General features: G+C 42.5%; 2 protein-coding genes across 5 annotated transcripts; one reads left to right on the forward strand and one right to left on the reverse strand.

Moving 5' to 3' along the window:
- Positions 1–4,198: 4,198 nt before the first annotated feature.
- sp4 (sp4 transcription factor) lies at positions 4,199–13,138 on the forward strand. 4 transcript variants are annotated; one of them, XM_053861605.1, is made up of 8 exons: positions 4,199–4,783; positions 4,988–5,058; positions 5,861–6,214; positions 6,296–6,364; positions 6,425–7,496; positions 7,956–8,145; positions 9,252–9,451; positions 10,584–13,137. In XM_053861605.1, exons 1-8 carry the CDS (start codon positions 4,777–4,779, stop codon positions 10,850–10,852), a joined length of 2,232 nt encoding a protein of 743 aa, XP_053717580.1. In that variant the 5' UTR covers positions 4,199–4,776; the 3' UTR covers positions 10,853–13,137. The 4 variants fall into 4 exon arrangements, with proteins under 4 accessions (XP_053717580.1, XP_053717578.1, XP_053717579.1 ...); XM_053861603.1 differs by having other exon boundaries at positions 6,296–7,496; positions 9,258–9,451; positions 10,584–13,138; XM_053861604.1 differs by having other exon boundaries at positions 5,861–6,205; positions 6,296–7,496.
- On the reverse strand, positions 7,975–60,328 carry rapgef5a (Rap guanine nucleotide exchange factor (GEF) 5a). Its single transcript, XM_053861601.1, has 27 exons — positions 59,929–60,328; positions 51,973–52,023; positions 51,245–51,351; positions 49,260–49,381; positions 47,738–47,915; positions 39,507–39,588; positions 39,023–39,071; positions 38,558–38,631; positions 34,339–34,515; positions 26,803–26,948; positions 26,010–26,110; positions 22,960–23,038; positions 22,596–22,740; positions 21,159–21,250; positions 21,053–21,083; positions 20,619–20,697; positions 19,713–19,862; positions 19,533–19,630; positions 18,690–18,812; positions 18,289–18,467; positions 18,115–18,205; positions 17,997–18,047; positions 17,850–17,937; positions 17,400–17,464; positions 17,248–17,302; positions 14,096–16,004; positions 7,975–8,124 (listed from the first exon to the last, which is right to left on the reverse strand). The coding sequence occupies exons 1-26, from the start codon at positions 60,070–60,072 to the stop codon at positions 15,886–15,888; spliced, it is 2,676 nt and encodes an 891-aa protein (XP_053717576.1). The 5' UTR covers positions 60,073–60,328; the 3' UTR covers positions 7,975–8,124; positions 14,096–15,885.
- Positions 60,329–64,898: the final 4,570 nt, after the last annotated feature.

Below are 64,898 nucleotides of genomic sequence, written 5' to 3' on the forward strand. Positions count from 1 at the left end.
TACAGCCAGATAGTTGTTCGTAGACAGGGTGTATGAGGTGTGCCAGGCCCTAACACTAGCCCCACTTCAGTTATAATGGCATCTTAGTGGGAGAATTACTTTTAAAAATTGCTTTTCTCATATCAAATCTGACTAAAATGATATATATATAAACAATTTAATTGTAGCAGGTTCAACCCACAACATCAAGGAAAGGACTACAGTGGGGTGGGTGGGTCATTTTCACTGTTCATTTTGTGGGTGTTTCTCCAGCCTGCCTTCTGACATCATCGACGCTAGTTTCCCTGTGCATGTTATATTAGTGATTTTTTTTTCTTACTTGAGTCTCACAGTCTTCAATATCAATTTTTTATAAGCACCATTCAGGCCAAGTTATGGCAGCACAGTCTGAGGCTTGTTGATTCTTGGAAACAAGTGAGTCTGAAATAGCAGGTTTGTTGACTTTGGCCGTCGTTATGATGAGGCGTCACAGAAAACATCTGATATTGCGCAACGTTGTCGTGGCGCTAGGATTTCAGCTGAGGACAGCAGGACAATAAAACCTAACACACGTTGAATTTCCAGCTTCTCTTCCTTATATCTATTATTTCCGGGTCTATCTACTATACTTTTAAAATGTTATAGTCCCATGTTCATCTAGTTTTATTTGCAGCAGCTTCTTGTCTCAGACATGAGTTAATTTTTAAGTATATCACACTTCTTTTGATGTCCTTTTTTCGTTACATTATTTGATTTTATCATGTGCATCTCCTCAAATCCATAACTCAACAGGACCACTAACTGATCTGAATGACACAAACGTTGCAGTTTCAGAGCGCGATTGTTGGTTCAGTGCGTGAATGAATGAAGGTCATAAACTCTCCACTAGCTGATAAATAGCTACATCTAGTGGCTGATTTGCAAAACTACATAGGTACCTTTAATAATATCGCGACCAATATACGCGTCTTTAATGTCTGCGACATTGAAAAATTGAACTGTACATAACTAAATGAATTATTTAACAGCAGGATAAATGAAATGACTCCTAAATTAATAAATAACAGGCGGCAGTTGATCCTGAACCGCGTCGCAAGTCACCGCACTGGACCCTGTGCGGCCCTCAAACACTTCCTAAAACATATAAATGAACCGTTCTGTCGCGTCACACACGCTCACATCCTCATCGCAAGTGCACGCAGACACTCCTTTTGCAGCGCAGACCTCGTTGCCTAGCAACGCCCTGCCGAGCAGCTCAGGAGGCGGGAACAGTGCAGTTGGTTTCCACAGTAATTACAGTGTGTGTGTATATGGGCCAACCCAGGTGCGCGTGTTTGTGTGTGCACTCTTGTTTGTCTATCAGTGCGAGCAGCAGCCATTTATTAGATAGTTCATATCCGAATAGCGATGTAAATCCATGTAGATGTTGCCAAAGACTTTGGGTTCTCTCTGTTCGCGCTGTTATAAATGATGCCATGCGAACTCCATACACTCTACCAATAACACAAACACAACATGCAAATGTGTCATGACCATTATATCTCTTTGACTTGTTCACTAAAAGTTATGCCTTCACTAATTCTGTTGTGGTTTACTTTGTATATGAGTGGCACTTTGAAGAGCTGAACATTTAAATAACATAGTTTGCTCGCTTTGAATAAGAATTAAATCAATTTAAATCCACTGAAAGCCCATCAATACCATCATAAAAATTCTACAAATGTGTATCAAGATATAATTTCCTGAATATTTTCATAAAATACTAGGCCAAAAAATGAACAAAATAATTCTGAAATTAATAAAAAATAATAAAAAATGTATAGTTATCGGTCAAATGTCAGGAGATGATATTTTTAATAAGTGGGTTGGTGTACACTGGATATTCATCTACAGTATAATAAAGTAGACACAGAACGCACCCCAACAATAAGTGATTTGAAGTGAAACACTACACGTACACGAGTGGCGGGATGCGTTTTGTCCGGCGCTGAGAAATATCCACGGACACCTCATCAGCTGTGTGAGCAGTGCAGATCCTGCCAGCCACACATCACGAAGTGCAACCCGTACAACCACGAGAGATCAAGACAGATCTGACTCACTCATGTTGGCACATAAAATTCACATCATAATTTGCTCAAATACGGCAGTTGAGTTCTTCTACAGATTAAATATGGATTTACAGATTAACAAATAGAATTAGTTTAAGCAAATGTTTATTTTGCATTTGAAAAAAAAAACAAAACTCAGGACCAAAGTGTGCCAAGCGCATGTGGCAGATCCAGGAGTGTTCAAGTGAAATAATTGAGGACATAGACAGACATTAAGCAGGCTGTTATCAGTCACAAATGCTATTTAACTTTTGCTTTCATTGTCAAATCTGGAGCACTGCAGCCTCAGATGACAGCTGTTGTGAAGTTCCCACCGATCAAACAGACTCACCTTCCAGCTGTTGCTGATGTAGTTTCTGTCTACGGTGTTTCGACACATGCCATTAAATGTACAAGCAAACGTTCATTGTGTATGTACAATATAATTATGTTGTTTAAATTGAATGGCACACGTATAGAGAACATGAAATTATACTGCACGAACAAGGCATATTTGACCAGCATGATATTATATTGTGCTCTAATTGCATGGAACAAAGGAGATAATGGGATCGCACAAGCCTGATATTATTCTTTAGAAACTGTGTTTCAGTGTCATTACGGTCAGAGCAGCAGCATCATCGAAATAATAAGGTCAAATAAGTCTGGAGGGAAAAAATGACAGGCAATGAGAGAAAATGAAGATCTTTGTTTGTGAGGCGTGAGTCTTTGGTTTGGGCAGGAATGTAGTGAGTCCTGACCTTTGTTCCAGCCCTTTTCACAGATAAGACATGATTGCTGCAACTGCTGAACGAAATACGCCACTGTGGTGCTCAATGATGACTTTTCCACTTTGGATTCAAACTAAATAGAGAACTGAAGGTTGTGTGAACAAACTTCAGTTCATGAGATTTGGATGCCTGTCTCTTCAGATATGCTTTGTAAAAAAAAAAAAAAACATATACAGCAAAAATATCGATATGGGTAAATAATGAACAACAAACTGAAAAAAGGCAAATGGTGTTGGACCTGAAATGTCTCCTGTGTTCCTGTAATGCAAACTCATGATGGTTTATTGACCTCAGGGGTTAAAGATTAAGGGACAGATTCAGCCCTCGGTATCATAGTTTATGCCAATCTAAAATCTGAAAATATGTGCATGAATGTATGTATTAATCCTCACAATCACATATGACACTTACTTAAAAAGTATAAGAACTTATAAGAGGGTTATCAAGTATTGTAAGATGCACAACCTGAGGAAATAGTGTTAATAAGTGGTTGGGCTCAGGGTAGGGGACAGGGTTATGGTTATGGCACAACTTATAATACATTACGAAACTTTTCATACATTACCATAAATGATTATGAAATGTCAAAAAAATGTTATATAACGCATTACAGCTGTATTGTGATATCTTATGAAGATCCCATTTAGTTTAATGCCAGACTAATATGAGGACTTCCTATGAAACATTGTTATTTGACTAAATCAATTACGATTTGTCATGCAATTTACATTACTCTACATTAATAATGAATGCATTGATAACCACTGTTTTTGAGGTGATTCGTAAAGTAAATCTCTCTATCTATTAAAATAGTCTATAGTTTCTAGATTGTTTCCTCAGATAAAAAAAAAAAAAAACAGGTGGCGGTTTGGAGACATGTAAACATCTACCTGAACTCCCATGAGTAACAGATGAATTGGCCCATATTGTTGAGATGTTGTGAGCAATAAACAAACAGAAGCTCTAGCAGTATTCAGGCAGTCGCTCCTATGATTGACATGAAGTGACAGTGCAAGCACCATCGTTTTTACTGGATGAAAACATGTGTAACTGCTCATGGTGATGTGTGCTGTTTGACTAAACTTGCTCTAAACATGAATATTTATTGAGGCTCAACTGAACGACGCATGTACCTCTCAGCAGCCTGCTGTCATGTGACTACACGCACACTGTACAGAGAACACATTTTCGCCCAACCCCCTCCCTCGGCGGCCCGCCCCCCTCCTGTGGCATCATGGGAATTGTAGTGCCCACCGTCCAATCCCGTTCCAGAAGGCGAGGCCTCGTCAAAATACAACTCCCATCTCGACCCTCGCACGCCAAACCCCGTCGTCCAATCTGAATAAGTAGGAGGAGCACGCCCGCCCACAAAAGCCACAGCTATTCTCCGTATCTCGCATTAAAATAACCATATTCCGCACCGAAAAACCGGGGACTTGGCGTCCGAGACAAGCGGCGGCGGCGGTGTGTTGTCGGCGCGCAGCGGACAGCGACGAGGATTCCGCGAGGCTTTTCGGCGGGAGAAACGGCGGCGACAGGCAGCGCTGAGAAGAGGGTGTTGTCCTGATGCTTAAATGGAAGTGGGTGGGCCTTCACGGTCGCACACTGCCAACTCCTCCGTGGATGCCTCTCTGACAAGCGCTCGCTTCCTCGTTTATGGACGGTGTGTCCGGTGAATCGCGGAGCGGTCGGGGCTGCCAGCGGCGCGGTGAACACCCACGAGCCCTCCGCTTTCAGCTGCTCGGGGCGCTTGATTGTGCCTCCGCTTGGCACCGCCCTTCCTGGCCGGTGGGTGGTTTCGTGAACGGGCAGATCCGCCACGGCCCATCGCCAAACGTATAGGCCGTCCTCCGCCAGTGTACCCGGCCGGCCTTCCACCGTGAACTAACACCCTCTTCTTGGTATATTAATGCGGTATGAGTGGTAGGTACCCTCCCCCTCTGCGTCTCCACCCCTCTCTGTGTGCCCTGTCTGACAGATAGGAGGCTCCCTGTCTCTGTGGTAGCCAACATAAGCTTCTAGTGAGTGTTGTGCGTCTGCTCCTTTTTCCCCCCCCACGTGCAATTAAATTGCAAACATTTCATCCAAGAATATTAATCTGTTTTATTTTTTATCCCCTGCCTGCAGACTCGAAGAAGGAATCATCTGCTACTGAAGGAGGGAAAGCGTCTAAAAAAGGAAAAAGTTCTGGATTGCAGGTATTTGGACAACTTGAAAGCGCACTCTCTGTACTTCATGCGCGGGGCCCAAAACTCTTCCAAGGCTTCCTCCCCGCTGACAGACCCTTGAGGGGGCGTTTCTCTGGTGAATTCCACTTCCTGCTTCTGTGCAGCCCTGCTGCTGAGAGCCAGCCCTGAGCCTCATGAATAGGTTTACACGCTTGTCAAACTTCAGCTACTGTACCTCTCGCCCGCCTGATCAAACACCTCTTATGTCATTCCGTTTTGTGCCTTGATTCATCTTCAAGACTTTGGTATGTGAGTTTTATTCACGCTTATTCAGTCCTTCTGACATGCGTTTTGGTGGCAGTATTTGTAGGGTGTTGCAAGAGCGGTGTGGAGCGGAGCGATATATGGCGCTGAATACTGCCCTAGTTCTTCTGACAGGGAGGAGAAGCAGAGAAGGCGGCATTTTCTGTTCTGAGAAACGAGAAATGTGGTTCTCACACGCCCACCCACTCGCTTCCTCTAATACCGCCTACTTCCACTGACAGCTCTCTTGCTTTGTGTCTCAGCTTTGTATTTTTTTTTTGTTTCCCCACCCATTACTCTGCTCATCGTCCTCCTCGTACATCCTGCATGTGTGAATGTGTCCGTGTGTGGCTCACCCATCCCTCCCTGTCGGCGTTCTTACTTTACTCTTGTACTTTTTTGTTTGCGTATGCATATGAGTATTGCCTGCCTCTTACTCTGACTCGCCCACTCTTCCTCCTCCAGCCCTCACTCCTGTTTAACTATTCCTCTCTCTGTCCATCTCTTTCCTCTCTCTTCCGCTCCACAGGATTCTTCCCAGCCTTCTCCGTTGGCTCTGCTTGCAGCCACGTGCAGTAAAATCGGTGGGCAGGGAGTAGTAGAAGGGGCCCAGGCCGGAGCGCAGCAGATCCAGCTCCAGGCTGGCCAGATCCAGCTGCAGGCTGGTCAGCTACAGGGCCAGATAGTGGTGGACGCAGCTGGGGCCCAGACTCTTGTGCCTCAGCAGCTGGAGCTGGTCCCAGCCCAGCTCACCGGGAACGGTTGGCAGATTATCACAGCGGCTCCAGCCATGGCCAAGGAGAACGCCGCCCAGCCTGTTGCTGTGACCGTGGCAACCACAATGGCGAATGACAGCTCCTCAGCTGGACGCAAGGTGATGGAGGTGCGGGAACCTTTGACCCTCATTTCAACTTTCTCCCCTTTTTTTTCAGCTCACATGACATAGGTTGATATCTCTGTGCAGGTAAAGGCTGTTGGTGGGGGCAACAGTGTAGCCGCCAGTCAGCAGCAGCAGCAGTTCCAGATCATTCAGGTGCAGAACCTGCCGAACGCTGGCGCCGGTGTCCAGTACCAACTCATCCCTCACCTGCAGACTGCTGACGGACAGCAGATCCACATCAGCCCAGCTCAGACCACCTCCCTCGGAGCACTTCCTGAGCAGGTTCAGCTGATCCAGAGCTCCAGCCAAGGACAAACACAGGCCATTCTCCAGCCTGCCAACCAGCAGGCCATCTTGACCTCCACAGCCAATCAGACGGTGCCGCTGCAAATCCGCCCGGCGCAGTCTTTCCCGCTCCAGCTCCAGACTTTGCAAGGCTCCCAGGCGCCGGTGATGACAACAGTGCCAATAAACCTGGGCGGGATGACCCTCGCTGTACCTGTGATCAATAACGTGGGAGGAAGCGGCGCCGTTCAGCTCATCCAATCGGCTGACGGAACATTTTCGGTCGCCAACGGCAACCAGTTGATGACGACGGCTATATCGGGAGCCGTTCCTCCTCCAGCATCAAACTCATCCACGACTTCCGCCGGAGAAGGGGACGGCGTGTCGGACGGGACTCAAGTGGTTTCGGCAGGATCCGAAGGAGGAGTGAGCGACGGTCCGGCGCAGAGTAGCGAGGCCGACTCCCAGAGCCAGAACCAGGCCAACGGAGTCCAGACCCAAACGGAAGCAACCATTCAACAGGTGATTGTGGGACAAGTAGGGCATCAACTGGTACAACAGATCCAGGTTCAACCGCAGACCCCGAATCAAAACCAAACCCAGACACAGCAGCAACCCCAGCACATCCAGACCCTCCAGCTGGCCTCAGGACAAACGCTGCAGCCCATTCAGGCGTTCCAGAACCCAGCGCAGGTCCTCATCCGCACGCCCACCTTGTCTCCAAATGGGCAGATCACTTGGCAGACCCTGCAGCTGCCTGGCGGGGTCTCGCTGCAGGGCGGATTGGGGGCCACAGTACCACAGCAGCTCACTCTGGCCCCCGTGGCCGGTGGGGCCACAGTTGGGAGCGGGGGCCTTGTTTCTTTAAGCGGCGCTCCTTTGACCTTGAGCGCAGCTCAGCTCAACCCTGGATCCGGGGTTCAGACCGTCAGCATCGCAGGGCTGGGCAGCGCTGGGGTCCAGGTCCAGGGGGTGCCTCTCACCATCACAGGTCTCCAAGGTAGGAAGACTTTTTTTTTTTTTTAATCTGGGCTATAACTTGACCTTTAACCTGGACTGATTTGAAGTAAAATATTGGCACATTCTATTGTGTTTAAAATGTATTTTGGATGAAAGAGAGAGATCAGGCTTTTAGCTAGGACGTCCCTAGTTAGTAGTTCGCCAGTAATTTTATTTTTATTTAAAACGTAAACTTCCCGACTTGTCACAGCAACCATTATCAACACATTATTGAGGGAAAAACGCAACAATCACTCTCAGGCTTTTAGCTAGGAGGGCGTCTGGGCGAAAAAATGGACACCCGATTCTTGACCGCAGCTTGGCCACCAGATGCTGGTTGCTGAGACAAGTCGGGAAGTTTACATTTTAAATAAAAATAAAATTACTGGCGCACTACTAATAACTAACATATAACTAATATTGAAAGTCAGGTCATGAATCTATGTTCCCTCACCTTCAGGTCAAACGACGGCTCAGGAAGGGATCAAAGTTCAGTCGTCTCCAGTGGCTGTCACCGTGGCACCGGGCTCATCGATGAGTCCGGACCAGCTGGGTTCTGTTCAGAGCTCTTCTGACCAGGAGGGTCCACCCAGCAAGAGGCTACGCCGGGTCGCCTGCTCCTGTCCGAACTGCAGGGACGGAGAGGGCAGGTATGAGCACGCAGCACACGGATCTTTAGAGGGTGATGAATCGTGAAGAAGACATCAGACTTGGTTTTTATGTACGTCTTGGAGTGCCGGGTGGACAGGCTGGAGGGCCAGCGGATGCTTGTGATTTAGTTAGAAGCATAAATCTGAAACCTAAATGTAAAATGGTCGTGAATAATAAACCCACTAGCCTCAAATTGTTAAAGATTCGATGAGACAAGTGGTTCGACAGATGGGACAATCACTGTGCAGCTTGTATAAGCGGTGCGACCCGTCACCAGCCAGCACTTCAGCATGGAGAGGAGGAGAGGGAAAAGGATGAGGAAAGAGGTCTGAATATTAACTTTGGATTTAAAATGCTAAAGAAAGGAAAGCATTTCCACACTAATATCAAAGATCTAGTTTCAAGTATATTATTTGATAAATTCCTTTAGGGAAGTGTTTGGCATTGACTTTGTGTTGGAAAAACCAGAGCGAAAGAGACGGAGAGAAGTGAAGGAACTGTGTATTCACAGTGTTTAAAGTTGTGGTTTTCAAAGTCAAAAGTGAAATGAGTCTGTTTAAGTTCAGAAAAATAATCCAGTTACTGGTTGACAAAGGTACTTTCTGACACAGACCTTGAGAAATAGAATTTTCTGCTCTGCATTTATTTCACCAGATATAAGGGATTTTTTTATTGTCTGTACTATGCTTAACATCCCTCCATTTCACAGCATCAAAATGAGTATCTTCTCATTGCTGATGTGAATATGAAAATGTTTATTCATTTTGACAAAGATCAGTTAAATATTCACATTAGTTTAATATATTTTAATGAAGACTGACTTCAAAGGACTTTCAAACAGGGATAACAGTTCTTGTGTTAGTAGTGCATGGAGAGATACGCTACAATAAATGTCTCTAAAGCCGAGAAAACAAATACTGGTGCAATATAATGAAAATGTAATGTGTATTTCTTGGCGTCCTGGCGTTTAGAGCGGACCACATGTCCTGTCTTTGTAATACACAGGCATAGCTGGTCGACTAAAAACATGTTCATATCTTGGGTGGGAGTTCACAAGGTAAAACTCAATGCTGTTGAAGTGGCCTGACCAGAGCATGTGTCGCAGGAACAGTGGAGATCCCACTAAGAAGAAGCAGCACATTTGTCACATGGAGGGCTGCGGGAAGGTGTACGGCAAGACCTCCCACCTCAGAGCCCACCTGCGCTGGCACACCGGAGAGAGGCCGTTTGTCTGTAACTGGATCTTCTGTGGGAAAAGGTTCACCAGGAGCGACGAGCTGCAGCGGCACCGGCGAACGCACACAGGTGAGAGGAGCAACAGAGAAAAGGCTTGAGTCGACAGCAGGATCGCGAACGGGTTCCAAAACATTTGATATCGAGCTACATCCTGCACTTATGTTAAGAATAGGAAAGGTTTGTGTGGCTAGGGAGCACCCCCCGTAGGGTGGGGGTGTGAATGAATGTATCTTTTCAAACCCATGAATCTGGTGTTTTAATTAAAAACATTCAATCATATATATATATATATATATATATATATATATATATATATATATATATATATACAGTGGTACCTTGGTCTTCGAACGTCAAAATCGGAGTTCGAACAAAAATTCAGAGATTTTTTTGCTTCGGATTTTGAAAATCCAGAACTCGAACGCCCCCGAAAAAAGACGGAGAAAACATAACGTGCACAGACCGATCAGCTGACCCACGACGCGCTCCGTTATTGTGTACGCAGACGTGTCACGTTAGCTACATTTACTGACGCTCTCTACACCTCCGAGGCTGGAGCGCGCACTCCAGGGTTTGATGTCCTGTTATTGGCTGGAGCTGGGACAGGGATGAGGCGAGTCTGGGACAGAGCGTGACTTGGTTTATGACTTTGTCACAGCCAAACTGCACAGAAGCGCACATTCAGAGCTGGACACGCACCGGGCACCTCTTCACTTCTGGAGAGACCTCACTCACTCGGCAACCCCTCCCACATGCAGCGGCCACACACATAGAGGAACAGCCACCTGCAGCAGACACTCTACATTCACTCCTACAAAAGACTATTTAAGGTTCGGAACGCGTTATTTCTTTTCCCATTCATTGTAATGGGAAAAATCGATTCAGATTTCAAACAAATCGCTTCTTGAACGGCCGTCTGGAACGGACTGTGGTCTAGAACCGAGGTACCACTATAGTCTTCTATTGCAGTTGCATTGATGTCTAAGCGCATGTTTGTGTTCGTGTATTTAGTGCAATGTCATGTATTAACACTAGGGGGCGTATGCTGATGATGCCAATCCTCCAAAAGTAATTCGTTTTGTCGTCATATTATGACACTTTTTTCCATGGCGTGAAAAATATTTCTGACAGATGTGCTCAGTCTGAGTCATGACTGAGGCCCGTGCTGATTCTCTCCCCCCTCCCTCCCCTCTTCCTCCAGGAGAGAAGCGCTTCGAGTGCCCCGAATGCTCCAAACGCTTCATGCGCAGCGACCACCTCTCCAAGCACATCAAAACCCATCAGAACAAGAAGAGCGGCGCCGCCGTGGCGATCATCACCACGGAGGACATGGAGGAAGAGGTCCCGGAGAGCCTGGGCGCCATCCCTCAGATCGTGGCCGTGTCCACGCTCTCTCGTGACTCTGACCCCGCCACCCCCACCACGTCCAATCACCTGGAGGAGGAAGAGGATGACGAAGAGTTTGAGTAGAAACCGTTTTTTTTTCCAGCGTGTCCTGTGATTTCAACTATCTGGACTGAAGAGTCTTTATGTTTCTAAATCAGTCGGTCAGAAATGTATTTTTAGTTCGGCATTTAAAAGGTTCCTGCTGGGGAACGAAATATCGATGAAGATATGTGAGAGTGGTTTGACATGGAGAGTTTTCCTAAGCTCAACAATCTCTATGCACAAAGTTGTGTCCATGTTTCACGCCTGTCAGACAGGACCCAGGGTCAATCGAGGTACAGGGCTGTTGCAGAGCTGCTACATCCACACTACTGCTGTTCACTTGTCACTTCCTGGGAAGTTCAGTTCAAATCTGGATCTAGTTGAGTTTGCCCTGATTTAAAAACGATGAGTTTTTTATTGGTTCAGAGAGCTTGACATTAGCATCTGTGATAAACTTTCTTTCACTCAAAATTAGCCTCAGATTTTAAAGTTTGCACTTCTAAATGTGCTTTTTGATCATAAAATGACCCGACTTGGGCTGGAAAATGCTTTCAGTTCTTGAAACTATGGCTTATTGATCATTACTTAAACTTTTTATTCGCTCAGGAATGTCGCCATTCGACAACATATATTGTTTGCTGGTTACAGGCAGTAACACAAATGCTACAATGTGGAGAGTGTAGTATTTAAAAAGCTCTCATCCGGCCTTGTTTTTGTTGAATCATAAATCTAAATTTTTTTCTGATGTAACTATAGTCCAACACTTGCACAAGCTATTCAATCAGGAAATTATTGGTATTGTCCAGACGTCAGAGTAGTGTGGATGTAGCCAAGTGATGATAGTGGTGTGCGTGTGTTTGTGTGTGCATAAATGAGAACCATGTTCATGTGTGTGTGAGTCTCCATGTTAATTCAAATCTATCTAATTTGAGTTTTATTCAGGTTCAGTCCTGCGACCAGATTCAGGTGAGGATTCTTTTTTTAAGAAAAGGAATAAAAAAAAAAGCACATATGAAAAGATTTATGAATAATGCATTCCTACTGAGGCACAGGGGCCGATTAAAAAAAAAAAGCCGTTTGTATATGAAGAAGAAACAATCTAGCTTTCTACAACTGTGTGTGTGTTGAAAGCAATACAACAATGACAATCTTGGTGGAATCTTGTTTACATCGTGAAATTTAAGTTTTCCTTGAGGGCAGGAGAGACGCGTCATCGGTGCCGACGTCTGAGCAAAAGCTGAAGGTTTGGATTCGGGAGTGTTGTTTTTTCTGAGATGTGGCTCTGACGCTTTTGGTTTTCAGCTTCTCCTCCAAACTCAAACAAGCGCCAACTATGTACCACAATTGCCTTAACACAAGTTGAAGTACAGGCGGCGCTGTTTGGAGATTTCAGGAGGAGAGAAAGAGGAGAAGTGTTAACTGGATGTTTTTTTGTGGTTGTTGCTCCGTGTTAGCTCAGTGTGAACATTGTTTTTTTTTTTTTTTTTTAATTAAAAAACATTTATTTTAAAGAGTTTATTTTAAAGTCCCCATGTGTTTTGACACAGGACGGCACAAGCTAATTTATTGTCCTTTGCTTTGTAATATTTGATGGTATCTGTGTGTGTATGTGTACAGCATGTTTCAGTTTTTGCCGTAGTGCTGCTTCTTTTTTCTTCTTAGTGCTTGTTCTTTTCTTTTCTTCTCTTGGCGCCGTGTTGAAAATAAATAACAGACGAAGAAAAAAAAGACGTTAAAAAGACTAATACCAAACAAGTTTCAATGTTCTGGGTGATAATTTTGTGTGATGTTTTTTTTCTTTTTCAAATGATTTGTAGTGGAATCTCATTTGTAAAACTTTTTCTAAAGCTGTTTGTTTGTCGTCATGACGTTTGATAACGGCTTTTGCCACATCGGCCTCAAAGGCTGCAGTTTATTGATATTTCTAAAAAAAAAAAAAAACTTGTTTGTACAAATGTGTTATGTGGATACAAGAGTGAAAGAGGCGAGAAACGATGCTTTGCCTGCATAACACTTGACAATAAAGTGGTTGAAAAGTTGAGATTGGAGTGTGAAGATTGGAGTTTGCGGCGCTTTGATCTGAAAAGAGATGTTTTACATTTGCAGCTAGCAATTTCAACTGAATAAGTTCAATGACATACACTGGCTTAAGTTTCCATGAATACATTTCACAGCAGTTTTGCGTTAATAAAATGTTTCTGGTCCACTGACATCACACGCAGAGGACTTGACCACCGCAGCGGCTGCATTTGTAAGCACAGAAGCGAGTAGAAAACCGTGACCAAATATGTGTCTGATATCAGTGCGGTCACTGATGGCGCGTCCTGACTGTGAGAAAATACATGCTGTGGTCACTTGAGTCAGAAAACTCATTGAAGCATGTGTAGCGATGCAGGGGGAGAGTAACCTGTGACGAGCAATTGAATACAAAACTTTTTGATTATCATAACATTCTCGAGGAGTGTTCAAAGCTGTTTTTCGTCTTTATTTATTAAAACTTTATTTTTACTCATTCAAAACTCGATGGAAGAGCTCTCCCTCCGCAATTAAGCACCGATCTCGTCTTCATCATACAAGCATCGCGCAACAATTGTCACTTACTTTTGTTACTTTTTGATATCTTAAACTTCTCCATTTGAGGCAAGATCTGTGGGGGGATGTGAGGGGATTAGGGATTTGGAGATTGGTCGGCGAATTGGGGCAGCAGGGGCGGCATTGCAATCCCTTTGGCGCACTGTTGTCCATAAGAAAGAGCTGAGCCAGAAGGCAAAGCTCTCTATATACCAATCACTCTTCGTCCCAACCCTCACCTACGGTCATGAGCTTTGGAGCAAGGTCCCGGATATAAGCGGCTGAAATGGGTTTTCTCCGAAGGGTGGCAGGCGTCTCCCTTAGAGATAGGGTGAGACGTTCTGTCACTCGGGAGAGGCTCGGAGTAGAGCCGCTGCTTCTCTGCATTGAGAGGAGTCAGCTGAGGTGGTTCGGGCATCTCATGAGGATGCCCCCTTGATGCCTCTCTTTGGAGGTGTTCCAGACAAGTCCAGCTGGGAGGAGACTGAGGGGTCGACCCAGGACCAGGTGGAGAGATTATATCTCTACTCTGGCCTGGGAGCGTCTCGGAATCCCCCAGTCAGAGATGGTGGATGTCGCTCGGGAGAAGGGCGTTTGGCGTGACCTCCTGAAGCTGCTGCCCCCGCGGCCCGGCAAAGGATAAGCAGGCGACGATGGATGGATGGATGGACTTTTTGATATCTGAATACTATTTTAATAAGTGTAGTTCAGCACCTGTTTCGAGCATGCGCAGTAGCCTTCCTCCTCCGCGCGCGCTCAAGTTGTCTTCACGGCTTCCTCAACAACTTCCAGCGGGGAATAAAGAAGACCACCAGTCGAGCTGGAGACGTCACATAAAAGCTAAATTTTATTCTTCTCAGTAAAAGTTGAACATAGTAAAACACCTCTTTAGAAAATACTTGAGGGGGGACACGAAAGGAGGAGGTGTATTGCTTTTCTCTTCTCCGTTAATTTAGAACATAGCAAACATAGCCGTATTTACACATCGACAATAGTACATAAGTACAAACCTTCAGCGAGTCCTCTTCAAAATATTTAATCATGCAAACATTTTTTTTTGCGTTAAACGAAACTACAGTCATGGCAGCGCCGGGCGACACTTTCAACGAACAGCTGGTTGTGCTTTTCTTCCTCGGGGAGGGACGCGCACGCGGCAACGGTGTTGCGCGCCTGTGCTGCCCCCTGGTGGTAACAACACCACTCCATCACTTGGAACCACATCTGGAACTCTGGCACGTAAACTGGGACACTTTGCCACCCAAGAAACACACAAACTAGATATAACAATAAATAACTACCAATCTGTTATTAGAACATGTTTGTGCAGCGTCATGTACAGGTTAATATTAAAAACAATGTCCACAACAGCGAATATTAACAGAACATGGCTGTTTTCACTTGCAGTTCTAGCGGTCGGTGACGACGCATCAGAAGTCAGAGTGAATGTTACGCACACGACTCACAACTTTGTAGTGCGTGACAATGAGTGACGTGAATAAATGTGGCTCACTCTGACTAAGCTGCTCAAAACCCGATCAGCATTCAAAAGTACAGACAGGTTAATGGAACTGAGCACTTGACTTTGGTGTTGCAGTGATGCAAATTTGGCACTGGAGGAGTTTGGAAAGTTAGAAGAATTTGAAAGGTTTGGGATTAAACAATTGTGGTTTGCTACATTCTATTTAAATCGCCTGTGGATGCAACTGGTTGTATTGGTTTTCAAAGGAGAACACGTGCGGCAAATTCTGCAGAAACACACTGCGTTTACAGTTGAGGGGCGTGTCGTCGCTAAACCTGTGTTTCATAATCTCCATTTTTCTTTGATGTTATTCTAACACAAAAACGTTTCAGTCTGCTTCAGTCAACGGTTACAAACCTGCATCACAGAGGATGAAAGGAAAAACGACATGATCAGCTGGTGTTGCTATGGCGACCACCTACTACACGTTCTTGAAATAAAACTTGACAACTGCACAGTTCAAAAGAAGAGTTTACAGTGCTTTTAAGACCAAAAAAAAAAAGGTTGAGGTCCATTTATATGAGCAGCCGAGTGGGTCAAAGGAAGATGCGTCACAGACTTGTGACAGATATTCAGCCGAGGACACCATCGAGGGCTTGAAATGACGAGGCCATTGTGAGTGACACCAGCACATCTGAGAACCAAATGAAGCGGACATTCATAAATATCAAAAGAAACAAAAAAATAAAAACCACAAGGACAAAAGCAAGTGCATGTTCAGTCCATGGATTCTGTACAAAGCAATGACAGTCTGCATTGCGCTCAGTCTCAGTTTGGCCTTCTGTGTGTGTGTGTGCTCACGTCCTTCATTATCAAATGTCCAGTGTTAGAAAGCCTGCGTCGAACACGGGTGAGCAGCGAACACATGGCACCGGAAAGTCCTCTTGGCACCACTGCTGGTAGGTTTGTGTGTGTCATTGGTTGACGGTGACTTGTTGCTCCACAAAGCAGTGCGGCGTGTCATACGGTCACATGACGGCGGTGTTTAGATGCGAGGCTCCAGTTTGTGTGACAGCTCGAAAAGTGTCTGCTGATTGTCGATAATGTGCAGGCAGTGAACGCTCGCTCGTATTTCGGCGCTGTCGACCCCGATGACCTCATTCCCTGGAAAATAGATAAAACAGAACACGGTCCAATTCAAAAGACTGAAATCTCTTTCTTCCTTTATGACTTTGACAGACTCTGTCAGTTCCATGACTCCAATGACAGCCGAGCCTTCATTGGTGCTTTGAAAGCACGTGCCCAGTCTTGTTTCAAAATAAATTGCTGATGCAAACAACAGATTCATCCAGTTTAAACTTTCTTTCTGATGCAACATTTTTATTTATTTATTTTTATTTGCATACGTATAACAAATACTGAGTAGATCCATGTATATTTCAAGAAAAGAAAACTGAGAGAGAGAGAGAAAATAAGTAAATACATGAAAAAATAAAGTGTATAAATGCTCAAGGGTTGAGTAAAAAAAAGGGGTCCTAAAATGGGCATGGAAACAACACGTACCCATTTGGGGTACATGAATACCACGCCCACTCCTTGTATCCCACATGGATAATTTCATTATTGAGACTGAGAATGATGTCTACTGCAACTCTGAATATTCTAGAAAAGGTTGTGTTCTCCAAGAATGTTCAAAGTTGTGATGGCTTTAGGATTAGTGCTCATTGTAATTGTTTCAATATAGTGATTTACATAAGTTTGGAAAACAGAAAGCTGGGTTTTTGTTGAGAAACTTGCTAGTATGAATAAAACATTTGCTAAACAAAGCAAAAAAAGTGAGCAACATACAATACACCTTGATGGCTACATCCTCATTGTTAGAACCAAATAACACGCTCAGCTTTTGGTTGTAGGTTTATGTTTTTTCTAAAAGGAAAATTGTGTCTAAAAGATTTTGGGGGAACATGTAATCCCAAAAGACACACGCAAGTGTTCGCCATGAGCTTGCAAAATGCGCACAAAATGCTGATGTTAAGGTGAAATCTTCCATTCAGCATCTCTTTTGTAGAGCTGAGATCATGTAAAAGTCATTTCCTTCACCTCAGTGCACTAAATCCAGGCGCACCACGTTGATGTCAACATGATGTCAGAACCAAAACATCGATGATGAAGGAGACTAAATGCCATGGAGACAACGCATGGAACATTAACCTCAGAATAGAAGCACACTAGTTCCACCCTGATTTTTAATATTCTGTACTGATATAACTTAAATGTAGTCATCAAATATTCAGAGGAGATGAATCACAATGAATAAATTCATTATAAAACCTCCAGTTAAATCAACCTTCCCCTTGACCCTGAATAGCAACACGCCTGATGTGACGTGATCAGTCCCATCACTCACCTGGCACGTCACTTTGGCAGTGTCGGATCATCCTCACCGTGTCTGCGATCATGTGCTGTCAGTCAGAAAAGACAAGTGGGTCACGTCTGTTCTACGTCAGGCCACAGTGAACACAGTGGGAGGAGCTAGGTATCCAGTATCAAGGCACTTACCAGCTTTTCAAAGTTCACCAAGTTGTCATGGAAGGTCTTGTTTCCCTCGTGGATAAAGGTGATATCTTAAAGAAGAATAGAGGGCGGATGGGCTCATTCACGTCAACAATAGAGAGTGTGTGACCGTGTGGGCTTGGGCTTTATCCTACTTTGTGGGGACCTGTTCTTGACAACACACTATCCTTGTGAGGACCATTGTGGAGACATTTGTGGGGGGATTTGGCTGGACCCCACAAGGTTCAGCCTCAATTTGAGGATGAAAACTTCAAAATAACTGGGTCATTATATTAAGGTTTAAGTTTGGATCAGAGTCCTGGTTGTTTTGGATGGTTAGGTTTAGGGGAAGAGGCTGGGGAAATGGATATGGCAATGAGAAACATCACCATGTCCCCACATGGGTAGGAATACAAATGTGTGTGTGTGTGTGTGTGTATGCGTGCGTGTGGATACCTTTCAGAAGAAGAGGCATGAAGGGGATTTTGGGAGGCTTCATCCTCTTGAAGGCTTCTCTGTAGGCCTTGTGGTTGAGGGATGGATCCTGGAACACACCCCAGTCAGTATGAGCAGAGAGGAACCAGGAGAGCGCAACAAACTCACTGTGATGAGCTCCAACTCGGAGAAAAGCTTCTTGAACTTCCCTGGACATTTCTGAAATGAACATTTCAACTGAATTAGAGATGAAACTCAGAGAGGCAAAGCGGGGGGCAACACTGACCTCCCACGTTTGGTTCAGTCGACTGACAGCAGCCGTGTTCAGGCCCATGATGATGGCAAACGCGGAGTTTAAATTCCGCTGAGCTTTGCAACTGAAAAACAAAAGACAGGAAAATATTTGAACTTTTTTGTGTGTGCTTCTGAGAACAAACTGTGATTGGGAAGCGGCTCCTACTGGGACGCGATCTTGATGAACTTCTTGAGCAGCTGCACTCTCTTGTTGAGCGACACACACATCAGGACCTCAGACATGACCCACTGCTGGACCTCATTACACCGCTGCAGTAAGAGTGAGAGTGCCGCCGTCTGGCCCGAACCGGGAACACGACTCAGAGTGTAGTACACCAACTCTTGCTGCACCACAACACAAAGAAAAGCCTTGTGTCACCATCTCAAACTGATGACTTCAGTGTTGACATTTAGACAGATTAAAAAAATGTTTTTTTTTTTGGCGGAGCTTTTTCTGCAAAGTGACTTACAGTGTACAGTATACAGTGGTAAAAATTGCTGCTATCTTTGTCTCTTCTAAGCATTGTTTTTTTTCTGCCTCACAGTTCAAAACAACGGACTTCATACCTCATGAATGGACTTGAAGAGGCTCCAGTCCAGGTGTGTGAGGGCAGCGGCCACATCCCAAGTGTTCATTCCCAAAAGTCGCACAGGTCTCCTGCTCAGCTCGGCACTGTCTGTTAGAGGAGGCTGCAAACAGACAGACAGGAGGGATTGTGCGTGTGTGAGATGGGACACGGAAGCTGTGACATCAATATCACACAAATCGGACCAGAAGCTCTTTGGCAGTGTGACGTCAAGCATCACTGTCCTGTTCTGACTGGTATCAGCTCAGCAGCACAAGTTTATCACACAAATGAATAACTTGTAAAAATCACTCCCCACACTCCGTACTAGCCAGTTCCAAAATGTACTGCAACAAGTTACATTAAGGGTGTATAGATTTGGTTTGTGTTCTAGATTAAACAGAAAATGCATATTCATTTGGTCTATTTTTATGCATTTATTAATTCATTTGTCTAGTCAATCTGCACAATCTGCAACCTACTAACACGATTCATTACTTTACAGCATCTCTAATGGGAATTATTTGTGAATTGGCTTTTAGAAAATATAGCAAAACAAAATGCAAAGCATGTCAGATAAGAATTATTATTAAAAATACATTCCAAAAGTTGAAGACAAAAATGATAAACTGTAGAATAAAGAAGTCCACATAAAATAAATGTGAAACAATATGGAAAAAAAGCAGATAAAAACAAAAGGGGAAAACACATTAAAAGATTGACTGAAAATAAAAGGGGAACCAGGTGAAACGGCTCAAGACGGAGCTGAACCCCCCTCCCTTGTTGGGAGTAGGAAGACTCTAATTACGGAGTGATGGATGTGGGAGGAAGAGAAAGGTGGTACCAGCAGCTCTGTGAGGTCCCGGCGGCAAGCGAGGAGCTTCCCCTGTGGCGTCAGTGACTCAGAATAAACACAGTCACTGGGCTGCAGCAACCGCCGCTCTGAGGAAAGAATGCCATTGATCAGTAACGTCCAAATGAAAAAAATAAATAAATAAAGGAAGCTAAATGTGTGAGTGTTAACCTCCACTGAGCAGGACCACGGCCAGCTCGATGTCTTCTTCTGCTCTATCCATCTTCTGAGCCACGATTCGGATCATCTCGTGAGCCTCCAGCAGAGGATGGATGTGGACACTGAGGTAGGAGTCAGTGCTCACGTACACACAACAAATAACTGGGAGAGGAAGGGCAGGACACTTAGCTGTCACATAATAAACCGGTGAGATGGCTTTTATTTTGAAAGATTCCTTTATACTACTGCAAACACACGGTTTTTAGGTTTAGCTTGCAGCTGGCTTCCGTCACATTTTCATTTTTGGCGTCCTCACCGACTGTGATAAGTGCAACCTTTAACTTGTTTTCCAACCCCGTCCTGACCACTGCGGGTGCAGCCAAAGACCACTGGCAATGTTAGGCAGGTGGTCGTAATGTTAATGGCCTGTGACTTTATCTTCACATTGACTAGTTTTGGGCAAAATAATGTAAAGAACAAAATACAAGTTGAAGAATTCACTGATAATAACGCTGAAGCACTGGGAAGTACAGCTAGAGGCCTCGTAAATACAACCGCATATGTGCATGAATGCACCAGTAATCTCATCAGAGATTATTGTGTACTTCTCTGTGCAAAGGCTTTCCGAGTTTGATGTGGCTGTGTGTGAGTTTATGCAAATGTACATGCTAGAGTGTGTGTGTCTGTGTCTTGTTTTTAGAAAAATATCTCCTCGTGGCAAACCTAGGATCCTAAAAAGTTTGTGGGTGAAGACTTGAAAATAACAAGGGCATTATAATTGGGTTTCAGTTTGGTTCAGAGTCCTGGTTCAGGTTAGCCATTTGTTTTGGATGGTCAGGTTTAGGGTGAGAGGCTGGGGACATGCTTATGGCAATGAGTGATGGAGATACCGACACATGTGTGAGTGTAGGCACTCACCCTCTCTCGTCTCTGTTGGCGAACTTCTTTGCTGCAGACAGTTCTCCTTCAAGCTCAGCTGCTGGTGCATGTGTTTACTCTGATGGTGAGAACAAAAGCAGAATTAGGAAACCCATAGAAACACATCGGCACACCGGGAGATTCCGGTCCAAAATGCTCAGATTAAGGCTCAAAAATCATTAAAAATAAGACCGATACTATTGTGTCTTATAACGTTTTAAACCAGTTTTTATAAGTTGCTCAATATGTTGAAAGAGGAGTAACATTTCTCACATTAATAGATGAAGAAAGTCATCTGCAGTAAAAAAGAGCAACATCAGAACCCCACAATGGAGGTCACAACATAAGAGTCAACATGTTGGGACAAATATTGCACCGTTTCTAAAACCTCCTTTTATGGTATGGCATGTGAAGTATTGAATTGCTGTCAGTACCTTCTGGTTTGGAGGACAGTCATCCACGGTGCTGTGACACAGAAACCCACGTCAGTCATTTTGGAAAGCAGCAACACAAACAGAATGACTTCACTGCGGCACTTACTGTCTGCGGCGCAGAAGCTTCTGGAACTCCTTCAGGTCCTTCTCTAACGTGGGGAACTCATACAGGTCCTCCAGCACGCACCGGTACAACGTCTGTTGGAGACACCAGACATGTTTCTATAGCATCTAACGGACGGGGTTTAGAAGGAGTGTCTGACCCCCATATGACCCCAGAATTTAGAGTGGGAGTCACACAATGTATTTATTTATTCCTTACATTTATTCCTGCATACAATTTGAATCGTTTTGAATTCTAATCCTTAATCCAGCATCACAGTTTAAAGGCAACAGAAAACATCCCGTGGGCTGGAAGTCACAGTGAAGGCGGAGGGGGGAGCAGCACTTGAACACACAAACACCTGCAATCATGTTGTTGTCAGCCACGGTACCCCCTCTGTTCCATAACCCGCCTCTTTCCTCAGTTGCTAGGCAACTATCACCTGGGTTACGCACTCCAAATGAGATTATACCCATGCCAACCCTTGCTCTTTGGTCTCCATGGCAACCAGCACCAGACGGTGGAGTCAGTCAGGTTATGGGGGGACAGGTGCACGGTGAGTGTGTAGCTATGTGCACGTGGGCCGTGTGACGTGTGCATTTGTTTTCTCAAAAGGCTTTTTCAACGGTTTTCTAATCCGGTTAAGCTCGGTGTATGAAAGTATCGCAGGGACGCAGCGCTCCCAAGAAGTCTTTATCACCAGAAATGTGACACAAAGAAACGGCATGTTTGACAGTGTCTGTGCGTGTGTGTGCACTTCTTTATCCTGCATTGTGGGGACCAATTCTTGACAAAACACTATCCCTGTGAGGACCATATGACTTCGTCGGGGCCATTTGGACAGACCCCACAAGGGTAAGTCTGGATTTGAGGAGGATGAAGACTTCAAAGTAACTTGGTCATTATAATCGGGTGTAAGTTGAGGATAGCCGCGTGTTTTGAATTGGTTGGGTTTATGGTGAGACGGTGAAAGCATTAAGCCAATGAGAAACCTCTCTCTGTCCCCAGAGTAATAGCACTGCAAACATGTTTGTGTTTGCATGCCTGGTTGACAAATGATTTCACATGCATTTGTCTGAGTTGGATTAAATGCATCTAATGAGGGTTTGTACTTCTTTGGTGTTGGCTTGAGTGATCCTGTTAGCGATTGTCTGGTTTTCCATGTACATTTAGAGACTCATGGAGCTTGTCAGTGACTCTGTTCAATCGGGTTTCTTGCTGAGTGTGTGTATGAGTTTGTGTACTAATAAGGTTTTTAAATTACAGATCATGTGTGTGTTTCAGAGAGTATTAGAGAGTTTGTGCGCAGCTTTGTACATTTGTGTGTGCGTCGGTGGTGTGCGTGTGCTTCCCACTGACACACGCAGGCGGGGCATTGCAGCTCAAGTAGATAGAAGAGAGGCGAGGATTTCATTGACATGAGCTAACTGAGATCTTTACCTTCATGAAGCTCCTGACATGCTCCTCCTCCTTCAAGAAGTCCTTGTAGAGTCTGCTCCAGTGGGACACAAGCTGCAGTACCTTACGCTTCCTGAAGAGGGTGTCCTTGCCTTCCTCCTGGCCCCTGCTGCGGCCACTGCTATAGGTGAGGCCAGTCAAGGACACACAGGCTATGACGAAACATCTCAGTGTGAGGGATTGATTTGTGGGAGTGAAAGTGTGTGTGTCTCACTAGTGTGCATGCCTGTCATGTGTTTCCACAAGTGATCAATTCTGAATGTTGTTATTAGAGTGTGTGTCCACGTGCAGTGGGAGCGCGCCACTGTCCACGCGTGATCGATTGTGATTGTGTTTATAAGGATATTGTCCCAGCAGGGCCTGGCAAAGGTCACTCGTGGACATGAACACTAGATAGGTCAACAGGAAGTCATCCAGCAGCATTTCTGAAAGACAAGAAATGCAATTCCAGTCAGTTAAACAGCAAGATCAGGCAATTATTACAAGTTAACATTTTAAAAGCAGCTTGTTGCAAATAAATTTGGAAATAAGGCTTGGAGCACATGACCAACTTACGGCCTCAACTCACTTTAAGTGGCCCTCAAGAGAAATAAATACAGTGTTTCCTTTCAATTCAATACTTTACTAAAGTTCACCAAAACATTTGACCTTCAATGTGTGTCACCATTACAGCGCACAAAGCGTTTGTGTTGTGTTTCAGGATGTCTTTCTCAATTGTCCCTTGTATAATGTGTGTATTTTGGTACAATATCTCACATGAGATACTTTATGTTACCGCTTTCTCTTCAAATTTCCTGTTAAAAATGGCAGTTAGTGGCTCTATAATTAATATTAATTTTATTTGTTCAATGACCTCGACCTCTTTGGCGTTAGGGTTAAAACATCAGCAAAAGTAGTTTTTGTTCAGAGTCCTGGTTAAGGTTAGCCACTTGTTTTGGATGCTTAAGTTAGGAGTGAGAGGCTGGGGAACGCAAAAATAGTGAAACAAACGTATATGTGTGTGTGTGTATGTATGTGTCTCTTCACAGTTATCTTAAAATGTAAAAGGTCATCGTCGCGGCAGGGTGACGGTGCTGTTTTGAAAGCATACGCGAGAGTGTGTATGAGCCTTTGCCTGGGAAAATGTGTGACCCAAATAGGGTTCTGTTGGGCAGAGAGCAAAGAAATCAATTATAGAAGCCGGAGCCGAGGCCATGGCATTAATATTTGATCAACCACCTTCTCTTTAGAAATAAAAACAACTTTTTAGCTCTATTTTTCCAGCGCGTCTAGTTCAGCAAATCTCTCGTTCAAAAGCCTGCAACTCGTTTTTTTTTTGTTTTGTTTTTTTTCAATTATCATCACTTGGTGCTACTGTTTGACCAAAAAAATATTCATTCCATCACTTCACATGTCCTCGAATCCTTAACCCTCATATTTCATTTTTCCCTCGTAGGCTTTCATCGGCTAAACCCCGGCTCCTGCACGGGCCATCCCTCCACAGAGATGATAAATATCCTTTTTCATCATCAACATATGCCCTCTACATTTGCCTGCTGGCACACACAAAGTCAAGCAGACTCCCTGTTAGGCTCGCACACACACACACACACACACACACACACACTCTCTGCTGATGAATAACTCATTGAGCTCTGACCTTGGGGACTTCGTCTTTCCTACATCCTTTACAGCAGATAAACAGTGTAAATGAAATCAGCTCCAGAGTGGGTTGGTTGTTCAGTAAGGTGCGCACATATAGAGGCTGGGTCACACACACTTGCTTCCTCAACAAGCTGCAGCGTTAAGCCAACACAAAAAAGCCCTGTGCTTCTCGCTTGTTCAGCACCCATTCACTAAAACACACAAGACTAAACAGGCAGCAAAAGCGAACCATTTGATCTCCAGCACTAACAAATTAACCCAACATTTGTTATTCATAAAGTGAGTAAATATGGTGTTTCTATGTAAACCAGCCATTCACTTATTTACTCTCTGCCTGTGGCTCATTACAGCGGCTCTCTGCGGACGCTCAGGAACTGGCAACCCTGAGCGGCTGACGGAAACAGGCAGCTTGTGAAAGAACAGGCACAAGATTCAGCGGCAGAGACAAATGTCTCTGTGTGGTCCCAGTGAAAACAGCACCATCAGGACGGAAACCATTCAAAACATTACGTCCCCTGATGTGTTAGAACCAATGATGCCACACTCATAACAGAATGACGTGGTCAGATTAAATAATGAGTCATCAAAGGAGCACTTTCCAGCAGTAATGACTCTCATAAAATTAATTAAAATCAGGATAAGAACGGTGTAAATACAATTTACATGAAGAAGGCAGCGTCCAGTTTCATGGAATTCCCCTCCGTGTTTTTTCATGTTCATCGCGTGTTTAAGATAAGAAAGTTTGAATTTAAAAATGGTATTTGCCATCACCCAACCATTTGTTCACAATGTTATTCTGTTCGTTCGTATTCACAGGGTTCCATGTACTGAAGTACACTCATGACTCAGTCAGGTGCTCGCGGCTACTGCAACAACAGCCTGACAGAACAAAACTTTGAGGAGCCAAGGTAACTCGAAACGAAATCCAGTCTGTGGCAACAGAGTTGTATACAAAAGGTTAACTCTGAAGTTTCTTATCTATTGCTCATGTTCCGCAAAAGACAGGAAATACATTACAATTTACTACGCCTCTTCCTTCCCCATTCTTTCAGAACTCTCTGTGACAGGTAATATCAGGGGAGCGCCACAGAAGCAGCACAATACAGATCAAAATATCACTGTTACTTAAATGTCACCAGATAAACAATGAGGAAGGTAGAGTTGATTTTCTTCTGCTCCTTATTTGCTATGTAAACAAAGTAAAAACAATCTGACATTTGCTTGCCGTCTTTAACATAGATGCTATTGTTATTTGCTCAAGAAAACAATAAACACAAAAGTAGCTGTGTGCTAGAACACGGAGCCAATAGCTACATGCACAATGTGGCATACAGTGGTTTGGTGTTGAAACATCTTCAGGAGTCTGAGGGAGTCTTTACAGACTCATTAGAGCGTTTCACCTCTGGATGTTTCTCTTATTTACACACTGTGACGGCTGACTGAACACACACAGTCATGAGAGTGACGGGGAGGTTCAGCCCTCGAGGAGTCGAGATACTTAAGGAAACAGAAAGGTTAAGGTTGGGAAATGTTGTGACTTGTTACAGGGCATTCAAGGTGTAATTCCCTGGAATGAAAGGAAGGCCAGTAATTTAGTAACGGCGAAGTCAAACACTGCTGTTTCAGTTTGCCTAAGCTTTTCCAGATTCAAGAATCTTCTGAAATCACTTTGGGCTGTGAGCAGGACTCTTCAGTTTTTCACCAGATTTGGAAGCCAGACTAGAAGCAGGCTGTGATCTCAGGACAACTCACCGCTCTCTCTGCTCTCTGGCGCCCCTCTCTGGTCATCTAGTCGCAGGTCACTGAGCAGATGCTCCAAGATCTTCAGCGGCGTTCCAGACACCACCACATACCTGTAAGTAGAAGATGCACAATAGTGGTCCTCATTTGCGCACCAGACCAGCTCTCTCTCCTGCTCCCTTCGATTCTTCTCAGTCTCCGTCCCCTCATCATCATCATCATCATCAATGAAGCGGAAATGGGGAACATCAAAGGTAGAGATCTCGGAACAAGTCCTTTCAGCCTCTGAACTGCTATCATCTTCCTCATCATCGCCATCTACGTCCTCCTCTGCTTCAGCAAGTGTAGCTAACAGTGTGGTCATCTTCATGTCAACAGAACTCGGACGGATCGATCTTCATCCGTCAACCCTCCTCACAGCCAAACATCCATGCCTTTCGGTCGGTGAGAAGAGTTTTGCTGAGAGGCAGATGGTTTCAAACCCTCTGAGCATATAAACACACCCACTTAACCTGTCTGTCACTGACACTCCCTGCTCAGTGCCTCAGGTCTTGGCACACAATGACTTAAAGATACAACAGCCACAAACAACCCAACCAGCTCACAACTTGGAGCATTTGAGGAAGGAAGTGTTGTCTTGGTTTTCTTTCACCCTCAAACAAATGGGTCATTATGCTCTGTCAGCCGAGAGCATCAATTATCTTCCACACACACGCTGCTTTGGGTAAAACTGAGGGGTTGTGACTACACCGGAATCCAGGAGGAATTTAAAAGAGAAGCGCTATGATTTAGTCGGGGCACTAACCTTTTGTCGCCATCCTCCTCTCTGGATCCGCCCCCGGATGATGTGGGCGACGGTCGCTCTGACGGCGACGTCACCGACGAGGTTACTCTTCGCAACACCAAAACATCACGGCCTCTCTCCTTCAGACATACTCGACCCAGGGCTTCCTGTAAAGAGAGTACAGAGTTGGTTCTGGGCGATGTGGTGGAATTGCAGTGATCTTGTGAGGCCATGAAACATGAATGCATGCAACGTTCATCAGAAGAGGACGCACTCTTTTCTAAAATCTTATCTCAAACACCAGCTGTCAATCTTAGGATCAACATCCTAAGTTCCTTTGATGTACCACCACCAGCTGGGGTGAACCAGCATGTTCTTGGCCTGCTCTTTGATATCAGCTGCGAGACGTCCTCACACAGTGGCCAAACGACCTCAAATAACCCAGCCACCCCCTTTAAGTAATACTTGTGCTAATCTGAGAGGCTGTTTAATGACTGGACATTTTCTTTCAGATTATCAGTTTGTATGAGTTATAACTACTGCCAAGTCATAGTCGGAGACAAGTCAGTTGTTTGCATCTGCAGTCATCCTTCATGTTTTATGCCACAGTCATCTTTTTGTCTGGATTTCACTTCATCTTTGTGTATAACAGCACGTGGGCCGGCGGATCTCAATGAGAAGGATTCTCGTTCACAGTCAATGTTTTACCAAAACACACTTAGTTTTCTGTCTTTGAGATTGAATTGTGTTCAGGGACTGTCCACCAGAGAGCACTGGCAACTCATCCACGGCATCAGAGGACAATAAGGTTTGGTGGTCATTCAAATTAGACTTGAGCCTCTTTTTCACGATTCTCTCACATCAACACGCCTGGGGTGACATTGAACTTAAATATTTCCAGATGGACGAGGCATCTAAGCAGCACAGACTGGGAGGAGAAGGAGGAGTGAAAGAGATCAAAGCAGGAGGAGATAAGTGAAGAAGCATCTCCACCATATGTCTCTCAAAGACTGACAATTTTAATAAATTCTAACAGACTTCACTTATATATCGTTCCAACAATTGTAACCATGCATTTGCACATAGTGTCCTTAAGTCATACAACACCTTAAATTAACAGAGCTTGTTGATTTTTGTAGTTCAAATTTAAACATTATTAAAGGGGTCCTATGATGCTTCTTCATGTTTTAAGAGTTACCTACAGTGATAGCAAGAGGAAACTAATCTTCTACCAGATTCGTTCATATTACAAACTACAACTTGATATAACTTTAATATTAGACACATTTTATCTTGACGCAAAGCTGCGCTAACAAATACTCAAGTTTGGGACGTGATTACTGAGGAAAATAAGCCATATATGAATTGTACAATAGGGCACCGTTAACAGTAAAGCAGTGATGTTTTTTCCTTTTCATTGTACAATATTTTCCATTTGTATTAGTTGATAAAAAATAAATAATTAAAAAACATATCAAATATTACTATAGAATTATGTATGTACAATATTATTGTTTGCCTTCACTGGAATGGGAATGGGATGCAATTGGAGAAATCATTTAGTATAAAGGCTATTTATTTTTTAATCAAAATGAGAACAAATCCATTAGCAAGGAATCAAGAAAAAGATTGGCTCAGATTAAAAAAAAAATAATTTTAGACAATTTTATGAATTAATAATGGGTGCATTCATGGTGCACCTCTCTGTCTGGAACAAAAATATTTCCTGTTCCAGGGTTCAGCCCACTCCAGCTACATGATTTCATTAAATTCAACTAGCAGACATGAGACATCAATCATATCTGCGTAATTTTGGGTTACGACCAGTTTGAGATTATTTTTTACATATAATCTAGTTTCTTATTTTCTTATTTTCACTTCTGTGTCTGAGTTTTAAAGGGAAACATGATGAAAAAAGATGAATGACAGAAGCTGAACAATAACGACCATTGAAGCTCAACCGATCCAGCAGCTATTATGCAATGACTTATCCAACAGATTTCAAGTGACACAAAGACCAAAAAAAGAATTGCATTGTGTAACCAATTACTGTGCAGCTCGACACCGACTTCTCAGCTAAATAAAGCCCAAACTTTGGATTCCTGCCTCTATACTCAAACGCCAAGAAAAACAAGAGTGCGCCAACAGTGGTGATGCTGTAACACACACCAAAACAAACAGGATCAAAGGCGGACTGAAACATCACAAAACATCGGCAGAAATATCTGTATAGGCAAAGAAGAAAGAAGTTGCACACACAAATAACCCCACGATGATGATGAGGACTGAACAGCGGCTCCCACAATAACATGACTTCAGTCTGAGAAAGTATGTGAGGCATGAAAAGTAAAAATATACAGAGCAGACAGTGTTCTGAGGAGGGGTCACGCCGTTATGCAACAGGGGAAGCGAGAGGGAACACGAAAGAGTTGGAGGAAAGTTGGAAAACTAGAAGCACTTTGGTAAGAGCAGAACTCTGCTGAAGTGATGGGAGACCTAATAACACTAAATTATGAAGCAGAGGAAGACGTGCGCGCACCCTTTGTATATTTAAGAAGTTATATTCAGACTAGAACCGGTTTGTGTGCATTATAAAAATCATTACCGCAGCCAGGAAAATCAACTACCCAAGAGTTGTGTTGCAGTACTGAAGTCCACCGGTACACCGAGTTGTAAGATGAGTGTCCTTTGGGATAATAAAGCGCAGCCACGATTTATTGATAAAGTTTGTTGACATCTGACAGGAAAGACGGCGGCACGTTTTCAGGCGACAAAAAAAGACTGAAGCAAATCATTAAACAGACTTCATGACACCTAATTAGGTCTTGAGGAAACTCCTGGCAATGAGAGTGATTTATCAGTCCAACTGCGATTTAAACCACCGACACAAGTGTGCAGGAACGAACCAAACTCCAGGAGGAAGCTGGCTCACTTGAAAGAGGCGTTAAACTATTGTTGTTCTTTGGCACATGGTCAAAAAGGCTTCAAGTTTGCAACCACAAAATGCCCTACTTGAGAACCACAAGAGAGAATATCGCCTTCTTAATTGTTATATTTCACAACCCCATGTTTCTGCGAACTAGCTCCAAGGTCATCAGGTGGCACAGCCGTTCCTCCAAAAATTAATGTTCTCTGCAGCAAAGAAGAAGAAGTGTAAAGCCAGGAGAAACCTCCTCGGCTATAAAGGGATATAAAACAACACACTCCCCATGACTTATCACTCAAGATTTTTTACTGCCTATATTTGCTTTCAGATTTTGATCAGACCATAAAACAGCTTTGCACGTGTCTAATCTCTGAATATATGACTCCGGCGAGTTTGGAACTAACTTTACTTTACAATTGAGGCCGCAAACTCGTGCGTGTACAATGACGGTTTATTTTGTAACCATTGAAGTGACAGCCTCCCACCACTGGGGTGCAGTGTTTCAGCTTAGGCTACAAAAAAGGCTGTTTTCCAAGAGGTGGAAATGATAAATGTCATCAGTTTATCTCAGAACATCCAAGGAGCTTCAGAACACTGAAGGTGACGGCAGTTGGATGAGCTGTGCAATGAGTTTACGGAACAATTGACTTTTCGACAACAAACACAGAGTAACTCAGCTATGGGAAATAGAATATCCACGAAATGAAAGGTAGAATGACATTTTTAATTTTGCATAATAGATATTGGCAGCTCGTGTGACCAATCACTGGCGCTGATTCAGCAGGTAAGAATATCTAAAGAAACATCCATCCAAGACACAAGATTTTACATCTCCTTTTCTCTTTCCTAAACCTACAAAGATAATAGAAAACTGTTTGTTTGCTGCTCAATAACCAGAATTATATTACAAATATGAATATATATTTTTTTATTCACCATGTTATGGTGAATAATCCAATACCTTTTATCATTTTACTCACCGTGAATGCAGAAAAGTCAACATAAATGAATGAAGATATTGATGTGCTAACATTTATGCTATGAAGAGCCTGGCGACATGCTGGATCCAAACAAACCATAATAGTCCACAACACTTATCATTGATCTACTACCTATGATACATTTCTTCCAGAGATTTTATCTTCCTTTTGTCAAAATCCTGACTAGTGATTCCAGAGTTTACTGAATTATTCAGATCATTTTCTGAGAGGGCGAGAGAGGGAACTTTATCATTGCATGAGGTGGCAATGTTCTTACAGCCTTTAATCTTCTGTTAACAGGTGCGTCACTCTCCTTCCTTCCACTCCACCCAGCCCCTTCCCTTCCAGCTGCAACACCAGCGCTTCTCCACCCTTCCCTCCTGTTTCCGAAACACTCTCCCTCGTTCACTTCAGCAGGTTCAAGTCAGGACTCTGTGCCTCAGAATGGGCAGACTTTCTGCTTCACAGATTTGGATTTGGGGAGAGAGAGAGAGAGAAAGGAAATGGAAGACATACATTTGCTTCGTGTTTTTCACAAGGCCACACATTCCTCTCTGCCGTGCACACACACACACATGCATGTTTGTACCTCTATCTTCGTAGGAAGCCTCATTGCCATAATTCTTTCCTCAGCCTCTCACCCTAAACCTAACCATCCAAAACAAGAGGCTAGCCTTAACCAGGACTCTGAACCAAAATTTGGTTAAATTTGGAGTTGTAATGAAGCAGTTTTTTTGTGGATTTGTGGGATCTGGCCAAATGGTCCCCACAAAGGCAGAAGGTCCTTAGAAGAAGGTGTTTTGTGAAGAACTGTTGCTCACAAGTAAGAAAAAAATCAGGAACACACACATACACAGGTTTGTCACACCAACTTTGGGGGGGACTGTATTCATTCTCAAATTGATGCTTAACCTTCTGGGGTCACACAAACACCTGAGGGCCCCACAAGTACATGCAGTTGGACTGGACATAATGCTTTCTTCAGCCTCTCACCCTAAACCTAACCATCCAAAACAACGGGCTTAAGTTAACCAGGACTCAGAACCAAATTTAAACCCAATAATGAACTACTTTTATTGACGTTTTAACTCCCTAAACCTTGTGAGGACAGGTCAAAATGTCTGCACAAAGGAAAATGTCCACACAAGAAGGTGGCTGGTCAAGACTTTGTACTCATAAGTATTGTAAAACATACCCACCCACACGCGCGACTGAGCAGAAATGGACGTCATGGCAAGCCTAAAGGAAGTATGTTATGAAGCTACTTCCACCAGCAACTGTTTCTGTTTCTGCTGTCACATCGTCCTGGAACACTGGCTGTAACACATACAAAACCTACAAATGGGGCAATAACAGCTCCAAAAATTGAGGTTAACCTAAAAAAATGCCTGCGCAATAATGCAAAAATAATGACTTTCTCAGCCTTTGAACATTTGCTTGACTGAAATATGTAACTGTAGTCTAAAGCAAGTCTAAAATCTAATCAGAACTGAATAGAAGGCAGAGTTACATCCAATTCACTGCTTCCACATGAGAACTCGATCACTATGGAAACAGCCACAGTGGTCTGCCAGCGCTTATCACTCTTTCAAACGGGATCGCCATGACAACCAGGTGAAAAGAGTTCTCTTTGGGGCCATCTGACAAAGCATTGTGTTGTTAATCTGATGGAATTGTTTTGCCTTAGCATTGTTTATAAAGATCATTCACAGCACGCCCCAACATCACACACCCTAGAGTCGTCTCTCACCAACTCGCCAGCACAGTACACCTTTAATGAGCTCGGTGAAGTCATTTGAAAAAGGGTTATTACTATATGTTCATGTATATGAGGTGACAGAGAGAAAAGCGTTCCATCAGTAAAGCATAACTCACACTCGCTTGATTTCCTGCCCTCAGGTGTACGAGGGAGTGAGATTACACGGCACATCGCTTCACTAACACCCCGCTAATTATGTGCGCACACTCCGCCTGCCAGAGACTCAGCTGTGCACGCGCACACACACACACACACACACACACACACACACACACACAGTCTGTCATTTTCTAAGAGTAAGAAATTACAGTGGTCTACACAATTATTAACACCTACGCACTTGACTGGGTGGAAATCTGGAGCGTCAGTGATCCGAAGTGATCACAAGAAGCAAGTGCATCCGCTGGATTAACCTCATGCCCGTCCTACATCATGAAACCTGTGTTCACACTGACTGGTTTTGCTTGTGTCTGTCGTCATGGTTTCTCCTCTCGGTCTCAGCATTCTTCTTTGAGTGAGCTTCAGTCTGCAGATGGTAAGTTTGACTGAGGCCTTCAGACAGTCTGTGTCACACTCCAACTCTGAGTCTGTTAGCAAGTCTGTGTCAAGGATTCCGTCACTATGTCCACCATCATCGAGCTTTTCCACGTGTGGTCCACACAAGTTTTCCAAGTTTGAGAGGGTCTTCCCTCAAGTCAGAGAGCAAGTGCTTCACAACAAGTGCGTCAAGGATTGTTCTAACAAGCTCTTTCAGGAGTCTGACATCAAAAGAGTATGTGCCACTGAGGCCACCCTCAACTGTGCTTCCAGGGAATGGACTGCCAAGTCTTTGACAGAGCTACCAACCAATCTTTTAGGCAGAACATCACCAAGTCATTCAGAGAGTTAATTACCATGTCTTGCCAGTAGTGTACCACCACGTCCAACAGGGACTGCACAACCTAGTCTTCCAGTGAGTGAATCAAGTCTTTCAGGGAGTTTGTTACCTAGTCTTTCAGAGAGTCAACTACCCACTGTTTCAGTAAGTGTACCACCAAGTCTTTTAGGGAGTCTACTACCATGTCCATCACAATCACCTCCAAGTATTTTAGGGACTGTATCAACAAGTCAATAATAATTGAACCACAAATAACTCTTTCACAGAGCTACCTACCAAGTCGTTTTGGCAGTTAACTACCTAGTCTTTCACTGAGTGTACCACCAAGTCTTTTAAGTACTGTACTGCCAAGTCTTGCAGGGAATGGACCACTAAGTCCAGCAGGGATTGTAAAACCCAGTCTTCAAAGGTGTGTGTCTCCACGTCTTTCAGGGAGTGTAACACCAAGTCTTTTAGGGAGTCTACCACTAAGTCTTTAAGGGGTTGTGCCAACAAGTCAATTGGGATTGAACCACAAATTGTGGCAAAGAGTGTGTCTCCAAGTCCATCAGCAAATGCGTTTTAGCTAGAGTACCACCCAGTTCACCAGCATGTGTGCCAACAAGTCTGAGAGGTAGTGTGCCTCCAAGTCATCACAGTGTCTCATCAGGTCCACCAGGGAGTGTTCAACCTGACAAGCCTCCTTACAGGTCTCTCAGCAGGTCTGCCTCAGAGTCAGTCAACAAGTCAGACAGTGTGCTTGAGTCTGTCAAAGTAACTCTTCAAGTATGTTTTTGTGTGACAGCGTATGACAGTCCCATTTTACCGGACCTCTGACTTGACTCTCTTGACTCACTCACACCTGAGGTGACACCAGATGTGACATCCACCACATGATGACGTCCAAAACTTTCTACTCACTCTGACTGTGCTGCCAGAGCTCAGTGGCCAGGATGAGTCAGCGACCACTTGACATCAGCAATATCACTTGGCTTGATAGAATCACATCAAATATTCATCACCCTTTCAAACTCACCGCCTGGTTTCTGTCCGGCAGTCTGTAGTTGTGGTTCTGCAGCAGCCTGCAGCCATCTTTGGCCAGGCGCTGGACGGCCTCCAAACCCAGCCTGCTGGTCAGATCCTCGCGTCCACACATGGTGCCCACTCCTCCTCCGCTGCTGTTGCCGCCACGCAAAGTGCACACTCCCCCGAGCTGCAACACAGGAGGCAGGAACACGTATCTCAGACCGCAGTCCCAGGACATTTTGGACAGCGTTTCAGAGGGATGAAAGTCAAGAAGGTTCAAGGTCTCTTGTCCAAGTGAAGCACTTAGGGCATAATCCAGAAACATTAGATTATAATCCTGTTAGGTCCGAATCAGATTCTCCCTCTAAATCCTCCTCATTCTTTATAAACTTGATTAATTCTGCTGTTAATCCAGCGATCTGTTGCACGTTCTGTCTGACTGCCTCTGTCTGACATCGGTGTCAGCAGATATCTGGCAGAGAGGGAGTTTGTGATTAGTAGAAGTGGGTGTGTGTGCTAGAAAAGTGTGTGTTCGGGTGTCTCCTCCCCTTCTGTGGTCCAAAGTCGAGGGCTGAGCAGCCCAGCCCAAGTGTATACAGTGCGTATCATTACTGATACATGTGGAGCCGCCGCATCTTGTTTACATGGTGCCGGTAGAGAAACAAGCTATTTGCAGACTTGTTTAGTCTTTTTATGAGTTGTTCTGAGTAAAGTTTCATCAACACAAGAGAGTTAGATGTGATGGGTTTTTTTTTTAGTTTACCAACAAATCCTCACAAAGCCGCCGCAAACATGTTCCACAGACTCATTAAAAAAGGCAATAAGTTTTACAGTGCAGTACAGTGATGTAAACATGCTTCTGAATTCGCATGGTGTTGTGAACGTTGCTTGAGAGGACGAGCAGGAGAGAGGTTAGGTTTCCCTGGAAATGAAAGCGGAGTCCCCTGTAAGACCCGGTGACAGAGAAATGGCTGCTGGCGTACTCTGGTGAGCTGCGAGTACGATTCTTATCATCAGTGGCAGGAAGCAGCGTTTGTTTATTTTCCTTGGGAGAAAGAGAGCCTGGGCATATCGTCTCGCTACGAGTTGTGTAACCCTTCCTGTGAGCTCAACTATCCCACGGTGCACACAGCTAACGGTCAACACTGAGTCAGACCTGGGCATGCTGCGGCCCCGGGGCCACACCATGTTGGAGGGGACTTCCTGAGCTTTACATTTAGGGATTAGAGATTAGGATTGGGATAACACATACATAAAGTGAATACATCTACAAAATAATGTTAATAAGTATAAATTATTTTTTTTCTTTTTAATTCAGACCCTTCGATTGAAATATTTTACAGTTTTCTCTTGTATTATTATGTACTTTTAGAGTTTTTTTCCTTCTTTTAGAACACTTTTTTTTTTTAAATTTGTACAGATTTTATCATACGATTGCTATTTTCATTGAATTTGGATAACACTGATTTTTCCTTTGATATGATGCTAATGCTATAGCAGCGGTGTGTTCATATTTGGGCATGCAGGAAAACAAACTGCCTGCCGAAGCTTTGTTTCAATGGATGACCACCCACCATCCCAACTCTTATCTGGTCACATGGCTGCAGACACACACAAACTCAACCGCTGGCTCCAGTCCTTTGCCACTTCCCGCAAGCTAGATTTCTGCTTCCTGCCCTGGACGCAGAACACCCCGAGATAAACCCGTTTGTGGGTCACGCCTCTGTATGTGCAGCTGACTCTGAGCGTCACCTGCGGAAGCTTAACATTTCAAAAATCCCAATTGCTGCTTTGATGCCTCTGAATATTTGCAGAACCAGCTACTGTGGTGACCCAGCATTTTAGCTCACACACACAGTCCAGCCTCTAAGCAACAGACTATGGATGATTTTTTCATAAAGACCTTTGAATTCTTTATCAGGGGGATCCATCAACAGGAAGGGAAGACCCACAATATGAATTAATCCGCACAGTCCTTCACACCCAGACTCATACGAATTCATGTTTTCCACATATTCTGGGTTCAGGGTTGATGTTAAGCGCAGAGCGAGGCGATGTTTAAAAGATGACATTTCCTTCTCCCTCACCATCTCTCCAGGGTGATCAGCCTGGATAAATTATTGATGCAGAAAAGGAGTTTTCCACTGTACTGAGGTGTTGACAGCGAACAAGCCCACCCCCCTCACTGCTCCACGTTCTGACCCCCTTTTCCACATTCATCATCTCACCGAATTACACTCAATAACCTTCCCTAGCTCAGGCAATAATCGCTTGTCTTGTGCTGGTCATCCCAAAATGCAAAACTAAATTTGAAATGTAAAGTTGACCTTCTGTGTTTTTTAGCTCAGCATGCTTCGTCCTTGTCTCGTCTGAGGATGACTAATGTGCTCGGAGCAAGGTCTACTGTAAAGGCCAAATTGCTTGGAAGGCTTCCTATGCGAACGTTAGACAGTCTCGCCAGCGTTATTACCATCCGTAGCCTTCAATTTAGTCAAAGCCCAGCAATTTCATTGCATCTTTCCATTTTTGAATGTTTACCAAGCAGCTCCGTGATGCAACGTACCTCACCACAGTCTCTTCCTGTTTACTGCCAGAACACATTAACTTAACCCTTTGGGCGCCAAAGTTTTTTGAGTTAAATATTTATATATATAAATATATATATAAAATATATTTATATATATAAAAATGGAAAAGTTAAAAGTAAAAAGACCCTTCAGTGACACGCAAAGTTTGTGTTGGGAGTAAAATCACACAGCTATTATAACATCACCCTGCTCAACTTATGCAGGTGTTTATCTGTTCCATTGGTGATATTCATCTTCATCTCAAAAGAAACAATGATCATGACGTATGGTCATCCATCGCTGTCATTCACAGCCGGACCATGAACACAGACCATGCAGCCTCCACTACTGTGCTCAGTGTATTTTCTCCCACGGCTTCTATCGCATCTGCTGCTATTTCCCATCGAATTATTTTCACATTCCGGCTACACAGTAAAGCATCGGCTCCAGTATGCGATGCCTACGGACTGACGGCAAACAGAGATGTTGCAACTGTGTGCAGAAGCAGCATCACTCTCTGTCATACTGTATGAGTGAAAAGCCTCATCAGAGGATGAATATTTCTCTTCAGAATCTGAGTCAGTCAATAACACAAAGGGCTGAAAAGTTAACCTAAAGGTCTAGGCCAAAGGTGGGCATTACATTTCCTAAAGGGCCTCATTAGAAACTGTAACAGTTGTGAGGGGCCATCATCAAAAGAAAGACAGCAATGACTACAAAACATGACGATGAAAGTATCCAAAATACACACTTATGTAACAAGGACAAAATTAACCTAAAAAGATTAAATGTAATTAAAATATGCCAGGAAACCTATTGAAATATTTGATTTTATATGCACTTAATTTGAATATGAATCAACTTAACTGTGGACTAGACATTCAAGATAAAAAGGAAATTTATTTCAAAATATATATTCAGTATTCCTTCCATGTATTTTGGGGAACAAGAAAAACACAAAAATGGCCAATAAAAAGAAGAAAGTTTTTGTCTTAAAACAAGAACATGCTATATTTACTGCTGAAGTTGTGGTGGTGACTAAAAGAAAAAGAACTTAAAAAAGCCAGAAAAATGAGGACGTAAGAGTTATAGTTTTAGTCTGACGTCAAACGGGCCACAAAAATACAGGCATCAGGCCGCATATGGCCCCCTTTGCCCAGGTCTGGTCTAGGTATTCGGAACGATCACTCCATTTGAATTCTTTGATTTAGCAGAACTATCTGTGTCCACCACTGAACACATAAGCTTCCTCCTAATTTCCTTCCCACCAAAAACTACCGTCATTGCTGGACTATTGAGCACATCTCACTGTAAATGTTTTGAAAACAGGGTCCACAATCAAGTAATGAAACAATCAAATAATAAAAACAAACTCAGCAATGTTCTGAATGTGCATCATGCCTCCAATTATTTATTTTTTAATGTGTGCCTTCTTGGCTACTCAGTGCTGTAGCTGAGACCAGCTAAGGAGGCAGGAAGAAGTATTTTGTGTTTTTGGAAGTTCTTCTAAAAGCATGATATCAACAAGCATCTATACTCAAATCGGAGACAAGCATCACGCGGACCACATGAAACAAGTTGGTGGACTGGTTTTGTCCCCCAGGCCAGAAGTTTAACACTAATGTTATAATTTTGTTAGTGACCATGAATTTCTGGTCTCACCGGGCTGCTCTCCTCGCTGGGTGTCCGAAGCTCCTGCTGGTTTGTCTCCGTCGTCTCAGAGTCCTGCTCCGATACTGGAACAAATCAAAAAGAAGTCCTGAATAGAATGATTGTGATTTCATTTAGTACTAGAAAAAGAGGGCATGAGTGATGTCATGCTGACTTTTAGCCTTTTTGTGATTATTATGTTTTATTAAATATGTGTAATATTTTTAATAGTTGATAATATTGCAGAGCGGCGGTGTGAAGTTAAGATAAAATCATGGATTATTTCTGGACAGAAGAATGTTATCATGGACTTTTATTTTTTTAACCTTAAGCGGGATGTGTCTCTCCTCTCTGGTTTCACACTGGATAGAACACTTGAGACATTTCAACCCAACTTCATATTCAGAATTGATCAGCAACAGCATTGGTGAAGAGAAAATGCAGACATGCAAATCCATGCAGGTCACATTTACTTACACGCTTTGCGAGTCTTTCTGGCGAGAGCAGCCGCCAACTCACTTTGTACCTGAAGGAGAAAAGTACATGAGTGTGCTGGCCTAAAAACCTGTGACGGTATCTCATTGGTGGGGAAAGATTAAAGAGTTTATTGTTTTACAGACAATCACACAAAACAAGGAGGCATTAAGCGCAGAGGTTAGAGGGCAAAATAAACACAACAGGACAGTAATATTTCATCTGAGCTATGAAATTGGGTCTCTACAGAAGCATGAAAGAGAGAGGATGGTGGGTCATGGGTGCGACAAACTATAAAGACGAAGGTGTTTTGACACCGTACAACAACCTGCCTGGACCAGCTGGGTGAGACAGCTCATCATATATGTGTTGGGTGGAAGTGCTGTGAGACGTGTTGTCTCTCAGCAGGAGATTCAAATTTTATGGGGAAGGGTGATGGAGAGGAGGAGATCACTGAGCATTCTTGAACAAGCATGAACCCACTGACCGTGGAAGTGAGTCTCTCGAGAGCTTTCATCTGGAGGATCTCACTGCAGATGTCCCTGTTGCCTTCCGAGTCCTCATCCGACCTTGAAAAGCACACAGAAATAGGCGTATTATTTACCATGCGTGTGCTTCTCTAGACTGACCCCTGGTTTGAAAGTGGTAAACTGCACATTCCTTCTGGTGTTTTATTTAATATCTAACCTCTAATTGTGATATAACGCATCCTAAAAATCATTTTGTTCTACAGCCAACAAGAATAAAAACACATGCAAATGTGTGGAAATAAGAAACAATATGAGACAAAATGAGAAAACTTTCATTAATAAATAGGTTACGACTCGCATTCAAAAGTCAGCCGACACATTGCACTTCCATGTGTTGGTGAACAGTTTCCTCAAGAACATTGTCGTTCATTTCGCTTATCATTACAATCTTTCATGAACAATAGCTGCAACAAGAGTCTTGAAATTGTCACACTCTGGTGTGGTTTAGCCACAAGACCATTGTTGGAAGCTATGAAGTATTTCACGATTAAATTAAAAATGTAAAACATATCAGAAATAAACGGCAAACTGAATAATTGTTGTGTTGAATCAGTAAACTGGAGCAAAAGCAATTAGCTAATACAGAGTGCTGTAAGAGTTGTGTATAAAAACACCATGATATACGTGTTCTGGCGCTGAGACGAGGATTAATCATAAAGCTGTCCTGACACGGACTGGAGCATTTGCAGTCTGGATGAGTCATCCGCACAGGCCGCCACAATATCATTTCCCTACATGCAAATGTGCTTCTGAACTCGGCATGTTTGCCATCGGAGCAAGTTCGTTCACGTAAATAATTCATCCCTAAAAAAAAAAACTCAACAAAGAATCTGCCGCGACTTGTAGCCTTGAGCCACGTGGTTTCCAAACATAATAAACGTTCCTTCCGGGATTTTTAAACTATGTAAATCTGATCATCTTGTCTGAAGCTGGCTCATACATATCGCACCCACGTTGTGAGGAAGCCAGAATAGCTAGGGATTTTTGAAATGTACTTTGAGGACATCCATGCCGGGAAAAAAAAAAGAGGGAAATGCAGAGGGTGACAATACGGACGCTGTCAAAATTAGGACACTGAGCAGAGTCAGGCGGTGAAGCAAGTCAATTTATTATTACCTCATCCTTGTCTGTTTGTGTTTTTGTTTGGGTGCAGCACAATTCAAAAAGTTATGTTTGGATTTGGTTGAAACTTTAAGGACAAGGGATTAGGGACAAGTGATTCTGTTTCGGAGCCAATCCGGAGGTCCATTTGCATTTAAGAACCTTCTAAAGATTTTGAAATTCATTTTTCCAGTCATGAGACAATCTCATGTTAAGAAGCGAACACAAGCTGCAAATCCTGACTTCACAGAACACAAATCAAATCACTGAAATAAATTAACTATCATGTGTTAGTGGTGAGAAAATGCAGCGTTACCAGTGCTCTGAAGGTTTTCTCCTTCAGTCATCACTACTGCTGACAGTGTGTGCTCCCGTCTCAACCCTACTCCCACCTGCTGTCCAATTCAAGACATCACACTCGGAATATATTTACACTAAATTATGCTCACACTTTAGATTAGGGAACATTTATTACCCTGAATAAACTACTTATTCATATGTGTGTTTGCGGCATATTAGCCAGTAATTAATCATTATAAAGTACCATTTAGTGTCTTGTTAAGATTTAAGACTTAAGATTAAGATTTTACCCAGGAATTGTCGCTCACTCTAAACAACACCATAATTACCAAGTAGTAACCATAAATAAACAAGTCATTTGTTTAATAGTTAAAATGACAATGAAAATGAGGGTCCAGGCAGAAGTACGTGCTGTCCCAGTACCTTTCCTCTCTTTTTATTTTTTTTTATTTTTTATTTTTTAAGTCAAAGTCTACCAATGGAGAGAGGAAATGGAGAATGAAAAACAGTATCTCGCTTAAAAAGATTCTAATTTAATGGAGAAAATATAAAAGAAATTTTGACACCAACTTTAATTTAATTATATAAAATAACCAAACAAGAGAAATACAATTTTCAACATAAATAACTTGTTAAATTAAATGTTTAAAAATTTAAAAATCCACTAATGACCATATTATCACGGTTCAATGAGCGATAACATAACCCAAGTATGACTTAATTTTAGACTCGCAAAGGTTGCTTAACTTATTTGTATCTTCAAGTGTGTAGGGAAAAATGAAGAAAATAACAGTGATGAATGCACCCTTCATAAGAAGGATATTTCACATTTCACAGTCGGATGACGAACCAAGACAAATGGGCTTCATCTGCCGTGTAATAGTTTTTAAAGCAAACATTGAAATAAACTCTCACCCTGCTTCAGCGAGTGTATCGACTGGTGGCAAACGTGGCGAGCACATCAGGAATGGGATGGATTTTGCCTCGATTTGTCATTTTTAATAACAGCCATAAGTGAATATAGATGGGATGTCATCATGCTACATTTATTTGGTAATTTGGTGACTCACCAGGAGCCATAATGAAGCGGAGCTGGAATGGAGCAGGAAAAGGGCCCCAGTGGGAGGCGTGTCACTAACCATTAAGCAGCAGCGAGCTGCGCTGATGGAGGATTAACATGATTCCTACACACATTCGAGATGCGGGACTCTTGCTTTAATCAGGTTTTATAACCAACAAAATCATCTTATATAACTTGGAAAGGATGGAGGTGTATTGTCATCGTTTTCTGCACCCACAGCAGAGTATTACAGTCGGCAGAACGTCAAAAATGTGACAAAAGAAGAAGGTTTTCTTCGTAAGTCTGACAGGTTCCTTTTTCCCACTTTCTCTTTTTCCGAACCTGCACCAGATTTTCCTCCAGTTTTGGGTGATTTTTGCTGAATCACTAGGCGAATTAAACGCTGAACAATAGAGAACTGACAAATTAATTGCACAGGAAAGGAGCGCCATGGTCACATGACTGCAGGCAAGACACTAGCCGCTGATGTTAGAGACTTTGTAAAACCTAAACTGACATTATCAGGAGATGAATCCAAACAAACAAGAGTTGAGATGTCAAGTGGAGTTTACAACAGTAAAACACAGCAGCCAGTTGCCCACAGCACAGGTCAACTGTATTTCACCAGATTCTATTCCTCTGCATTTAAATGGGTTCTTTGACACATTCACTCAGTTATGTAACAGCAAATTGGCTGTAGACTTAATACATCTCAATAAACCATATTAGTTTGGATTGAATTATATAAAAAAAAATAATAATAATGGCATTAAAATGTAAAAAAAAAAAACAGAGTGCAGCAACCTCTTTCTAGGTTACAGTTCACCTGTAAAGTCTAATAGCATGGAATATTTCACTGGATTGCAGAATGTAATTTTAAATCTAGTGATTATTTTGGTCTTAAAAGGGTGAAGTAGGTTGTACATACAACCACTTCAGTGTCTAAAGATGAGTCTACAGCGTCACCGGCAGGGTTTACTTACATTTTCCAATATAAATATCTCAGAATACAAAGAGTTTTCTGCACAAAGAAATATACTGCTAACTTGCAAATAAAGGGGGCCACATAACATGTTATAGTGAGGGGCTGTCAAACCCAAAAGAAAGAGCCGACGAGAAAAAAGAACGTTGACATGAAAGGAAAACCAAATGGAAAAAAATCAAGTGAGGATATTATGTCTAATTGTGGAACTACATCAGAAAAACAATACGTAAAAATGTTGGTTGGCTGGTTGTGTCTTAATAAATCTAAAACACAAGATTATTAATTCTATTTTCAATGCTCCTAAACTAGTCAACTGAAAAGATGAACAAAAACAGGGAAGTTATATTTCAGTTGCACTCACAATGAACAAATGCTCTCCGAAAAATACAGACGTGACCAGTTTAATCATTTTACTCTCACACCAGGAGGGCCACATAAATATAGTCAAAGGGCCGCACTTGCTCAGGACTGATGTAGCTGCTGCTTAGTTTTTGCTAGCCACTGGGTTAGCCATTTCCATTAACCATTTCTAGGCGACACGGAGAAACGCATGCTATTAAAATGTGTTTCAACATTGTTTATAATGGTTTAATAATCCATAACTCTTACCAACTTTTCACAAGGTGTGGGTCTTTTTTAATTTTCATTAACAATATTTAATATTCAGGCCATTATTTTCATGTAAAAAGTTTTCTGTAACTGAATGGAACGGGTGATTGAGTGACAGCAGGACGCCGACAGGACACGTGTGTGTAGTTTCGATAATTACTATTTATATTACAATAAAAAATAAAAATCTTATTTCATCCTCAGCCTATCACACTTCTGTGCCGTCTCCCTGAAGTTCCAGTGTCACACAGAGGTGTAAATAAAGCGATGTAATGACTTGTACTGCAGGGCATCTTCACATACTTAAATTTTAATAGCTTCTGCTCCACTAAGAAGCTCTCTATATGCAGGTACGGCTCTCGCACACTTGTCACATTAAGGTGATGGAGGCTGACGCGAGGATGACAATAGAAGTGCCTTTAATTGGAAATAAATTGGACTGGATTGCAAATAATGTGAATTTTATTTTCCCTTCTTGCTCAGACGCATTGAAAGCATCTTCAGTGGGCCATTACTCATTCTTGTGTATTTATATGGTAATACATCTCTAAGTGTTGTTGAAGCCTAAGAAGAAATTCAATATGCAATTCAATTACGGCCGTTATTCAATAAAATCGCTAATGCTGCAGAACATCACACAGAAATACTGGCAGTTATGAAGGTCAACGGCAAGGTTGGAGTAATAGGATCCTGTTTGTGAAAAAACACAGCAGCAAAAGTCTAACGGTGGAGTTCTACAAAATCTATGAGTTCACTGTTAAATTGAGATATAAGAAACTCTGTTGAGCACTGATTTGTTGGTGTCAGATAAGGTGGAAAAATGTTAGAAAGGTTAAAAAAAAAATCTTTTCGAATAAATTTGAGTTACAATGATACATAAACTGGACCATAATAAATAAATAATACAAGATTTTTCAAATCAACACATTTAAAAAATAATAATGAAGAAATTATTCTATATGATTAAGAAACTTGAGTGAATGGAAAAATAAGATTTGCTTTTATAATAATTCCATGAGAAATTAAATATTAGAGGAAAAACTGCTGCAATTTCACAAAATTATTCATCACTAGGATTGAAACTAGATTCATTATGATTTCAGTTGCTCTATACATATTTTTATTCTTCATCATAAACACAACTTAGCCCAAAAAGGATAAACATTCTCTAAAAACAAATGACGTTTAGTTAGGAAAATCAAATAATAATAATTATTATTATTGTTATTATTATTATCATTATCATTATTATAGATTAGATTCTTCCCATAATAGGGAGATTATAAAGTCAACCATCATAATGTGTTCTTATTTTACATATAGTCCTTTAATAATAGACATTTTAAACAGGAGTATATCTAAAGCCGTAGGTTGGCTGCTGACTGACTTCAACTTGATTTGTTGTCCCGTGAGGTGAAAACATGAAAGACAATCACGTGGATTTACACACTACACTGAAAAGTGTAAACACACAAATACACAGGAGGACGACTGAAGGTACAGCCGATGACAAATAAAGGATATCTACTCATCATAATATTTGTCGTGTAAATTGACTGAATCACACCGTCTTCACTAATAAAGTTTAGTCACGGCGCTCTTCATGAAGGGGGCGCTGTATACTGTCCAACAAGGACTTTGAAAGAATACTGACCATCAAAAAATATTCAGATTTAAATTAAAAATAAAATTTTCTCTAATTTTAAAGCCATTGTTAGAAGTACTTTAACAATAAAATGATGACACAGCTGTCAGAGAAGATGTGTGGTGCCGACTTCCACAGCAAATTTATATCCTCAGGTGAGATGGGGAAAAGCTGCATTTAACACGGCTTATAGGATCCAGGCACTTAAACACGCTGCGGATCAGTGACGGCCAAGAACCTCACAGCTCCGCTCACTCTTCCACACCAGCTTTAGGAGGCATTTACATGCAAAAGATGTCCGACGTCCTCGGAGGATTCCGCTCCTGGAATATTCATCGGGTATTTACATGCCAGCTGCTTCCCTCCGCGTTAACTAGTTGATTCATGTATAAACAAATGCACCGTAAAGTATCAGGGGCATCTTTCTGCAGGTGTTGACGTCTGTGGCTGCAGCTATTCTTTACACCAAAGAAACCCAGACAAAGAATGATGGACATGAAGAGGTTGGTGGGGCGGAGAGATCTGACGAGGGAGTCGCAGTAAAGTAGTGGACAAACTGAGATGTTTAGGGGAAACAACGCCAGCACACGAGTCAGCACAGTACAGCTCAAATCCCAAAGCTGAGTTTGTTTTGCAGCAGCAGTCATGAGCTCGGAGCAGATTAGCTGCTCCATCACCGCACTGGCCCGACCACATAAACAGGGCCCATCAGGATAATAGAGAAGATCTTTATTGATCCTGCACGAATGCTCCTGCCAGGGTTGCAATACAAGAAGTGCCATATTTAAAATACAATGGAATATGATGAAACACACACGCTCTTTCTGGGTTTTGACTCAAAAATACCTTTTTCACTTCTTCAAATGGTCGCAAAACTTGATGAAGGCATCAACTTAAAAATAAAATTGTTCCGTACAGCCTTACAAGAACGTGTAACTTTTAGTTCCTCTCGCTCCCCTGCTTCCTCTCAAGTATCTTTAAATGTGCGTTTTTAAGTGGAGGCACAAACGCTGACACGGCCGGGTTGGTTCCCCTTCTTCCATCATCAGCAGCACCAATCTCCCTCTCCATTTCTCTGAGTGACAGATTGAGTTCAGTCGCAGTTTCAGCAGGAATCGTGCACTCGGGAGCAGCAAGGCAGTCAAGTCTGCGTGTGTCGGGAGGACGGTGGCCGCGCGCGAGCGCTTGTCACTTCACACTGTAGATACCCGCCAGACAAATGACCTCAATGCGGAGTCTAGCATGGAACAATGCCGCTTCGGTTCGGACATTTCCTCGGAGGATCCGGTCCGCTCTCCAGGTCAGCGAGGATTAGCTGCCACTTCTCTACCGAGTCATCATCAAACTTTTAACAGTCTCCTACAAATCCCATGCTACTGACACAGCAAACTAGCCTGTGGATAGATGGTGCGCCACATGCCCCTCTAATACAATAATAATTGAATAATCAGTGACACTATTTTTTTTGGTAGGAGCTCATTGAACGACAACGCATGAACACTGTTGTCTCTGTGGGTCATGAAATCCCTCCAAATCCTTAAGTTTCTATTACCGTAATTTCCAGACTATAAGCAACTACTTCCTTCTCGTGGTCTGAACCCAGGAGCTTTTACAACAATGCAGCTAATATATGGATTTTTACAGCCTCGGCACATCAAACCGATCAAATCACTGTTTTATTTTTTTTCCTTAAAAATCCTGAAAATATGCTGTTTATACCCGCGTGTCCACAGCTCTGTCCACAGAGCCAATCTCTCGGAGGACCGGAGACAAGAAGCAGCAGCTGAGCCCGGCTGTGGTGTCGGAACTTCGGACATGCACATTTTGAGCACTTTAGTGTAAATAAAAGATGTGAGGAGTTCATGATTCAAGTTCAGAACATTCATGAGTCAGTCATTTTCCACACTACTTTAGAAGTGATCCTCATGCGTTTTTAAGTCGGGTGCACCACTGACCTTTCTATGCCGCAGACAGCACCTGCAACTTATAGACCGCTGCAGCCTATGTATGAACAAGATCTATTTTCCTTCTTAAACGTAGTCTGTGTCGCTGATATACCAGTGAGCTCAATAGTCCAGAAATGATGTTACATTTGGAACTTACTGAAATTCAAAACTCTCCTGTGCCACAGAAAATGGTTGACAACTTAACACCGGTTAAGTTGTTAACCGGTGACTTAAGGGAGACCTTGTACTTTAGGTGACATTTGTCAAATGAAAATTTAATAGATGATGCATTACTGTTACATAATTACAGGATTAGCTTTCTTACTTGACTGGTTATTTATTTAACAAAACAGGCCAAAAACCTCATGTTTATGACAAGTAAGACATTTGCCAGACCGATGTGAGTTAAACTATATATAGAAGAGTGTTGATCAAAAAACGTTTCAGCAGCTCCGCAGTCCTTCAATAACAAAGGACAAACCGGTGATCAGACACTATCCACTGGCCTTCTGTCATGTGAGAGAAATTTCAAGGTCACTTACGGGCTGGAGGCTCCGCCTCCCGAGCGGAATTGAACGTAGGGCGCGAGCTGGAGCAGGAGTCGCACAGCCTCTGGCCACTCGGACTCGTTGGAGCGAAACTCGCAGGAGGACGAGTCGCACTCCTCGAAGCTGAACTGATAGTAAGAGTTGGAGTCGGAGAAGACGACTCGCTGGTCCACTGGAGACAGAGGAGGAGATCACATGACAGGAAGATGAATATCTCTAATAATGATTAACATGATTTGGCTTCATGTCTGTCGAACGTCGCCTGATTGACTTTGGTTTGTAGAGTGGGCTAAAAAAAGTGTGTGTCACAAGTTGCGAAGACCCAAGAGGTTATTTGAGCATCTTATAAAGTATGATTATGTTTTGGGGAAGAGACAGTGTTTCCCAGTCTCCAAGGATCTATTAGATGGAGGGTCACAGTCACAGTGAGAACCAGTTCCCCAAATTATTGGACGCATGAATCAAAGTCCTCCATAGTTTTCTGTCATTGCTCCTTTTTACAGATACACTTGTGTCTCTTCATGTAAATGAGAAGAGCAATTGCTAAAAATCCAGCTGAAAAAGTGTCCAGTGTATCTATTAATCTAGATGTGCTGAAGATTAACACTAGCAGCATCTTCACACGCGTCCCTGAACGAACACATCACAGCAAAGTTCTTCATTTGTTTTTAACTTTGACTTAATAGCCACCTAAGGTGACACTGCACACACCACCGTGTAGTAACATTACACCCACATGAGTGAGAACAAAATGCCCAGCATGGCAGCAGCAAAATCAATCATCAGTTGCCAGTTAAACATGAACAAAACCTAAAATATTTTATTCAGATTTTCAGAAAAAGACAGTGTAGGAATTTCAAGATTCATGAGGTGCTAAAACAGACATTTCCACAAGTATCAATAGAGAAAATCATTGTAAAAACTGTTTTAAACTAAATTTGGTAACGTTTGTTTTTGCTTATCCCAGTAGCATTTTCTTGTGGTTTATACAGTGATTTTGCTTTTTATACTTGTTATTTTGAGGTCCTTTATTAACCAGATACATTTTATTAGTATTACCCATGCTTCGTAAATGACTTCTGACTCATCACAGCTTCCGATTTTGAAATTCAGACTCTTCATCACAATGATTTATAATCTTCAATCATGACTTTATGGTGTTGACTGCCAAAACTTCATTCCCTCTAAAATGGAACATCCAAAAAAGTGGTATTTGTACTGTTAAAAAATGAGGACATTGTAAGAATAAGAATGAGGAAGGGCCCTAAAAGACCAAATTTGAATAAATGGTAAAGAAAAATTTCAGCGCTGGGAGAGTAAGAGTGGCTGAGTTAGGGTAAAAATAAACTCATCTCCCCTCAGTTTCTCCTCAGAAGATGAAACGATGCTTCTCTGGATCTCTGCCTCATATAGTTAAACCTCTGGGTATGTCGAGTGTAATTGCATGAGTGTGGGTGTGCGTCTGTATGTGTGTGTGCACGTGCACACGCGTGCGGGCGTGAGACGGGCCATTTACCAGACAGCAGGACTCCAAGCTCCAGCAGCACCTGCCAGACGCGCACAGCGGTGGTTCGACATCGTACATAGACACACTGCTCGCACAGCCACTGCACCAGCTCCACACCCACATAGCTGCGCCTGGAGGAAGACACACACACACACACGCAGGCGTTGGTACACACACAAACATGGCAGCGCATTTCAAAGATGCAGACTCCGCTTCCCGGCACAAAGACCGTCTTCACTCTTAATCGATGATTATTGACTTTTCATTAATTGTCTTTAAATGTCTGGAGCACTGAATAAGTTCCAGCCTCGGACAACCTCTCAAGATATGCTTTGTCCTCAAGGCGCAGCGCCCCCGAGTCATGCTCATTTCCTTGGAGGAATATTGGAGCACACAGACTGTGCACTTAACTAACTAGACATTAATAAATTATTGACTGAGATCAATATAATGAATTCTAAATGATTTATGGAAGGCATGAAATTTTCAACCCTTTTAGTCACCAGTGGTTAAATCCAAGTGTTAAGCTCAAGGTGATCGGTTGCAGACTGCCTTTTATTTTATTTTATTTTATTTTATTTTATGATTACTATTATTTTGTTTTTGACTGCATGTTTTCCAAAGCACTGTCCTAGTTGGTGGCATCCCCACTGACCATGGCAATAAATCTGATTCTGATTGTGACTATGTTTGTGAAATGTAATGCATGATGAAACAAATTGTTTTTTATATATATTTATTTGTTTTCACAGTTGCATTTTTCAAGAAAAAAATAAATATAAAAAGGGGTGGTCCATCGAAAAAAAAACAAAGCAAAATCTGACCGTAATGCTTTACACAAATACATAAAACGAATGTTTATTTACAGCTGCATTGAACGATGACAGTCTGTTGCAGTAAGTCATGAGGTGAAGGGGCAAGTTCGAGGAAAAAAGGAAGAATAGAAATAATAGAAATAATTTGTCTTATCCTTACTTAAACTCTCTTCATCTCTATTCCAGCCATAAAATCATTTTTTATGACGATGAAAAATTTGTTTTTAATTAATCGGGATGAATCACCCACCAGGATGACTCAATATAAGTTGAATCTGTATACCAAAGCTGAAACAAAGAAGGACGGAGGTGCTCCAGTGATGAACAAACTCTTCTGCACTAAGTCCACAGAAGTGAGCAGAAGATCAACATCATAGATAGAACCAGCTCAAATGAGTTTTCTCTGAGGGTGCATTGACCCATCTTCAGAGATGGGGGCAGAAGCTCAGTCGCCAGGCGCAGCTCAGGAGTATAGAACATTTGCTCCTCCATGTGAGGTGGCTCCAGGACACCATGGAGAAATTATGTCAAAGTGGGGGGTAAAACTAAGATGAAAGAATAGCGATATACTTTTATATATAAAAAAGCTCTTAAACAGAGATTACAGCGCTCCTTTGAATGCAGCAATCTTGAGAATCACTTCAGAACATCAAATAAAGCAGCGGCACTATTTTAGTCTCATCTAAATGAGAATTTTGCTCCATACTTTTTTTTATTTTTCTCTATTCTGACAGCACTCATAAGCAGTTTTCTTTGTACACACCGCACAGACTCATTCTGAAATTAGATTTTAAAAGCAAAAATGACCACATAAAAAGACAACGTCGACATTTCCCGCGCATTGATTGCCCTCCTTCGGATAAGCCCGAGCCGTCGAAGACCCTTCGGTGTCCATCGACGTATGTTCGTGTGCAAAAGAAGAAACACGTCTCTATTTATAACTTGGTCCAGATGTTCCCATGATTATTGCATGCCACCATACTGAACACTTTACAAGCTTGTCTTCTACTCTCAAATTTACACGTCACATTCCGCATACATGGGTCGACCGGCCAATCACAAAGAGCGGCGGGTGAGTCACTGTGTCCGCCTCAGAGGACTCATTGATTCAGTTGTGCAGGCACACAAGCGCCGACATGCACTCTCTCACACACACGCACATCAAGAGAGCAAGCCTACCGTATGATTCTGGCCAGGTGAATCTTGTCTTTCGCTGGATACGGCCCATGAGACAGGAAAGCGTTCCTCACAGCTCGGCCAGCACACGGAAAACTCTGAGAGCAAGACTGATAAACACAAATCGTGAGAGACACACACATTGTGTTTACTTTTAATGTAGCTATTTTTTTGGGCCACAACGCGCTTCTGTTGTGGGTTTGTCATTGAGCAATGACGGCTCAATTTCTTTCCCCGGAGGAATTAAGCATCGACTTTGTGTACACGCCGCACGCTAATCCTGCTATTGATGCTTTTCTCAGTAAGACGCAATTTCAATTAGGCTGTTTACATCTGCTTAGTTTGGGTTATTTTTATTTTTTTTTCCTGTGACACGCATAGCACAACAAAAACAAAAGAGAGAAGGCAAAAAAATGTCATTACACACTGCAAATATTGAATTATAATAAAAGAAAACAATGGCTTTTCTGAGCAATTTTACCAACAAGTAATAACTAAACAGTCTTTTGCTTCTTCTAAAATTTATATTTTATTCAACGTAGTGTCACTGAAAACAATAGCTCATATTTCATCTATTTTGAGTGACAGCAACTAAAGCAACCTATCCCAAGTCCAGTATTGATGAAACTAGCTTGGGAGTCTGACATCACCTGTATTGGGCTAAACAAACTTCAGTGCTCCATCACAGCAAAACAAAAACGGGATGAGATCATGTATGTGCGGCAGCTCACCTTGTGTACCGTCGGTCCGGAGCTGGGCCCAGGTATAGTGTCAGGTGATTGCTGTTGAAACACAACACACACAGCCTGTCAACGACAACGCACACACAGTCAATACACTGAACATACAAGAGTCTGGGATGAGAAAGACCTGTTCTTCAATTCCGAAAACATGAGTCAACCAGCCCGCGAACAAAGCACTGATATTTACCAGATTGTAATCTGTTTTGCGATTACAAAACAATGATAATCCGAATCTAAATCAATCATGGCAGCTAACATGATGAGTCTGCTCTCTGTGCAGCAACCATTAATTCACAGAACAATCTCCTAATCTTTGGGGATTATTACGGCGCCGACAGGGCTTGTTGTTACCGATACTAGTCTTGAAATTGATTGATATGATACCGAGGTCAGGTCTGGCTTTAACATCCTGGATTTTCAAGACACCCTGTCATGAATTTTCATTACTTCTCATATTCTTACTGCACCATAACTTTTTTTAATGATTATTATCAAAATACAGATATCACGATGAAGATATCCCAAGTGTTAATTCCATAACATTAAAAATACAGCGCCAAAACAGAGGGCGTCCCAGATAGAAGGCACTGGTGGCATGTATTTGGATTCTGGTCGCATGGCCAGTCTTCATTAAAGGCTGACAGCAGCAATTCTTGTGCAACAGCAGTGCAACCAGCGTACGAGCGAAACACACTTTGATTCCCTCCAACACTCTCAACAGCTGATGCTAATGAAGCAGGCGAAGATGACGAGCAGAAACATTAAAGCGCTGTCCAATTAGAAAACAAACGAACAGCGCTAAGTGTCTGCGGATGATGAATGTCGGAGCGGAAGCATAAATCAGGACGAGCACCAAGGAAGGAGGGAGGAAAGTTGAACGACTCATAACAGCCCATGAATTTAAGCCATAAATCTGTGCGTGACAGACGAACAGAGAGAATGGAGGTGGTGAGCTTCCTTTATTCATGATCCTGGAGAAGACAACAGCTTAAAGTAAGATGAAGTTTCTGTCAGACGCAGGAAAATGGAGTGTCAGAAGGTTGTGATCGCACTGAGATCAACTACACAGCTAGGATTCCTCGCCATGAATCCAAGTATCTGTATGCATTTCTATTGTCGTTTCTCCACACTAGAATGGATTTTGCAAATTCACATTCTCTTAATTTGATCATATGGTACCTGCAGGTCGACTCACGAACTCCACCTCAGTTACAATTGAGACAAAGGAGTCAATGTGGATTCATTGTCATGGCAGGGTGGTGACCGAACCGGTCAAGTTAAAGACCTTTGAGAGACAATAGGTATCAAATTTCCAGATTGAGCAAACAAGGATAGAATATTAGCAAGATTAAGCGATTCTGAACAGTAGCGTTGGAAACACTTCTTGGTATCAATAGATCTTTCTGCCCCAGATCTGACTGACATCACACAGGTGCTGGGAGTATCAATATCCTCAGAACACTTTTAGTTTGGCATAATTTATCTGAAAACAAATTAACTCACTTCTTCTCCATCACTTTAACAACAAAATAAATAGCATCCAGTAGTGCTTTGAAAGCTATTGGGCCATTTGCCATCCAGCTTTGACACAAATTCTGATTCGCTCTGACACATGCTGAATTTCAGGTTTTGTCAGCAATATCATCGTGAACGCAGGAGGAGGCGACGGCTCTAAAATAGCATTTGTCCCCATATTCACCCCCATGGCTTTTTTACTCGCAATGGTTATACAATAAATAATTTTCTTTCTGTAATCATTTTATTATCACCACATTTAACATGACATTAAAACAACACTGCAAATGCGTTACAATGAATTCCTTACTTGGCAATGAACTATAACTTGATTGTGCTGCCAACATAAAGAATCAGAAATTTCCAGTAAACATGGCAACACACCATCACATTGCATTCTATAGAAACTAAATCACGCTCCACCACTAGCCATTGAGCCTGATATTGTCTCCAACCATGACCCCTGCATCGAGCACAAGCTCAGTTTAAAGCTAGCTAGACCATGTGAAGCAACATAACATACTGTATTTTTGCGGAAATAAAGGGACAAAAAAGACACGATTGCAAATCCAAATGCCACAGGAGTATTTTGGCTTCAAACTTCTAATGTGCAAGGTGAGCACAATCACGTGGACTAGCCAGTTTCTCAAATTTGTTGTCATTTGGTGACAACAATAACTGCAACACATCACACGCCCACCTGAACCACGAGCACCAGAGCAGTTTTATTAAGTTCAAGTTTTGTTCACTGAGACTATGATTGCATTTTGTTTTGTTTTGTTTTTTTTTCATTTAAAATACATAAAGCACTTTAAAAGACATGTATACTACATTGACAAAATACCGATGAGAAATAAAAATGTGTGTACTTGCATATTTTTTTATACATTATCAATACATTAATGGTTAATTTGGTCTAAAAAATGTCAGAGTAAAGAAAAACGAGTCAAAACTCACATTTGTTAGGAATGAGATGAGCACAATAGAAGAAGAGCAGTAGTAGAAAGAGATGTGTCTCGTGACATTACATCAAGAAACACTGCATTGTGTTTCTAGTATATTGGACACTGAAAGTCACTCGTCCACACATCAAGCTTGTGCATAGAAAAGGAAGCTTAAACTGTGAGGCTCTGACACAATGGCAGCTGTTGTCACTAAATTAATCTTCACAAACACTAATATTCATAATCGGAACAGCTCAACTGAAAGAAGCCAGTCTGACAAAAAACAAAACACCACAGTTCAGTCTCTATAATTCTAAATAGGACACGTGCCTTTGAGAATTTGCTTTAGATGCACTACTAAATAATGGACAAAAATTATTAAGTGGTGCCAACATTATTCCATCTGAACAAAATTTGGTTTCGGGACGGTGTCATTTGAAACATACAAATATTGGACTGTTAAAATAACTGCTTTACCAGTACAACCTATCCCTAGTTTGTCTGCTTTCAATGATAACTTGTCAGAACAATTGCCCTTTAAAGATGATTTAAACATTTTTGCATGATGACTAAACTGCAACTGTTGCTGGAAATATGGCTGAGTTTTGTCTTCCTGTTATTAATAACTTGTTTGTCAAGTATTGGGAGTTTTATTACAAACTTTTAAATGTGTTTTATTGTGCAATGTGCGACATAATGAGACATTGACTTGAAGTAGGCTGTGAATATGGTTCTTGACCTGAGAAGAAACGGCCTCCTGCAGCGAGACAGCAGTTTCAACGCTTTGGTTTTCCAACAAACAGGGATTCTAAATGATCAACCCAAAAGTGTACAGAGAGATAACAGCGCAGAAGAAAAGCAGTTTAATAAAAGAGGGGGAAATTAAACGTGTTTGTGTCTTGGCTTTATGAGGGTGTAGCAATGGCTTAAATCTATCCTCCAAGAAAGTCCAATACAAGGCAGACTAGAGTGGATGTATGTATAGATTTATGTGTCTTAGTTTCATTCTGTTCGGGTGACAACTCTGCTGCCCCCCATTAAAAAGGTTCAAATCTTTGTTAGCGACACAAGGTGCACGAACAGGGGTGAATTAGTGCACGACAGCCAACAAACATTCAGACAAAACAAATACTCTGTGGCTCCCTATCTTCCCTCTTTTGTCTTTGTCGCCCCATCTTATCTCCTCATCTCTTTGTCTCCCTGTCTGCTGAACACTACTCTCTCTCTCGCGAGGCTTTTCTTTCAACGCAATCATCTCAGCGGCAAAGCCACCCGAGGTGTTTGATTCATTCATGCTCGATCACACGACGGGGAAATGTCTGCTGGCCATGTTGCTGCTCGTCGCACCTTGTGATGTCCTCCATCACAGAAGGCAGAGACGACAAGGGGAGAACAGAGAGGAGAGGGCTATGAAAGAGAGACCGAGCACATGCTGACACGCTTATCAGTGAGATGACTTCAAAGTGTGTATACACACACAGAGAGAGGGAGGTCATTATTTGAAAGAAATGGATTACTTTCAGATTAGAGTGCTGAGCTCGGCAGCACGGCATGCTTGGCAAGACCCTCCTTTCAAACACGTACACATGCTAAGCTGCAGTCAACGCCTCGTCAGATTCGTCATACGAGGAGTCAGGAATGAGATATCTCATCAGCATCGCTGGCACAGCTCCGCTTCACACGTACACACAAGTCCACTTCCATTTCAACGCTGTAACTGTGGAAGTCTAGCACCTATTCAGCAAGCAGCTTGACCACGAGCCAGCTACTGAGTAGGACCTTCCAGTTCCAAGAAGTTATCCAAGAGAGTGAACTGCTGACAACACTCAAACTAGAAACGCTCCCCAACACCCTGTGTTCTGACTCATTTTCTCAATACTGTTGCCCTACGCAGGGGGCAACAGCAGACTAGAACCCGCTTGCACAACACACACAGTAGAGATGTTTGAGCAGCTGCTACAGCAAATCCATCAGAAGATCCAGATGGTAATTCAGAACTTCAGAATTTCATCATTGGATCCATGTCATACGATGAATAATTTCTCAAAATCTCATTGAAGTCTGTATTTTGTTTCGAAGTTATTTAGTCAGAAAGGCAGACCTACACAAAACCTCCTCAGTGGCATTACTGACACTCCAATTCAGGAGACTAATGAAAAGCACAACAAAAACTGTCTCAACTTCTCCCAAATAAATGTAAAAATCCCAACAACAATAACAGATGTTGATCTCAACACATCTTCTGTGCCTTTTTCGTGAGCTGGGATGAAGCCACTAACATCGGAGCTCTCAGTTCTCTCATTCCCACTCCTAAAATAAAATGACTTGGAACAATGTCATTTAAAAAATGAATCGATCTTTTTTTATGTTTTTGTTCCCCTTGTTTCCTGCAGCAGGGTTGCCAGGTTGACAAAAACTACTCTTTGTTCTCCTGGGGAAAAAGCTTCTTTTCACAAGAACATTAACAGATGTTGATGCTATTAGAAATATCAACAAAACACCTTTTAACCCCCAACATATTTAACCCAAAGATAAAACAGAACACAGTCTCTGATGATCAGAACACAAAGAAATTAGACTTCACCCATCAGCACACAAAGAGACCACAAATTTGTGATTGCGTGATTTAAAAAATAAACTTCTTTGTCTGGTGACTATCAAATAAATCTCACAAATTCTCCTTAATCTGTCATAAGGCACTGTTCAAAAAGTAATGGATTGCCTCATGCAAGACACAAAACTTAAGACGCCAACACCTGAAGTCGTCTACTGGTCTACTGTGGGAGGAAACAGGAGTGCCCACACAAGTGCAGACAAACTCACAAATGTCATACAGAAATAGACTCATGCTCTCGAAGTAGACAACATAAAAGTTTCTTCTTTGGTGGGGGCTTTTTCATACGTTATGAAAGCTCATAATTAGTATTCCAGAAGTGAGATATTTACCCCGAATTCCAGGATAGAAAACATTCAGCTTAATGCCCACAGGAGTTTTATAAGTGAGTGGGCTCCAGTCTCAAAAGCCCCTAATGCTGCACTTTCATCTCTCATATATATATATATATATATATATATATATATATATATATATATATATATATATATATATATATATATATATATATATATATATATATATATATATATATATCACAGTCATATATTAAAAAAGAGGGTATCATTAACTTCCCTCCACAAAAACGAATGAGCGCCACGAGAGCAGCGAGTATGAGAGCGTTTTATCATCTGTAATCTGTTTGAATGGCACATTTAGGGCACATTAGCGCTCACATCCAGAGGTTATGAAGAGCAAAACGCATTTTGTCTTTCTTCAAGTCCTCTTCAGAACAAAGCCGTCAGGTTAATTAATTTAAATGAGAAAAGCCGAGCACAGAAATACATCATCACTTCTTCAACCATGCGATCACATAACTCTCTCGAATCTAACATTCACTGCAGTTTCAAAAAAAAAAAAAAAAATGGCCAGTTGAATTAAAAGTGCTTTTGTCTTAAATGATTAAATGTTGTAAAAGCATATCCATGATAGCCAGCAGAATCCCCACAATGCCTCCATACAATAAGAGCAGTGAGAGAGAAGTCGAGATGGAAACTGATCCTGAAAGGAGTCTGGCCAATATTTGCTCTTTTTAAATGCTAATCAGGCAGATTTACAGACAGAAGAACTTGTTTCTCTGGAAATAATAGTTGGTAACTGTCATAATTCGGTCACATAACATTGTTAATAGAATAAACCGTTAAACCATTGCCTTTCATTTATCATTTAAAAACTCATATTAACATTTTATAGGTGAATATGATGTGTGAACTCAAAAGTGTCATATACTTACTCATACCTTTTGTTTTTTACATGATTTTCCTCATATAAATATATTTTTTTATTTAAAGAAGGAATGTTTTTTACATGCAGAAGACCATCTCCTGCAGCACAGACAATGCACGACAAGGATGCAGCCAGCACTTCACCAACATGCACATGACAGCATTATACACCTCAGAATCTATTAATCTGGGCATTAAAAACGAGATTGAAGGCAGGCAATCTTCCAACCGACATCTGTCATTAGCACTGCAGCTGAGCACTGTGGGCGCTGGGAAGTAGGTTAAGAGTTCCTCTAAGCAAAACAGTACGCCGCTGTCATATTGTCGCCAATAAAGAACTCATAACTTGATACAGGAACAAGTCACAACAGCGATTACTGTTGCAAAGAATCTCTGAGGTGCCGCTGCTGGAGGCTGCCACTGAAGAGGAATGACATCTCTTAGCAATACAAAAGTCAGAGCAGACAAGCATGCAGTCGATGAAAGAAATATCTCTTTTATAGTGACAAGTATGCAGATGGAAACAGAAACTCTTTGATGCAATAGTGTTAAGTGTAGGAGATGATTCTCTTCCTCAACGCACTGAGACGAAATGGTCGGATTTTAGATCACGACAGCTTCTCCAAAATATCACCTAAGTATGTTGAGTTTTTTTTTCATTTGCCTTACATCAACACCTCTGCATGACTCACCTGTCTTTGGCTGGAGCGTGTAAATTTAGAACAGCACCATGACATCACAGCAGTTGCACTGTACATGAAGCATGCTGTTGATTATTACACGCTCCGAAATGAAGCGTAAAACCAAAGCTATGTTGATGTACACAGTCAAATAGATCCATGCAAGGATCCTGAGGGAACTTTCTTAAATTTTTAATCAGATTTATCTGGAGGCAGCAGCTGAAGCAACTGCAGCATTTCTTTCAAATAGTCGAGAATTTTAATTCAAACACATTTCTTTACTCCAACAATACAGCCTTTTTTTCAGCAACACTGCAGAACATGCTCAAACTTATTTTACTCGGATAAAATTGTACTTTCATTTTGAATATTTTCTTTCAGCATTCAGTACAGCTATTGAATTATCGCCTATTTACCAAATACTTTATCAAATCCAAATGATATTTCAGTCCCATTTCTTTCACATTTAGCTGTTCTACCCGACCACCTCACTTTTATTAGTCATTTATATTGATGTATTTATATGTTAGATGTACTTATTTGGAACGCAGGGACCCAACCTGGAGCGACAATACCGCAAAGATGGAAACACTCTGACATTGACACATCAATAGAAAACAACAACACCCAGCACCAGTACATCAACCTTGCATCGTTCATTCAGACGAAACACTCTCCTTTATTTACGTCCATCCAACATATTGTCAAGCAAAACTTGTGAAGACGGAACGAGCAAATCATCTGCGTGTGAGGAACTGAAGCGTATGTTCAGTTATGTGTTGCCTTGACTACCGAGCTTCCTCCAGCTTCGGCGCTGGTTCTGGATGTGCAGCACGCGCGCGCGCACACACGCACACGCCCTCTGCGACACTCACGGTTGTAACAAAATAAAACACCTGAGTCGTGACAGAAACACAAAACCCGGGTTCCACCCGCCGCGCGAGCGTGACGTTCGAGACACTCACGCTCTTCTTCCGCAGGTGCAGCCCGTGCTTCAGCAGCCCCGGCAGATCCCGAATCTTGTGCTTGAGCTGCGCCTGGTCCCGCGCGCTCCGGTTCCAGCGCAGACCCGCGAGCAAGCCGTCCTCCGCGGGCTCCGAGTCCTCCATGCTTGGCGCTCTCCTGGAAGTGCCGCCCCGGGGGTCCCCGCCGCTCCCTCTCGGCGGAGTCTAGAGCCTCCTCTCGCCGCCGCCTCTCTCCTCCTCCGCGACCCGCATCTGCAAGCGAAGTGCGCGCGACGTCAAGGACCCACTTGTGTTCCGCAGGACACGACGTCACCGCTCCACCCAGAACCAGCAGCGGCGTGTGTGCGAGAGCAGGTTAATGCGCGCGCGCACGCGTGTGTGTGTGTGTGTCTCACAGGTGCACAGGAGGATTGCATCACTTCCACCTTCTAAAAATGAAAAACACACAAGTTGAACGGCGGGGCGTCACCTGCCTCACCTGACCGCGGTGTGGGGGAGGGGAGCGCTACGTCATCACGTTACCTGTCTCGGATTTCCATAGATAAACAAAGAGAGAGGCGTCAGGAGCCGGGGGCGCGCGGCCTCTGCTGCGGCTCGGGTTTTGTCTGTGACGCCCAAAGCGACCAAATAGTTGCAGTTTTACCGGAGGCAGGACTCACGTGAGGCGCAAGGTTCTCAAGGTGTGACGTTCAAATAAAGCCGGAAGTTATCCATCAGCCGTTACTCGGCGCGTTCCACTAGTGTTCAGTAACTCGGTTTATCTGGGGCCAAGTTGTAAAACATTAGTCACCTCGACTCTGACAGAACTGAAAGACCTCGAGGTGCCTGGATTGTTTTTGGAGATGAAACATGACACGAGAGATTTAAATTTACATATATATATATAAGAAGTTGAAGTGAAATTATTGCTCAGATCAACATAAAAAAGAATATGTTTTGATCTCTAAACATATTTTCACACGAATAAAACACGTTTTGCTTTGCTACTTTATTATTGTTTTCTAGTCATTTTGTCTCCAAATAATTCAGGTTTCTTGCTTTCTTTGTGAACATGACACATTATATGATGATATGACTGTGTTATTGTGTTAAATATAGGCATTTCAAAAGCATATATTAAAAGAAATATCCAATCACTTGTGACCGAAGCTGACTTACTCACGATGACTGACTTCCCCAAACTGAAAATTGAGCCTCACTTTGTCATTTTTATCTCACCATCTTACTAGTCCGATCATTGTTTGAAATATCATTGACAGCAGTGGGCCGTATTGGACAGCAGGTGGCAGCAACATTTCAGAACCTGTGTGATCACTATTCTTCAAACGGTTGTGGATCCAGAAGCAACAATCTGTCCCTCTTTCCAATTTCAGAACATTCCAAGTCTCTTCCTCCCTTTGTGAGTTCTTTTGCAGAGACGGACAGATGAACGCTGAGGATTGCATAACCCTCCTAAACAAACAACACCATTCTGAGCTCCAACTCAGATTTCCCAGCCAAGTTACGAACAACAACAGAAAAGTGCGTTCCACTTGATCTCAGATCATCTTTTCCCTGTCACAAGTCTGGGAAATGAACTGGTACCAACAGCGGATCTTGTGTTCATGCTTGTGAGACATTATGGGTGGATGTCATGGGACAGCATGCAACAGGTGCACATCAGCTTAAACATCAGGGGAGATATATATATATATATATATATATATATATATATATATATATATATATATATATATGTTTTAATAAAACAGAGGTGACGAAACAAGATAAAGGTAGATTTATTGTCAATTCTGCCATATGCCTTGCATATTGAGGATTGAAATGTCACGTTGGACACTAGGCTCAGGTAAGAGGCAATTCCTGGTCCTTTCATGTGAGTTTGTTTGGCTGCTTGTATAGGCACTTTTTTCTTTCTTCAACAACCAAACAAAACTCTCTGACTCTGAGTGGTTTGGCTGTGCCTCTGACAAATCTGTGACACCTCACTAGGGCCGCTCTTCATAGCTGGGGTTGGCTCCAGCAACACTGGGGCAGAAACCAATTTGGATTCCGACACATTTAAACAGAGCAGCTTTAGTTTCCCCTTAAGAGCCTCCACTTGAATAATGGGGGCTCTACCTTTGGAGCAGAAGCCTCAGGAGAACCAGACCCAGAGTGAAAGGCACCTGCAGTTCATGTGAAAAGAGAAAAGAGCAGGAGAAAAGCAGGAGTGTAGAATGAGAACAAGAACGTTGTGTGTACGCCGATGGAGTCAGGTGGTCATAATGTTAGAGCTGCCTGTCAGTGTTATAGATGATGATGACGATGGAGTGATGAATGGATGGAGAGACGGATCCCCTCATGAAGCGCGGCGCCGCGAGACGTGAGAGGAAGGCTTTGATCTAATTACAGAATCATGTCACTATAGTATGAAAGAGAATTCATTTAAATAGAGCAGATGTGAGCTGGATCCTCCAGACGCCATCAAGGCGAGCAGAGTTCATCTCCAGTGCGCTTGTGTAACTCGGAGCACTTCTCTGATAGGAATAGTAATCTGGGATAATTGGCCCCTCACAGGGGCTCCGACGATCGCGAGGTAATGGGCCGGCGTGCATCGTGCCTGGCAGCCCAATAACACACTGCTCACATGGAGGGGAAACAATTCAACGGTGGCCAGTCAAGTGCGAGAGCCTGATTCACTTTCTAACAGCACACCTTGTTTGGACTGAATGGAGGGATGAAAATAGCACTGACAGAAAAATGATTTTCTGAGGAGAGAATTGTGTTGAGCACTGGACAACTGTGTCGAAACTAGGCAGCAATTTAAGAGCTCCTAAAATAAAAATCAACCCAAGGTTTGAGAAAGGACTTTTGGCCACTAGATGGCAGACACATTGGTATTTGTTGCTGTGGGTGGGTACCTTCTAGCTCAGCTCCGCTTAATCTATGTGGTGTAAAAACATCTCTGTGTTCAGTATTTGGGGGGAAACAAGTCATATTTCCAAACACATCTCTGATCGTGTGCGTCAGCAGGTGGAGACAGAGATCTTAAACTGTGATCATAAACTCAAGACCATATTTCCTCTCCAGTTTGCTGCGTCTGAGCCCACATTACTGACCACTGAGTGGGAAAAGAAGGTCGATCCTTCAGTGAGGACTGCAGTCCAGTGGACCTGGAACATAACACGAAAGTAAATCTGAAGATAGTGGTGGGGGAAAGTGTCTTTAAATGAGAACATATCTTTCAACTAAGGTGACTGTAGAAGGGAACTTCTTGTTGTTTTGTTGTCAACATGTCAAGATCAATCTAACAATGCAGAATCACAAAATTCCTCCCCAAAATACAACAATAACAAGTGTCATCCTGGCTTGCATTTCCATTCCAGATGGACAGATCAAATTTGTGATTTTACTTTGTTGCTTTTCATTTGATGCATTATTTGTAAACAAGTTGATTCATGCATCTGAATCCTTTTGACTGATGTATCATGAACAATAAATGCGGGTAAAAAAAAAAAAAAAGACCTGAGTTGAGCAAGAAAGCAACAACATCGTCCAGTTATTCACCATCACTACTCATTAGAGAAGACCTGGGCAAAGTGCGGCCCGGGGGTCATATGTGGCCCGATGCCTGTATTTTTGTGGCCCGTTTGACATCAGACTAAAACTATAACTTATATGTCTTCATTTTTCTGCCATTTTTTGTTCTCTCTCTTTTGGTCACCACCACCACTTCAGCAGTAAATATAGCATGCTCCTGTTTTACAACTACAATTTTCTTCTTCTTCTTTTCATTGGCCATTTTTGTGTTTGGCATTGAAGCAATACTGAAAATATATTTTGAAATAAATTGCCTTTTTATCCTGAACGTCTAGACCATAGTTGATTTATAGTCAAATTAAGTGCATATAAAATGGAATATTTCTATAGGTTACATGGCATATCTACACCTCTTAATATCCTTAGTTACATTTCATCTCCTTAGGTTCATTTTGTCTTTGTTATTTAAGTATATATTCCGGATATTTTTCTGTCATGTTTTGTAGTCATCGCTGTCTTTCTTCTTCTGATGGCCCCTCACAACTGTTACAGTTTACAATGTGGCCCTTCAGGAAATTTAAGTGCCCACCTCTGCATTAGAGGGTCCCAAACACTCGACGCATTCACCGACGTTCAAAGGATTTAATGCAGTTCACACACCAGTCTGAACTGGAGGTAGTCTGGAGGGGATTTGTGGGAATGAGGCCGGGTGCGCCGTGGTGAGAAAAAGTGTTTGCTCCCACTTATTTATGTATTTTCATTTAAACATTTTAGACATTTTATATTATCCACCAAACATAAATGTTAGCCCAAGATAACACAAGGTTTTTAGAAGTGGACATCATGCTGAGATCCACTGAAATTCATTGAGATGCAGTAGTCTGAAAAAGCCATTTCTAAAAGCTTGGGGTCTCCAGTGAAGCACAGAGTGGGACCAACAAACGGCTGCATCTACCGCTTCCTGCAGAGAACAAAAAAAGTTTCCATGTACTTTCACAAATATGCATCTTGGTCATCTCCGATAGATGCCACACTGAAGGACAGAAGGCCAGTAAAATGATGTCTGTGGCTTGCAAGGAAGACATCACTAAGAACGGGTGAACAGTGGAAAGGCATTCAGACAGAGTGGATGAAAATCATCTCTGGAATTCAACAGATGGAAGCGCTTTTCCACTAACAGAAAGAAAAAATGGACCAAATAGAAATTCATGCCACAACAAGTGATTTGAAACCACACAATTGTTCTTCACGTCTGCCATTTTTTAGTCTTCAGAGCAAGCGCAGGACAGTATTTTGTCGTGTTTATTGGAAGAAACTTTGTAAAAACCTAACAAAAAAAAACCTTCAAAAGTGTGAGTTTGTTTCCCCCATCAGTAAAAACAGAGTAAAAGGCAACCCTAATCCTTCATCTGAAAACTTGTGTTTACCTGTTCAATTTTTGACTCACACAG

The sequence above is a fragment of the Synchiropus splendidus genome, chromosome 4 (assembly GCF_027744825.2).
Source record: "Synchiropus splendidus isolate RoL2022-P1 chromosome 4, RoL_Sspl_1.0, whole genome shotgun sequence".
In the NCBI taxonomy this organism is placed as follows: Eukaryota; Metazoa; Chordata; class Actinopteri; order Syngnathiformes; family Callionymidae; genus Synchiropus; species Synchiropus splendidus.

Coding starts and splice junctions, on each gene's coding strand:
- sp4 (XM_053861602.1), top strand. Junction 5,059..5,860: donor GAAAAAGTTCTGGATTGCAG/GTATTTGGACAA, acceptor TCCGCTCCACAG/GATTCTTCCCAGCCTTCTCC. Junction 9,452..10,583: donor GCACCGGCGAACGCACACAG/GTGAGAGGAGCA, acceptor CTCTTCCTCCAG/GAGAGAAGCGCTTCGAGTGC.
- rapgef5a (XM_053861601.1), bottom strand. CDS start 60,072: ATGGAGGACTCGGAGCCCGCGGAGGACGGCTTGCTCGCGGGTCTGCGC. Junction 52,024..59,928: donor TGCACCTGCGGAAGAAGAGC/GTGAGTGTCTCG, acceptor GTGTTTCAACAG/CAATCACCTGACACTATACC. Junction 21,251..22,595: donor ATGTCAGGAGCTTCATGAAG/GTAAAGATCTCA, acceptor TGTCTCCAACAG/ACGTTGTACCGGTGCGTGCT.